At 52.1% G+C, this 68,958-nt stretch overlaps 5 protein-coding genes across 5 annotated transcripts in view; 3 read left to right on the forward strand and 2 right to left on the reverse strand.

Moving 5' to 3' along the window:
- CACNA1F (calcium voltage-gated channel subunit alpha1 F) overlaps positions 1-6,466 on the forward strand; it is a 24,603-nt gene extending 18,137 nt beyond the window's left edge. Inside the window, 14 exon segments of the mRNA XM_033201215.1 lie at positions 74-233; positions 463-590; positions 866-912; positions 915-961; positions 1,144-1,246; positions 1,505-1,606; positions 1,787-1,917; positions 2,155-2,280; positions 2,866-3,033; positions 4,449-4,556; positions 4,705-4,832; positions 4,937-5,048; positions 5,751-5,948; positions 6,197-6,466. Of these exon segments, the coding sequence (XP_033057106.1) occupies positions 74-233; positions 463-590; positions 866-912; positions 915-961; positions 1,144-1,246; positions 1,505-1,606; positions 1,787-1,917; positions 2,155-2,280; positions 2,866-3,033; positions 4,449-4,535 (1,099 nt within the window). The 3' untranslated portion in view covers positions 4,536-4,556; positions 4,705-4,832; positions 4,937-5,048; positions 5,751-5,948; positions 6,197-6,466.
- A 5,022-nt stretch (positions 6,467-11,488) lies between these two features.
- SYP (synaptophysin) lies at positions 11,489-23,986 on the forward strand. Its single transcript, XM_033201261.1, has 7 exons — positions 11,489-11,593; positions 12,730-12,795; positions 13,927-14,051; positions 17,070-17,265; positions 17,987-18,178; positions 19,717-20,047; positions 22,511-23,986. The coding sequence occupies exons 1-6, from the start codon at positions 11,558-11,560 to the stop codon at positions 20,041-20,043; spliced, it is 942 nt and encodes a 313-aa protein (XP_033057152.1). The 5' UTR covers positions 11,489-11,557; the 3' UTR covers positions 20,044-20,047; positions 22,511-23,986.
- A 1,296-nt stretch (positions 23,987-25,282) lies between these two features.
- On the forward strand, positions 25,283-36,611 carry PRICKLE3 (prickle planar cell polarity protein 3). Its single transcript, XM_033202062.1, has 9 exons — positions 25,283-25,550; positions 27,097-27,182; positions 27,896-28,079; positions 31,828-31,941; positions 32,245-32,382; positions 33,158-33,361; positions 33,458-33,644; positions 34,440-34,739; positions 35,395-36,611. Exons 1-9 carry the CDS (start codon positions 25,509-25,511, stop codon positions 36,009-36,011), a joined length of 1,872 nt encoding a protein of 623 aa, XP_033057953.1. The 5' UTR covers positions 25,283-25,508; the 3' UTR covers positions 36,012-36,611.
- PLP2 (proteolipid protein 2) lies at positions 36,564-40,297 on the reverse strand. Its single transcript, XM_033202063.1, has 5 exons — positions 39,592-40,297; positions 38,410-38,562; positions 38,211-38,306; positions 37,259-37,349; positions 36,564-37,011 (listed from the first exon to the last, which is right to left on the reverse strand). Exons 1-5 carry the CDS (start codon positions 39,940-39,942, stop codon positions 36,989-36,991), a joined length of 714 nt encoding a protein of 237 aa, XP_033057954.1. The 5' UTR covers positions 39,943-40,297; the 3' UTR covers positions 36,564-36,988.
- Positions 40,298-45,075: 4,778 nt separating this feature from the next.
- On the reverse strand, positions 45,076-49,234 carry MAGIX (MAGI family member, X-linked). The gene is given in 7 exon segments (XM_033202064.1): positions 45,076-45,634; positions 46,351-46,449; positions 46,452-46,521; positions 46,621-46,848; positions 46,922-47,004; positions 48,119-48,265; positions 49,103-49,234. Coding segments are annotated over 7 exon segments (1,002 nt in total). The 5' UTR covers positions 49,152-49,234; the 3' UTR covers positions 45,076-45,308.
- Between the last annotated feature and the right edge of the window lie 19,724 nt (positions 49,235-68,958).

The raw sequence follows: 68,958 nt of genomic DNA on the forward strand, positions 1-68,958 counted from the left end.
CCTCTCCCAACTCCATATGCCATGACTTCATAGCCTTCCCTTCAGGATGCTACCCCTGTGTGACCCCCACCAGGTGTGCCACTGGTGAGGCATGGCAGGAGATAATGCTTGCCAGCCTTCCCGGAAATCGGTGTGATCCTGAGTCTGACTTCGGCCCTGGTGAAGAGTTTACCTGTGGTAGCAATTTTGCCATCGCCTATTTCATCAGCTTCTTCATGCTCTGTGCCTTCCTGGTGAGAACCATTTCCTAACAACCACCACCACCGTCATGGGGGCTGGCCCTGAGGGGCTCAGGGATGTGACGTGGGCAGCCCAGATCTTCAGAGTGGGTGAGAGGGCTGGTCTGATGACAAGACCAACCCAGAGACTCATGACCATATAAGCCCACCCCAGCCTACCACCATCCCTCCATGACACTGTTCTGCCCTTCACCTAACCGCTCCCCTGCTCAATGGCCCACAGATCATAAATCTCTTTGTGGCTGTGATCATGGACAACTTTGATTATCTCACCAGAGATTGGTCCATCCTGGGCCCCCATCACCTTGATGAATTCAAGAGGATCTGGTCTGAATATGACCCTGGGGCCAAGTATGCCTCTACCCCCTTACCTAGAATCCAGAGGACAATGCACCGCCCTACATAGTCCCCTAGGCCCAACACCTCCGACCTCTGCATCCCATTACCCAGTCAATAGATGCCCCAAGGTTTCCACTGCCTCATCCTCTGCCTCTCTGACTGCCCTCCAGTTCTTCCCTGGCAAGCTCTGGGGTACTGTGGGGGGAGGTAGTGATGAGCTGGTGGGGCCTTGAGAAAGGGCTAGAGGGGTTATCACCAATCCAGTGGTACCTCCCCACCTCCTCCAGGGGCCACATCAAACACTTGGATGTGGTTGCCCTGCTGAGACGTATCCAGCCCCTCTGGGATTCGGGAAGCTGTGCCCACACCGAGTAGCCTGCAAGGTCTGTGCACCTGCCCACCCCCAGGCCCCTGAAAGAGCTATCACATGGCAAGGGTGGGAAGGGATGTGCCTTGCGTGGGGAGGGGTGTTTGATCGCATCCTCAGAGGTTTCTGCCCCTTGACATTCATTCCTGCATACCCAGCATTTTCCCAGAGTGGGTTTCATGTCTCTGGTGTTCACAGAGACTTGTGGCAATGAACATGCCCCTCAACTCAGATGGGACGGTGACATTCAACGCCACACTCTTTGCCCTGGTCCGGACATCCCTGAAGATCAAGACAGAAGGTGTAGGGGAGGGGCAGGAGTGGGATCGTTCCTGGGGAGGGTGCAAGGAGCAAATTCATTGAATCATGGGCCCCACTCCTAGCTCTGAACCTCAAAATGGGTGACCGGATTCTCCAGGCCTGTTTCCCCACCCCCCATGTCCAATGGGGGCGGTGTGCATCTGCGGTAGCAGCTTGTGAAGTCACCCCTCCAACAGTGAGGGGGCAGCTGTGGAGGTTCTTCCTATTGGCTCATGCCCCACATCCTCCTCCAACGCAGGGAACCTGGAGCAAGCCAACCAGGAGCTGCGGATTGTCATCAAAAAGATCTGGAAGCGGATGAAGCAGAAGCTGCTAGATGAGGTCATCCCCCCACCAGACGGTGAGCTATCCCCGCCCCAGTTCCCCGCGCCAGCCCCTGAATGGCAGATGATCGCTCTCCACCACAAAACCAGCGCTGGGCAGAGGGCAAAGGGAAGTCCATGCTGGTGGGTAGAGAGCGGGGAGGCGGGCTGGGTCAGAGGGCCCCCGTGTGATCTTGCCTTCTTTCCCTTGCCCCTAGAGGAGGAGGTCACCGTGGGCAAATTCTACGCCACATTTCTGATCCAGGACTATTTCCGCAAATTCAGGAGGAGGAAAGAAAAAGGGCTACTAGGCAACGAGGCCGCCCCTAGCACCTCCTCCGCCCTTCAGGTCTTCGGGACAGGGCCTGGTGTGGACGGGCATGTGTGGCAGTGCTGTGGCTGACGCTGACCCCCATTTTGATCTTGTGAAACCCATGCCACAGATGAGGAAACTGAGGCCCCAGGCCTCACAGAGGGCCAGGGTGGCTGAAGGACTCCTTCCCCCATCCTACTCGCCTGCATGGGAAACAGAGAGGGAAGGTTCAGACCCTGAGCTGCCTGCTTACCTATTTCACCACCTCCACAGGCTGGTCTGCGGAGCCTGCAAGACTTGGGTCCTGAGATGCGCCAGGCCCTCACCTGTGAGGAGGAGGAAGAAGAGGGGCAGGAGGGAGTGGAGGAGGAAGATGAGAAGGACTTGGAAACTAACAAAGTGAGGACAAGTTTTCACTCTCCCAGGAACTTGATTGTAAAATACTTCCTCAATCCCCTGAGTGATTTTGACACTGCTTCTGGGAAGAAGTCCCCCCCCTCCCCAGAGAAGCCCCCTCTGCAGTAGAAAAATATTTATTTGAGGCTGGGAAGGGTGGCTCATGCCTATAATCCCAGCACTTTGGGAGGCCAAGGTGGGGGAACTGCTTGAACCCTAAGGTTCAAGACCAGCTCTGGCAACATAATGAAACTGCCTCTCTACAAAAAAATTAAAAATTAGCTAGGAGTGGTGGTGCAAGCCTATAGTCCCAGCTATTTGGGAGGCTGAGGCGGGAGGATTGCTTGAACCTGGAAGGTTGAGACCACAGTGAGCTGTGATTGTGCCACTGCACTCCCTCCTGGTGACGGAACAAGACCCTATCGCAAAAATTTATTTATTTATTTAAACTTGTTTATTTATTTGATATTTACCACTGCTGTTGGAGGGCAAGGCCCACATTCATGGACCTGTAGGGGAGACACACTATATGACCAAATAACTTAGCCAAAAAGTGGATGCAACACTCAGTCCGGTGACCCTCCACAGGCCACGATGGTCTCCCAGCCCCCATCTCGCCGGGGCTCCAGGATTTCTGTGTCTCTGCCTGTTGGGGACAGAATTCCAGATTCACTCTCCCTTGGGCCCAGTGATGATGACAGGGGGACTCCCACCTCCAGTCAGCCCAGTGTGCCCAGGCTGGATCCAACACCACAGGTATTGTCAAGTGTCTGGAGGTAGATTGTGAGGGAAGGCAAGGACTAGACACTGGACTGAGGCAATTCAGGAGGCAGGAAGTTGAGGAGGGTGGGAGGGAGGGCCTAGAGGCCTTCAAGCAGAAATTTGGGAAGAATGGAGGTGTTTCAAGGGCTCAGGTAAGAATAGAGGGTAATAAGAGATTCATACAAGAAAGGCAATACAAAGGTTTAATGCAAAAGCACATTATTTGAAACCAAGATTTTCAGTTCAAATCCTGGCTCTGCCATTTGCTAAGTGACCTTGGGCTAATCACTTTTTTTTTTTTTTTTGACAGAGTCCCGTTCTGTCGCCCAGGCTGGAGTGCAGTGGCACGATTTCAGCTCACTGCAACCTCCGCCTCCCGGGTTCAAGTGATTCTCTTGCCTCAGGCTCCAGAGTAGCTGGGATTACAGGCGCGCGCCACGACACCAGGCTAATTTTTTTTTGTATTTTTAGTGGAGACGAGGTTTCGCCATGTTGGCCAGGCTGGTCTCGAACTCCTGACCTCAGGTGATCTGCCCACCTCAGCCTCCCAAAGTGCTGGGATTAGAAGCTTGAGCCACCGTGCCCGGCCTAGTCACTTCATTTCTATGAGCCTCAGTCTCCTCACCTGTATGAGGGGTATGATAAAGCACTTACTTCACAGGGATAAAGAAAGGATGAAATGAATGGTAATGCATGTTGAGCACTTAGCTTTTGGACAATACATAGGCAGATGAAAGAAAAATTTTTTAAAAAATTTTTAGAGTGTCTAGCTTGCCCAGGCATGGTGGCTCAGACTCGTAATCCCAGCACTTTGGGAGGCCAAGGTGGGAGGATCGCTTGAGCCCAGGAGTACAAGACCAGCCTGCACAACATAATGAGACCCCGTCCACACAAAAGATAAAAAAAATAGCTGAGCATGGTGGTGCATGCCTGTAGTCCCAGCTGCTTGGGAGGCTGAGGTGGGAGGATAAATTGAGCCTGGGAGGTTGAGGCTGCAGTGAGCTGAGATCATGCTGCTGCACTCCAGCCTGAGTGACAGAGTAAGACCTCATCTCAGAAAATAAAAAAATAAAATAAAAAAATAAAGTGCCTAGCTTTTACAGGCTCCCTCCACTCCTAATACATGCCCAGTTTTGTGTTGAAGGCATCTCTCTACAGGTCAACTTTGATTTTTTTGAAACTTTCGGTCCTTCTAATGAGATGGACATCTATTAAACAAAAGCCCATGGTCACTTTAAAATGGTTAATGGTTAATTTTATGTGACTTGTCCTCAACAACAACAACAACAACAACAAAAATCTAAAAGCCCAGGTTTCTGTAAGGGTTGGGGCATGATATGAGAGGAACCAGTGGCCCAGGGCCACATATTGAGGGATCTGGTCTGCCTAACGTGCCTCACTTTCCCCAGGAGAGGCTCTGGGGCTCTCATTTTCACCATCCCAGAAGAAGGAAATTCTCAGCCCAAGGGAACCAGAGGTCAAGACAAGCAGGATGAGGATGAGGAAGTCCCTGATCGGTACACTGGCCATACCACATGGGATGAATCCATGAGCTGGGGTGGGGGAGGGGTGGGAACTGGGTCGAGGAGGACTGTTGGTGCCACATCTCCCAGGCCCAGACCCAGACCCAGACCCAAGTTCACCCCTGGCCCTCCACCCACACAGGCTCTCCTACCTAGATGAGCAGGCAGGGACTCCCCCGTGCCCAGTCCTTTTGCCACCTCACAGAGCTCAGAGATACATGGATGGGCACCTTGCACCACGCCGCCGTCTGCTGCCCCCCACACCTGCAGGTGAGAGCAGGGATGGATCCAAGGGGCCCCCAAGGGCCTGCAGGACAGAGATCTGGGGAAACACTGACATTGCTACTTGCCCCTGGTGCCCCACCCACCCCCAGGTCGGAAGCCCTCCTTCACCATCCAGTGTCTGCAGCGCCAGGGCAGTTGTGAGGATTTACCCATCCCAGGCACCTATCATCGTGGGCGAAATTCAGGCCCAATAGGGCTCAGGTGAGGCTGTGGAGGTGGTGCTGGGGTCTGGGGTCTGGAGAGGTGGGGGCAGCCTAGGCTGAATTTCTCAACACAGCACATATCAGGCCCTTTTTTTTTTTTTTTTTTTTTTTTTTTTTTTTTTTTTTGAGACAGAGTTTTGCTCTGTTGCCCAGGCTGGAGTGCAGTGTTGAGATCTCGCTCACTGTAACCTCTGCCTCTCGGGTCCAAGCGGTTCTCCTGACTCAGCCTCCCAAGTAGCTGCGCAGGTGCCTGCCACCATGCCTGGCTAATTTTTGTATTTTTAGTAGAGATAGGGTTTCATCATGTTGGCCAGGCTGGTCTCAAACCCCTGACCTCAGGTGATCCACCCACCTCAGCCTCCCAAAGTGCTGGGATTACAGCCATAAGCCACCGTGCCTGGCCTCAGAGCCTTCTGAAGAACAGGACACATATGAATGAATGCACACAATGCTCACTGTACTTGTGAGGAAACTGAGGCCCAGAGAGGTTTACCCCAGATCATGCAGGTAGTAAGTGGCAGAGCTGACATTTAAACCCAGACCTTCTGCGCTCTTACATAAATAAACTCAAGCCTGACTTATACCCATTCAGTTTCACTCCAGTTGTATACTGAAGGAAAGGAGTAGGCACAGCAGTGAGTCCTAGACCCTCATACCCTACTTATCCATCCCTGCCCCTCTGATGTTTATTCTGGCTCAGGGTTCCTGGGCAACACCGCCTCAGCGGGGTCGGCTCCTGTATGCTCCTCTGTTGTTGGTGGAAGAGGGTGCAGCAGGGGAAGGGTACCTCGGCAGATCCAGTGGCCCACTGCGCACCTTCACTTGTCTGCACGTGCCTGGAACCCACTCGGACCCCAGCCATGGGAAGAGGGGCAGTGCCGACAGCTTGGTGGAGGCTGTGAGTCCAGATGGCATATAGATAAGATGGATGGGGGAGAAGGGGAGGAGGTGGGTACTGGAGGAGGAAGGAAAGGAGTCCCCGGGTCCTACGTTGTGCATGTAGATATCCCTTTGCCCTACGACCTCTCCTCACCCCTGTCCCCTACTGACTTCCCTACATGCCCTCATGGGCACGTCATTTATCCACACTGAACCTTCTGTGCACAGTGTGCCCTCGATCAACACTGATCCCACCTGTGCCCCCAGGTGCTCATATCGGAGGGTCTGGGCCTCTTTGCTCGAGACCCACGTTTCGTGGCCCTGGCCAAGCAGGAGATTGCAGATGCATGTCGCCTGACACTGGATGAGATGGACAGTGCTGCCAGTGACCTGCTGGCACAGGGAACCAGCTCGCTCTATAGTGACGAGGAGTCCATCCTTTCCCGCTTCGACGAGGAGGACTTGGGAGACGAGATGGCCTGCGTCCATGCCCTCTGAATTCTCACCCCTCCCCAACTGCTCAATAAACCTCCTGCCCTCCCCTCCCCAGCAGGAGACAGGCATGGACCACACCCCTGGATTTTGTTGTCTTTGCACTGGGGGACAGGGCTGCCTGGGGGCCCCCATCCATCCATCCCCTGTTCCTACCCTGAGCCACTGCCCACACACGGGTATTTCCAGAAACCAGGACAGCCAGGCCTGATTATTCAGCGTCAGGGAAGGAGGGAGGAGGAGGAGGAGGAAGAAGAGACAGCAGCCAAAAAAGCTGGAGGCAGAGTGGAGGAGGGGGAAGGGGGAGGGGGAGGGCGTTGGACAGAGATGGAGGAAAGGGGAGAGAGAGGGTGTGAAAGGTGCTTGGACCCAGAGAGGAGGAAAGGCAGAGATTTCACCAGGGCTCAGCCAGGTCAAACTAGGAAAGGTAGACGGATGAGAAGGAAAGGACAAGGAAACCCAGAGGACAGTCCTGCCAGGGAAGAGTCCTAGAGGTTGGAATCGCCCTGGTATGTGATGCATCTTAGGCAGAGGGGTCCTCTGACTGTAACAGGAATTTTAGGGCGGCTAAATTGAGATCGCTCTGTCTCCCATCTCCCACCTTATGCCTGAGAAAGACAAGAAAACCTAAATCCTCCGTCAGTAGACAACATAGGTGACAGCAAAGGGCAGGGCTCCCAGCCCTGGGGAACCCACTCAGGGCCCACCTGGCTTTCCTGAGACCACCTAAGAGTAACCTACTTTTATCCTACACAGATCCCAGAGGTCCTCTCTGCTTCTTGCCCCAGCTTTACTCCTCACCCAGCCTTTGGGGTTACATTCGCTCAGTGAAGGCTTATCAGGCATTTACTGTGTGCCAGGCACCGGCTCTGGGATTCTCTCGGGACAAACTGAGCTGGCTGAAACACGGGACAGGTCTCATCCAAAGTGGGAGTCAGCCCCACTCCAGAGGAATTGAAGGTAGCATTGGGAGTGGTGCAGGATGAGACCACCAGGCGGAGAGGAGCTCTTCCCAGCTCTCAGAGCAGGGATTTCTCATTTGTATAATTTGTGCCAATCAAGCCAGGACTGAAATTTGAGGGAAGCCAGAATTGGAGACTAGGACTGAGAAGATTGAGTTACATTAGGCCTTGAAATAAAGGCTTAAAGTGGCTGGGCTGGAGTTAGGTGGCAACAGCAAGTCACGGGAAGGTCATAGAGAGTGATGGGAGACTGTTGAGGGATGAGGTGGGAGAAACCACTGAGGCCAGCTCAGGCGGAGCCTTGAATGCCAGGCCCCAAACTCTGGGATTTTTCCTATAAGCAGTGGGGAGCCATGGGAGGGATTTGAGTAGGGTAGTGACATAGTTAACATTGCATTTTAAATAGATGTTCTGACGGCTGTGCTGGAAACAGAAGGGAGGGGGAAGAGACTGGAGATGCTAAAATTGGCAGGAATGATGGTCGCCTTAGCCAGGGGAGGTGGCAGAGGAGATGGTGAGAAGTGAGTGGATTCCAGAGATGTGTAGGAGGTAAAATGAACCATTTATTGGGCCCTGTGCTAACTGCATTACAGTGATTATCTCGTTGAATCAGTGCAACAACCTTATAGGTATCATTTTAAACCATTTTACCTGTCCAGGGTCAAACAAGAAGAAATATCAGAGGTGGGATTCAAATTCAAGCAGTTTGATGCCAAGATCCATGCTTTTAACCCTTCCTGTGTACTGCTTCCCCAATAAGGCAACAACTGGGAAGTATCCATTACATATTTGTGTGAATGTTCATGTTTAAAAAAAACAGGTATTGAGCTGGGAATGGTGACTCATGCCTGTAATCTCAGCACTTTGAGAGGCTGAGGCGGGAGGATCACTTGAGCCCAGGAGTTCAAGACCAGCCTGGGCAACAAAGTGAGACCTCGTCTCTACAAAAAAATTTAAAAATTAGCTGGGCATGGTGTCTCATGCCTGTGGCCCCAGCTACACAGGAGGCTGAGGCAGGAGGATCATTTAAGCCCAGGAGGTTGAGGCTGCAGTGAGCCATATTCATGCCACTGGACTCCAGCCTGGGTAACACAGGGAGACCCTGTCTCAAAAAAGAAAAGAAAAACAAGAAAAAAAAGGATATTCATTCAGATGGTTCAAAATTCAAAAGGTAGGCCAGATGCAGTGGTTCACACCTGTAATCCCAGCACTTTGGGAGGCTGAAGTGGACAGTGGATCACTTAAGGTCAGGAGTTCACAACCAGCCTGGCCAACATGGCAAAACCCCATCTCTACTAAAAATACACACACACACAAAATAAAAATTAGCCAGATGTGGTGGTGTGTGCCTGTAATCCCAGCTACTCAGGTGGCAGAAGTAGAAGAATCACTTGAACCCAGGAGGCGGAGGTTGCAGTGAACTGAGGTTGCACCACTGCACTCCAGCCTGGGCAACAGAGCGAGACTCTGTCTCAAAATCAAAACAAAACAAAACAAAACAAAACTACTGAGATGCTGTTTTTCATCTTCAGGGTGGTGAGTATCAAAAAGTTTGATAATGTTCCATATTGGCAGGTTGGCCAGAAACAAGCATTCTCATAAATCACTTGTGGAAGTTTCATTATCTTATATGTTTATCTTTTAGCACATGCGTGAGTCTATCTGTAAGATGAATTCCTAGAAGTATGAAGCTAAACCAAACGGTAAATGAATTTTTTTTTTAGATTTTGCCCAATCGCCTTCTACACATGTTATACCATGTCTGCCTGTGTAGAAGGCAATTGGGCAAAATCTAGAAAAATAATTCATTTACTGTTTGGTTCAGCTTCATACTTCTAGGAATTTATCTTACAGGTAGACTCGTACATGTGCTAGAAAGTGTATGTATGAGATGATACACTACCAGGCTGTTTATTTTTATTTTATTTTATTTGAGATGGAGTCCCAAAAGGTACAAAGGGGTATAAAGTGAAAAGTTTCCCTACCCTCTGGAAGCAAACAGTATTATCAGGTATCTTTTATAGACATACAAGATGGTGTGCTGAAAAAAAAAAAAGATGGTGTACTGATAAGTTAGCACAGTGGCTAAGAGTAACAGGTGCTGGAGCCAGACTTCCTGGGTTCATATCCTGGTTCTACCAATTTGCCAGCTGTGTGAACTTAGGAAAATTCCTCTCTGCCTCGTAGTTTATTCAGCTGTAAAATGAAGATAGTTGTCGTACCTGTCCCATAGGGTTACAGTGAGAATTTAAGTGAGTAATACAGGCGAAGTTCTCTAAACAGTACTTCACGGAAAACAGCCACAATTTAAATATTAGCTATTCTCTGTCTGATATAACCCTTCTCTTCTCTTTGTACACAATTACCACACAGTTTGACATCTTGCGTTTTTTACTTAACTAAATATCTTGGCAATCATTCCATAGTTCCATGTTGTTATTATAATGACAGCGGCATAGTATCAAGAGTTTATTTAAACAGGCTACCAGCAATGAGCACTTTGGGAGCGTCCATTCTTTATCCTATTATAAACAGCCCTGGCCCGGGGCGGTGGCTCACACCTGTAATCCCAGCACTTTGGGAGGCCGAGGCAGGAGGATCACATGAGGTCAGGAGTTCATGACCAGCCTAGCCAATATGGCAAAACCCTGTCTCTACTAAAACTACAAAAAAAAAAAAATTAGATGGGCATGGTGGCGGGTGCCTGTAACCCCAGCTACTTGGGGGAGGCTGAGGCAGGGAGAATTGCTTGAACCCGGGAGGCGGAGGTTGCAGTGAGCGGAGATCGTGCCACTGCACTCCAGCCTGGGCAACAGAGCGAGACTCCATCTCAAAAAAATAAAAAATAAAAAATAAACAGGCCAGTCGTGTATTATCTTATACATATATCTTTCAGCACATTTATGAGTCTATCTGTAAGATGAATTCCTAGAAGTATGAAGCTGAACCAAACAGTAAATGAATTTTTTTTTTTAGATTTTGCCCAATTGCCTTCTACACATGTTATACCAATGAAACTTCCACAGGCGATTTATGAGAATGCTTGTTTCTGGCCAACCTACCAATATGCAACGTTATCAAACTTTTTGATACTCACCACCTGAATGAAAGATGAAAAACAGTATCTCAGTAGTTTTTTTGTTGTTGTTGTTTGTTTTGTTTTTGAGATGGAGTCTCGCTCTGTTACCCAGGCTGGAGTGCAGTGGTGCGATCTCGCCTCAGTGCAACCTCTGCCTCCTGGGTTCAAGCGATTCTCCCACCTCAGCCTCCCAAGTAGCTGGGATTACAGGCGCCTGCCACCACAGCCAGCTAATTTTTGTATTTTTACTAGAGATGGGGTTTCACCGTGTTGGCCAGGCTGGTCTCAAACTCCTGAGCTCAAGTGATCCACCTGTCTCAGCCTCCCAAAGTGCCGCGCCTGCCGAAGTTGAGCATCTTAAGCCCCAACTGTATTTTGGGTTTTGTATCATAGCCATCACTGTTGACCTTGATGGGCCTAGTTTTAGTTGCAGGAAGGAGGGTTATTCCAATTAAGAGAGAGTTAAGGAATACATAGCAGGTAAAGTGGTAGAGTTAGAGTAGGCATTATTTGACAAAGAGGAAGAGAGAAATAAGGGAGATGGTTAGCTGGGGGAAGGAGAGAGTTTCAGGGTATGCTTAAAATGCAGACTATGAAAAAGGAACCTGGAAGACCTTGAACCGTGTTTAAACTGCAGGGACTCTGGGCACTGCCAGCTAGTAGCTGGCTGACCTTGTGAGAGTCACTTAAGCTCTCTGGGGAATCATTTTCCTCATCTGTAAAAACGGCGGAATAGTCCCTACGACATAGGACTTCTGTAAGCATTAAATGAGTGAACATGTTTAACAAACTCAGAAAAGGGCCTGGCAAAGTTGTCACACTGTAGGACCGAGCGGGGAGGTCTCCTCTCCCGAGCCCTCGAACTGTGTTTTCCAAAAGCATATTCCGGCACGCTCTCACGGCTCCAGTCTGCCGGCTGGAATGGCTGCCCGTGAGACTGGGGTACAACCCTCTGTGCGCAGGCGCGTTGCGGGCAAGGAGGGGGCGCGAGGGGCGGGGCTGCAGCCGCCTGGGCTGTTCCAACGAGCACGCGCCGCCCCCGCCGCGCCCCGCGCCGCCCTTGCTAGCCGGCGCCTCCCGCCCCCTGCATTGCTGATGCTGCTGCTGGCAGACATGGACGTGGTGAATCAGGTACGCGCTCCAGCACCGTGGACAGAGCCCGCCGCTGCCCGGCTGCCAGGGCCGGGTCGCTCAGGCCCGCCGACTCTGGGAGGTGGTGGCCAGGGTCTGGCAGCGGAGACCCGGTCCCCGGCGCTGGGGCTGGCGTCTGCGGCAGGTGAAGGGGAGGGAAGGGGAGGTGGAGAAAAGGAGTGCGCTCTTTGCCGCAGCGAGGGCCGTCCTCACTGCCGCAGCGGGGGCCCCCGGAGCCCAGTTCATTACTGGCGACCGCGAGGGGAGGAATAGGGGCCCGGGGGCTGGAGTGAGGGCAAGGGACAAGGGGAGGGGAGAGTGGAAGGAAGATGGGGGGTGCTGCGGATAATCTAGGAAATAGAGCGACAGAAGGTGTGGGGGCGGGGGTGGGGGAGAGGACTGGCACCCGCCCCTCCCAAACAGAGACTGTACCCCCATAGGCGACCACCCCTTCCCCCAGAGCACACCTAGGGGACAATCTGGTTTTACTCCTTCCAAAACCCTCAGTCTCCTCACCTCCAGCACATAGCGACTGAAGCCATATCCCAGCCCTCCCCCACCTTAATCAGTCCAGACCCTCTCCGCCATCTCTCTCTTCTTCGCCACCTCAGAAACTCACCCCCAATCAGTCCCAACCCTTCCCCATCCCCATCACCTGAGACCTCCACCATCACTGCCATCTGACACACCTTTACCGCTGCAGACCCTTCCCCCACCTGAGCCAAACCGACTCCTGCCCTGTTATGACTCACCTTCACCATCACAATCCCCCACCAGAATGCACCCCACTCCATCCCCATTCTCCACGCGAACCCCTTCCCTATCTGACTCGCCTTTACGTTTCAGACCTGCTCCCCCTCCTTAACTAGTCCTGACCTCATCCCCATCTCCCTCACCCCCGACCTCTGCCATCTGACTCACCATCTCTTCAGACCTTCCCACCAGTCCTTGGACCCCCGGAGTCTTTTCTCAGAGACCCTGGGGCTCACACCTTTCCCAAGGTGTCACTTTCTCCTTTTCACCCCCTCCCCGAGGTCACATGCTCCATCCCCAGGGGTCATTGATAGGCAGCCTTGCCACTCACCTCCCTCTCTACCTCCAACAACCCCACCCCTTCCCCACTGTTCTCTCCTCAGCTGGTGGCTGGGGGTCAGTTCCGGGTGGTCAAGGAGCCCCTCGGCTTTGTGAAGGTGCTGCAATGGGTGAGTGTGGTCTGGGCTGTTGGGGGAGAGTGCAAGGAGTGAGGGAGGTCATGGGGTCCAGAAGAGCAGGGGTGGAGTAGGGACGGGTAGCCAGAGATGAGTGCGGGGGTTGTAGGGGATGGGGGAATTAGGCTCCAGGGTGAGGTTTCAGGGGTTTGAAGCCAGAAAACAGACGAGCTGTGACGTCACATAGGGTTGAGGGTACCCCCGTTGTGAAGTGGGAGATTGTGACGTCCTACCTCCTCTCCTGAAGTGAGGGAGGGGTGGGGGAGGTGGAGCCTGTAGCAGATGCTGGGTAAGCTATGCAAAGCCAGAGAAACCCAGAGACAGTGAAGGTGACAGAGAGAATGAGGGACAGGGAATGATAAAGACAGAGATGGAAATACTGAGAAAAAAAAAGAAATATGGAGATGAGAAGAGATACAGAGATAACAGAGAAGAGACAAACAGAAACAAAGAAAAGGGAGACACAGAAAACAGATGCAAAGAGAAACAGACGCAGGGAGAGAGGCAGGAAAACAGGGTGGGGGAGAGAGAGACACAGAGAGAAAGAGACACTCAGAAAAAAGAGAAACCAACACACAGAGAGGCAAGAGGGAGACAGAGAGAGAGCCATCCGGAGACCGAGTGAGAGACAGGACAGAAAGACAGAGACAAACAGACCAAGAAACAGAAAGACACAGACATACAGGCATACACTTACACAGACAGAAAAAAGAGATAAAAAGAGACACCAGGAGATCAGACAGGCAGAGGCAGAGAGGATCAGAGACACAGAGAGACAAAGAGACATCTGAGAAAGACAAAGACACATAGAGAAACAGAGATACTGAGAGAAACAGAGACACAGTGAGATACACAGAGAACAACAGAGACAAACAGAGAAGACGGAGGTCAGCATGGAGAGGCAGAGACAGAGAGAGACACAGAGAGAGAGAGAAACAGGAAGAGACAGCCATACCCTTATAATCAGCTTGTCCTTGGTCCCGATGAGCCCTGATTAGGGGTTGGGGGTGGGGACTGCTCCATCTGCTGCTGCCTGTGCTGGGCCTCCAGTCTGTCCAGAGGAGGGCACCTCCCTCCCACATGCACACAGGTTCACTGTGGCCATCCCCATCCCTGCTGCCCAAGGTCTTCGCCATCTTCGCCTTTGCCACATGCGGCAGCTACAGTGGGGAGCTCCAGCTGAGCGTGGATTGTGCCAACAAGACCGAGAGTGACCTCAGCATCGAGGTCGAGTTCGAGTACCCCTTCAGGTGTGCTCCCACCCTGGGATCCCAACAGACCTGGGAGAGGAAGGGGCAGGGTGGAACCGGCCAATACCTCCCCCCCAAGTAGCTCCTGCCCAGCTCCCACCTCAAGAGGCCACATCCACTGGGATCACTGAGCACCTGCCTTGTACCCGGCACTGCTCTGGACTCTAGGACTATGTGGTGAGCAAGGCAGACATAGGCTGTGGCCCTCTGGCTCTGTTCCAGCAAAGGGGTAAAGGACAGGCAATAAATAAGATACAAAAGTAAAAGACAGGTGTATATACATACCTTAACCCGGTAGGTACTCAATTAATGTTAGCCAATATTATTATTTAATCCCCATTCATTCATTCTATACACATTTTTGAGAACTTATTGTATATCTGGTACTACTCAAAGTGCTGGGAGCATGATAGTAACTAAAACAGACCCAACTCCCGCCAGGCGCAGTGGCTCACGCCTGTAATCCCAGCACTTTGGGAGACCGAGGCGGGTGGATCACCTGAGGTCGGGAGTTTGAGACCAGCCTGACCAACATGGAGAAACCCCGTCTCTACTAAAAATACAAAATTAGCCAGGCATGGTGGTGCATGTCTGTAATCCCGGCTATTCAGGAGGCTGAGGCAGGAGAATCACTTGAACCTGGGAGCCTAAATCGCACCATTGCACTCCAGCCTGGGCAACAAGAGCGAAACTCCATCTCAAAAAAAAAAAAAAAAAAACAGACCCAACTCCCTGCCTTCATGGAGCCTAGACTATAACGAATAAATTAACAAAGAGGATAATAGCAGACTGAGAGAAACTCAAGGAGGGGATCCTCATGTAGGGTTTTACGGTAGAGAATAATGAGGGGCACTGCTTAGATATAGGGAAAAATTAAACCCAGTTAAACAATTCTGACATTTATTGAGCTCACACTGTGTGCCGGGCACTACACTGGGTGCTAGGTACACAAGAATGAGCACAGCTGGATGGGCACTACCCTCACAACGATGTCTACCTCCTGCAGGGTGGGACAATCGAGACCCACAGACGCAATCCCTGCACAGGTTTCTGAGACTCCCCCACTATTTGGCCAAATTACATAACCACTCTGGGTCTCAATTTCCTTATCTGTAAAAAGGAATACTAATAATATCTACCTCACAGGGTTGTGGTTAGCATTCAATGAGTTAATACTCATCAGGTGCTTAGCACAGTGCCTGGCACACAATAAGTGCTCCATCAGTGTTTGTTCAATAAATAAAATAAATTTAAGGAACTCAGGAAAGAGGACAGGGATTGAGTTGGAAACTGGGATCTTCGAGCACTAAGGGTAAATGTAGGCTCAAGAGATCACCCAGTGGGGGGATGGAAGAGTGAAAATAGAAGAAAACCTAGCACAGGCCCTGAGCAATGATGGAAAAGAGAGGAGGTGCCGGGAAAGTGTGGCCTGAGAGGCAGAGGGGCAGCCAGGTATCCATGGGTCCACAGAGGCAAGGGAGAGAAGAGTTTGGGGAAAGAGGGGGAGCTGGCAGCATGGGACACTGCTTAGAGCCGGCCCTTTGGGGATCCACAAGACCTCAACCATCCCCACACCTCTCATGTCTAGAACTTTGGGTCCTAAGGCTCTAACCCACAAGTCCCCCAGAAAAAGAGTCTTGGCCCTGGGTCCCCCTGAGCAAATCTCTCCCAAACTGCCCTAATACCCAAGGACCTGTCATTCCCTCTTATGGACCTCCTCTTCTGACCCAGCCCACTAGAAATAGAAACTCAAACCCAGATGCAACTCCTAGCTCCATCACTTAGGAGCTGTACAACTTTGGGCAAGTAACAACCTTGCTAAGCCTCTGTTCATCTGTAAAAAGGGTATAATAAAGCCTGCTTTAGAGAATTGCTGGAGGCTGTCATTAAATGAGACAATTATGTAAACTGCTTAGTAGGTGATTAATAAGTGCAAGCCTCTTCCCTCAGGGCCTTTGCTACACAAAGGCATTGGCACCATTTGCTCAATCTCAGGATCCTGGCCTCCAATCTGAGACCGTGCTCCAGTACTTCTCCCCACAGACATTTTCTCTCTACAACCCCCACCTTTCTTCCATCACACCACAGGAAAGGCCTTAGTCCCAGGACACCTCCCCTCTTCCCTCACATACACACACCCTGTTCCAGGATCCCTTTACCCTCCTTTCTTTCTGTCTTTTCCTGTTGTGTAGTTGCTGGGCTCTCCTCTGCTATGCATACATTTTTTTTCTCTTGGGGACCTGAACTAGGGTGGGAGAGGAAAGTCAACATGAGGAAGGGAGAAAACAAGGTTCAGATCCCAACTCTGACATTCCCTTGCCAGCTGTGTGACTTTAGGCAAGTTAATGCACTTCCCTGAGCCTCTGTTTCCGCCTCTGTACATTTCATTTGATAAACATTTCTTGAGTGCCTGCTAGGTGCCAGCACTGTTCCAGGGCCTGGAGATACAGTGGTGAAAACAGAGGAAAAAGCCCCACCCTCTTGTAGTTACAGCAAAAAACAAGATTAAAAAAAATAAAATATCTGGTATGTCCGATGGATACCACTACTATCGAGAAAAGTGAGCAAGGAAGCCAGGCTAAGGAGTGCTGGTTGTGAGAATGTTTCAATTTAATTTAAGTAGGGAGATCAGGGAAGGTCGCAATGAGAAGGTGACAGTTGAGCAAAGCTTCAAGAGATGAGGGAGTAAGACCCGAAGCTATCTAGGGGGAAAGCATTCCTGGCAAAGGGAACAGCCAGTACAAACAAGATGCTGGGGAGGGAGGATGCCTGGCAAGTTCTAGAAATAATCGAGAGACCAGAGTGCTTGGGTTGGAGTGAAGGATGAATAATACCTATCTCACCAGGATGTTTTGAGCAATCAGTGAAATGTGACTGGTACATAGTAGGTGCTCGATGAATGGTTATTTCCTCCTCCTCTTCCTGGGGCCTTGTCAGAATCGGGGGGACCCATGATTGGGCTGGAGGGTTGAGGGGGTTCTTAGGGGCTGGGCCACACCTGCCCACCTCTGTTTGCAGGCTGCACCAAGTGTACTTTGATGCACCCACCTGCCGAGGGGGCACCACCAAGGTCTTCTTAGTTGGGGACTACTCCTCATCAGCCGAATTCTTTGTCACCGTGGCTGTGTTTGCCTTCCTCTACTCCATGGGGGCTCTGGCCACCTACATCTTCCTGCAGAACAAGTACCGAGAGAATAACAAAGGGCCCATGCTGGTGAGTCCCCACAACCACTTGCATGTAACGACCGTGGGGACACGGAACCTGAGGGACACAGCCATGCTCACAGACCACACCAAATCCCAGACAGGCCCATAGGCACACAGCCACCATAACAGCCACACATATAGCTGCCGCTGCTATTAATCCACACCAGGCATCAGGGACACAGAGTTATAGAGTCACAGAGACATACAGCCCATGCAGAATCCCAGACAGGCCCACACCTGAGAACCTTCCTGCTCTCACACAACCACACAGCCTAGATCAAAGGAAGAGGCCCACAGAGGTTCACTGTGACAGTCATGCCTGTCATCATGCCACACCGACACACTGATTCCTACACCGCTGTACTCACACACCCTCAGCCTAGACACAAAATGACAAAAATTCCCATATGCAGACAAAAGTGGAAAGACACATTACTTTCCACAGATTCGGAAATCATCCCACAGAGTTCCCCTCCCCCCAACACCCACAGCCACATATCACAATCACACTCCCACATCCTCTGTGTCATGTACACACACAAGCTCAAGCTGGGAGGGCCACCTTCAGGTGAAAGTGCTGTGGGCTTGAAAGCTGAAAAGGCAGGGGAGAGACAGGCCTCTTCTGGGGGTCTCATCCCCAAAGAAAGCCTGTGATCCGAGGAGGCCCCAGGGCCTAGCGTGAAGCAGTCCACTCACAGTGCCGTCTTCCTCACCCCTGCCTGCCTTAGGACTTTCTGGCCACGGCTGTGTTTGCCTTCATGTGGCTAGTTAGCTCATCGGCGTGGGCCAAGGGGCTGTCAGATGTGAAGATGGCCACAGACCCAGAGAACATTATCAAGGAGATGCCTGTCTGCCGCCAGACAGGGAACACATGCAAGGAACTGAGAGACCCTGTGACCTCGGGACTCAACACCTCGGTGGTAAGCCCTAAGTGCTGGCTGGAGGAGGGAGAGTGGAAAACAGTACAGTCCGGCATGGGGAGTAGTGGAGTGGGAGAATAAGAGGAGAGTCGGGGAGATCCAAGGGGTGTCCCTGGAGAACACGTGCCAACAACATTGAAGGATGAGCTAGCAACTGTAACCACTGTGACACCACAGACTGTCCCCAAAGGGGGAACATGACAGCTTCTGTCCAGATTAGGTTTGGGAGACCTGGATCCCAGACCCAGCCTAGACATGTAGAATTTCTGGCAACTCAGCACCCTCTTGGGACCTCAGTTTCCTCATGTGCAAAATGAAGGAAAAACTTGAAATGTTTCCCCACTTGGATGCCCCCTGCTGGCTGGAGTCAGACTGTCTGCGCTCAAATCCCAGCTCTACATCTTGCAAGCTCCCTGACCTGAAACTAGCGACAGCCTCTTAGGGTTCAGTTGAGCATGTATAATCGAAAACTAATAATGGGTCTTGCTCCAAAGTTGAGTATTTAGTGAACTAATAATACCGAGTGCTCAGAAAAGGGCCTAGCACAAGGTAAGTCATATACAAGGATTACAGATGCTAAGATTACAACTTTTCTTTCCTGTCACTTGCTGGATGTGAGACTTCAGGTAACTTAGCCTCTAGGGCCTCAGTTTCCTCAACTATAAAATGGAGATAGTATTTCCTGCCCAAACTGAATTTTAAGTAAACTTATAACATGTAAAGCTCTTAGAAGAGGGCATGGCATATAGGGAAAGATACGTAAAGTGTTTTATGTCTTAAAATTACTTTATGTGGCTGGGCGCAGTGGCTCACGCCTGTAATCCCAGCACTTTGGGAGGCCAAGGCAGGCAGATCACCTGAGGTCGGGAGTTCAAGACCAGCCTGACCAAAATGGGGAAACCCCATCTCTACTAAAAATACAAAATTAGCCAAGTGTGGTGGCACACGCCTGTAATCCCAGCTACTCGGGAGGCTGAGGCAGGAGAATTGCTTGAACCCAGGACGCGAAGGTTGTGGTGAGCCGAGATCGTGCCATTGCACTCCAGTCTGGGCAACAAGAGCGAAACTCCATCTCAAAAAAAAAAAAAAAAAAAAATTATGCAAGTTTCATATATTTTATACATGTGCACTTATACTATATTTATATCTACATGTATGTATTTAGATGCATGTTAGTGGTATAGTTATATTTAATAAGTTTGTATCCTTACATTTTACTATGAATATATTACAAATTTACATTTTATACATGCATAAACGTGTATATAATGTGCATATGTGCAAATATGTAAATAATTGTATATGTGATACTGATAGATCACAGCATCCCCAGGACTCCAAATTCTTCTAACACGCCCTCCCCGCCAGAGGTGATTTTTCTGCACATCGATGTTCTCGCACTGGGACTCAGAGAGTCTGGGTTTCAGAAACCCCCACCCTGCGGAGCCTATGGATTCATTCCCCGCATGCTCATTCCTGCACGCAGGACCGCCAAGGCAATGGGCGGGGTACCACAGCCGAGCCTTGTCTCCCTGCAGGTGTTCGGCTTCCTGAACTTGGTGCTCTGGGTCGGCAACCTGTGGTTCGTGTTTAAGGAGACAGGCTGGGCCGCCCCGTTCCTGCGCGCGCCTCCCGGCGCCCCCGAGAAACAACCGGCACCCGGGGACGCCTACGGAGATGCGGGCTACGGGCAGGGCCCCGGCGGGTACGGGCCCCAGGATTCCTACGGGCCTCAGGGCGGCTACCAGCCTGACTATGGTCAACCAGCCGGCGGCGGTGGCGGTGGGTACGGGCCTCAGGGCGACTATGGTCAGCAAGGCTACGGCCCGCAGGGTGCACCCACCTCCTTCTCCAATCAGATGTAGTCTGGTGAGTGACCGGCGAGCGGTGCAGCCAAGGAGGGTACAAGAAAGGAGACGAGCGGGTCAGTGAACCAATAAGAGTCAGGGGTAAAGAGTACGTAAGGCATTTACTGGGACAAGTAAGGACTGAAGTTTGAAGGAGGCAATCAAGAGGCAGAGCTACCTGCTAAGAGCTGAAAAACTAGCCAATGAATGGAGAAAAGAAGAATGGTGCTTCAAGATGGACAGAATGAAGAGCCAATAGGAGGGAGGTAGAAGTGCAACTCCGGGGAAAGGCGGGGGGAGAGAAGCAGAGCAACCAATAAAGGGAGGGAAATCGGGGACTTGCGCAATGGCAAGTCAGCGGAGCGCAAGTGTCAAGGAAGCGACGAGGAGGTGGGTCTTAGAAGTGACTGACAAGCCAATAGGTGATAAGGCCAATAGATGGTGAGGGTAAATGGGCGTGGATCTTGAAGGTCAGACGAGCTCACCAATCCGGGAGGAGGGGATAGATCTGCCGCCTCTCCCCAACGCTCGAGGGGAGGGAAGTAGTGTGGAACTTCAAAGGAGGAAGAGGGACGGGGTGGGGTCCTGGAAAGGCTTGCCAGCCTTCTTGCTGGGCCTTAAAAGAGAAGTGAGAGTCGGGCTCGGTGGCTCAACCCTGTAATCCCAGCACTTTAGGAGACCGAGGCGGGCGGATCGCTTGAGCCCCGGAGTTCGAGACCAGCTTGGGCAACATGATGAAACCCCACCTCTACAAAAAATACAAAAATTAGCTGGGCGTGGTGGCATGCATCTACTTGGGAGGTTGAAATGGGAGGATCACTTGAGCCCAGGAAGTTGAGGCTGTCGTGAACTATGATCCTGCCACTGCACTCCAGCCTGGCAACAGAGTGAGACCCTGTCTCAAAAAAAAAAAAAGAAAGAAAGAAAGAAAAGAAATAAAAGAAAAGAGAGAGGCCAGGCGAGGTGGCTCATGCCTGTAATCCCAGCACTTTGGGAGGCCAAGGTGGGCGGATCACCTGAGGTACGAGTTCAAGACTAGCCTGGCCAACATGGTGAAACCCCGTCTCTACTAAAAATATAAAAATTATTTTATTTTTTTTTTTTTTTTTTTGAGACGGAGTCTCGCTCTGTCGCCCAGGCTGGAGTCCAGTGGCCGGCTCTCAGCTCACTGCAAGCTCTGCCTCCCGGGTTTATGCCATTCTTCCGCCTCAGCCTCCCGAGTAGCTGGGACTACAGGCGCCCGCCACCTCGCCCGGCTAGTTTTTTTTGTATTTTTTAATAGAGACGGGGTTTCACCGTGTTAGCCAGGATGGTCTCGATCTCCTGACCTCGTGATCCGCCCGCCTTGGCCTCCCAAAGTGCTGGGATTACAGGCTTGAGCCACCGCGCCCAGCCTATTTTTAATTTTTATATTAAATATTTTAATTTTAGACGTGGTGGCGCACGTCTATAGTTCCAGCTACCCTGGAGGCTGAGGCAGGAGAATCGCTTGAATCTGGGAGGCGGAGGTTCCAGTGAGTTTAGATTGTGCCACTGCACTCCAGCCTGGGCGACAGAGGGAGACTCTGTCTCAAAAAAAAAAAAAAAGAAAAAGAGAAGTGAGATTTCCCTCAGATAGGAGGGAGGATGTAGGGGAGGAAAGGCAGAAGGAAAAGGCTAGAGGGTGGCGTGAAGTGCGGGGAGGCAAGAAGGTGGCAATACTTGGAGGTAGCCTCTGACACTGGGTAGCCAGGATGGAAAGGGATCCCATATCTAATTCGTCAAAAAATCCTGTTGGTCCTACCTTCAAAAAATATATCCATCATCTTCCACTGTCATCTCTCCTGGACCTCTTCTCAGGTCTCCATTTCCATTCTGTTCTACTCATAGCATCTGGAGGGATTCTGTTAAATCCTAAATTAGGCCACAGTCCTCCTGTGCAGAACTCTGCCCTGTCGCAGGCTGGGCATGGTAGCTCATGCCTGTAATCCTAGTACTTTGGGAGTGCTAGACTTGAAATCCTGGGCTCAGGCGATCCTCCCACCTCAGCCTCCCAAGTAGCTGAGACTATAAGTGTGAGCGACCATGCCCAGCTCACTTTTTTTTTCATTTCACTTATTGTCACCCTGTGTTATACGATATAATCCACTCATGCATCATGTTCGCTGTGTGAAGTCTATCTCCCCCTGCTACAATATAAGCTGCACAAAGACAGGGATCTTTGTTTTGCTCAATATAGTTTATCACAAATGTCTAGAACAGTACCTGTCAAGGGACTACTTTTTTGGTTGGGGGAGGGAGACTGTAATCTCTTTGGTACCTAACCCAGTGGGGGCAAGGTCAGGTATATCTTCTCAGTAGAGGCAGCTGGGATGAAGTTGTCTCCAGCAATATAAGTGAAAGAAGAAAAGACATAAAGCCAGGAAAAAGGCATAACAGCCCAACCCCTATCTGAGGGCGCCACCCATGTCGGACCCCCTCTCCTTTCTGTCTTTTGTCTCTACAGGTCAGTGAAGCCCAGGAGGACCCATGGGGGGGCAAGAGCTCGGGAGAAGGCCTGCCCCCCTTCCCACCCCTACACCCTAGGTCTCCACCCCTCAAGCCAGGAGACCCTAACTGTCTTTGTTGTTTATATATATATATATATTATATATAAATATCTATTTATCTGTCTAAACCCTGCCCTCACTCTACTCCCCTCATGCACTAGGTGCCCAGTCTTGAGTGGGCCTCCTCTCTTACCCCTGTCCCTTTCCCTGCATCCCTTGGCCCCTCTCTGTTTACCCTCCCTGTCCCCTGAGGTTAGGGGGATCTGAAAGGACAGGGAGAGAACAGATCTCGGCTGTGTGGGGAGGGTGGGTGTGGCTTCAGACTCTCTCTTCTCTCCCCCTCCCCTCCTCCCAGCTCTGGCCTTGGTTCCTCCAGCAATGCCTGCCTGAACAAAGGCCATTAGGGAAATCCAACTCCAGGGTGAGAGAAAGGCAGAGATTGGGGGGGCTTCAGGTAGAGAGGACATTTTGGACCCAAGGTGGTCTTGGAGAGGAGCTGTGGAGTGGAGGGGTCGGCAGGGAGGTTGGGTTCCAGACAGAGTGGATCTGGAGTCTGAAGGAGAGGAGTGCGCTAGAGCATTCTGGGGTGGGGCTTGGAAGGACGCTGAGGGCAGGGTTCTAGAAGGGGCGGGGCTTTGAGCAAGGCAGAATGGTGGGCTCCAGAATAGGTGGGTCTTGGACTGGGACCAGAGCCTATGGAAAGGGTGTGGCTTGGAACATTTGGGAGACTGAGCTTGATTATAAAGGGGACAGATCTTGAGCAAGGCAACAAGTGGGATTCAGGAATGGGCCAAACCAGGGTTCTAGACAGGGTGGGGCTTAGAATGGGGCTTCCATGGTGGTTTCAGAAAGGGCAGCCCCTCCCCATGGTGCAGTATAGAAAATGTTTTACAGTGGCTGGGTTTGGGCAGTGGAGAGGGGACTTGGATAGGAGCTTCCAGATGGGTTTTGTTAGGGGTGGAGGAGAATGGCTCTGGCTACAGCTCGAGAGGGAAGTGGCCTGAGAAGAGCCAAGTGATATGGCTTGTAGGGTGAGGCGTGGGATCCAGAGAGAAGCTCCCCACCACACACACCCTTCCCCACTCCCGTGATGAAACAGTTAGGTTAATCAGAGGACAGAACCAACGGGTCTGTGGGACTGGCCCACCCCTCTTCCCCCTTCCCCTGCCCCCTCCCTCCCTCCACACCTCCACCCGTCCTGGGGTGGTTGGAGGCCCGGTCTGGAGCCCCTATCCTGCACCCTCTGCTGTGTCTGTGATGTCAGTAGTGCCTGTGATCGTGTGTTGCCATTTTGTCTGGCTGTGGCCCCTCCTTCTCCCCTCCAGACCCCTACCCTTTCCCAAACCCTTCGGTATTGTTTGAAGAACCCCCCCTCCCCAAGGAAGAACAAATATGATTCTCCTCTCCCAAATAAACTCCTTAACCACCTAGTCTACCCGGCTCTGGTTTCTCAGTGTGTCTTTTTCGGGTGCCTGGGAGGGGGTCAGTCAGGGAAGAAAGGAGGGAGAGGTTGTGAGAACAAGCTCCGCCCGGACATACCGACCGCAGTTCAGCTTGCTGCACCATTTCAGGCCCCTTCAAAAGTGTTAGGCAGAGCGGCATCCTCTAGAAAGCCTCTCCTGTGGATCACTCTGTCACTCTCTGAATAGCTCTGCTCGCCCTCCCACTACTGGCCACCAAATGCCCGGTCTTTCTAGGATTTGGTTCTAATTCTGGTCCCTTAGTCAAGCCCCTTCCGAGCCCCCGTGGAACCCTCTCCTCAAATCCCCAAGGGATCCGAATAGAAGGAAACCTCACATTGCCTGACCCCCTCCCTAATCTTCAGACCCTGCTGTCTCTCCTTTCCCTGCCTCAGCCCAGGCTGGAGAAATGGGAGACCGGTTAGGCAAGGCCGGGAGGTGGGGCACCGAGGTGACTCCTTAGTTCATTATTCTCTTTTACCTCTCCACTCCACGGGAAGTGACGGGGACATGTGTAATGGGGGGCGGGAAGAGGTCCCTGGCGCCCGCGATGAAAGGCCTGGCCACTGCAGCCTCCGTGCCTAATTAGAGACCCGGGCCAGGAGCCCGAGTTCTGACTGAGGCCATGGGACTCCCTCCTCCCAGCCCTGAGGCACAGCCAAGCCTGAGAGCGCGAACGAGAGGCTCCTAGCCCTGGAACTGAGCTGGGGAAGGGAATAACTGGAGAGAGAAAAATGGAGGTGGGGGAGGGAAGGCTTTAAGATGTACTTCTCAGGACTTGGGGGCGGGGGCGGGGCTGGACAGCTAGGCTTATAAGGATGAAGGGAGAGAGGGGAGGAGGGCTTTGGAACCTGGCCTGGCTCTGAGAGGGAATGAGAAGGGAGGAGTGCGTATAAGATCTAGCTCTCTAGTGGCTAGGGCCAGGTTCCCAGGTTCCCAGCGAGCACCAGCTGGGGCCGCGGGTGAGGTTGGGGGCCATTGTTACAGCATTCATCGGGGAGACCCTCGGAGCCTCACCAGTGGGGAGGAGCCAAGAGATGTCTTTAACCCCTCTCCCAAATAAGCATCCGAAATAAATCGACACAAAATGTCAACACAAGCACCCTAGCGCGCCACCCCTCTCAGTCCAATTGGCCACCTCCGAGTCTCCCCATCCTCCACTACAGAGCCCTCAAGCCCCAGGTCCCGTGAGAGGCTACGTGGCACACCGGGGTTCTGGGGGTCGTGCCTTGTGACGCCCCGCACTGGCCCGGAGCGGGAGGGCAGGGGCCTTTCCCGCGGGGCACCCGGGGCTGCGTGCAGCTCACCTTTAGGCAGGGGGCGCCGTGGCAGCGGAGAGACCACATGCCCGAGGGCGGGCCCTGCGGGGTGCGCTCCTCCCACGAGGGTGTCAGGTTTACGGAACCGAGCTCCCAGGCCGGACGCGCGGTGGCCTGACGGTCGCAAGGATTACATTCGCTTGACCCGGCCTGGCTTGACCCCGCCTGGGCGCTCCATGTTCGCGCGTGGGTCCCGGAGGCGCCGCTCCGGGCGTGCGGTGAGCGGGAGTCAGGGCAGCGGTGGGGGTCGGGGGTAAATTGAGGCCCGGGCGAGGGGGCAATTGATAGGCATGGTGAATAGGTGCCCCACAGAGGGTCTGGGAATCCCATCCCCTGCATTCCCAGACCTGGGGCTGGGGCTGCTGGAGGCGAATGGATGGAGGAAGGTGTAGATCTGGTGGCCCAAACCCCCAATCACCTCTCCGCACACCTTCATCAGCACTCCTGGGAGCTGGTGGGGACCCCTCTCTTGTGAATTGTGGGAAGGAATCCTGAGGGCCAGAGTACTGGGTCCTGGGGCCTTAGGCCTTAGGTTGAGCAGGAACCTCCTGAGCTTCTTTTTTTTTTTTTTGAGACGGAGTCTTTCTCTGTCACCCAGGCTGGAATGCAGTGGCGCTATCTCAGCTCACTGCAACCTCCGCCTCCTGGGTTCAAGCGATTCTTCTGCTTCAGCCTCCCGTGTACCTGGGATTACAGGCGCCCACCACCACGCCTGGCTAATTTTTGTATTTTTAGTAGAGACAGGGTTTCACCATGTTGGTCAGGCTGGTCTCGAACTCCTGACCTCAGGTGATCCGCCCACCTCGGCCTCCCAAAGTGCCGGGATTATAGGCGTGAGCCACCGCGCCCGGCGAACCTCCTCAGCTTCTAAAGGACACAGTACCTTGGAGGAATGTGGACGGACGGATGGAGTCCTACACTCCTGGGATGCCGAAATGCTGATGGTCAAGAGACTGGGATTTGGGGGAACAAGGCTTCCAGGGTTCCGCCTGAGCAAGGGAGTTTGTGACTTCTTAGACAGGAGGGTCTTTCACTTCCTTTGGAGTGGGTCTCTGACCTGGGAATGTGGGGTCTGGGTTTGGTGGTCCAGAGAAGGAATAAATAGCCCTAGGATAGGAGGGGTAAAGGCCAAGGTTTCTTGGGATGGGGGTTTATTGGGATGGGGGTTTCTCAGCAGGGACCTCCTGAGATCCTGGGGAAGGGTCCCCAGTTCCTTGGGTATCAGGGCATGAGGCCAGGGTTTGGGGGAGGAGCTCCTGAGCTTGTGAAGAGAGGGGCAGGGGTTCACGTGGGATCTCAAGGAAGGATGGGGTCTCGTCTCCTACCCTGTGGAACTGGAGTGCTGCTGGCAGCGTAGATGGAGAGGGAACCAGGATGAAGCCTGGGAGAGGATGCCCAGAGTAGGGGCTCTGTGCCCTAGTGGGGAGAGTACTCTGAATTCTCGGGGAGATGCTTGAGCCCTGAAAGGATCTAAGGCTGGTGGGAGGTGTCTGAGGCTAGGGGCGGACGGGAAGGGGGGATTCGAGACCAGCCTAAGGAGTGGAATTCCCTGAAAAGGGGACATATAAGGAGGTGGCTTCAACTGCCCCGCCTCTGCCTCGGTTGTGTCCCGCTCCCCCGCACTCTGGGCGCTGTCCCAGCCTGCCCAGGTAAGACAGGCCCCAGCGTGCGGTCGCGGGCAATGAAGTGAAGGGGCGGGCGTTGACTTCTCTTTCCCTGCTTCCGCGCCTCACCCGGCCCTGCATCTGCTCCCGCCCACTGCAGCCTCCAGAGGCAGAGGACCCAGACCGGGGCCAGCCCTGCAACTCCTGCAGGGAGCAGTGCCCCGGCTTCCTGCTCCACGGCTGGAGGTAAGTGGCTCCCCTAAAGGGCCTCGCCTTTTTCAGAGCTCCGCCTTCGGGGGGGGGGGAGATCCAGGAGGCTTAGGCCACGCCCCTACGCTTGAGCTCCGCCTACAGAGGGATCGCAGTTGGGAAAAGAGCCTCAGGCTCAGATTCAGAGCCCCGCCCTCTAACTCATTCCCAAAAGTCCGGTTCCCAGGAGAGCTCCACCCACTATGCAGCCCCGCCCCCAGAAGAGTTCTACCGTAGCCGCTGAGTCGCATCCCTAGGGAGATTCTTCGTCCCTAGCTCTGAGCACTGCCCAGTGGCCTCCAGCACCCCTCTTAGACTCAGACCTACTCTCCCAGGCCCAGCGTCCTATCCTCCTGCTGGAGCCCTGCACCCAATAGACAGCGCCTACAGCCCCCAGACTCAGGCCCTACCCACAGGCTCAGAGCCCACAAGTTCAGAGCCTCACCACAGGTTAGATGCCTGTGTCTAGTGAAAGTACCCCCACAAAGCGCCCCACTCCCCACGACCTGTCCTCTGGCTTACAGCCCAGCCACTCCCTAGCTCACAGGCCCACCTCCTGCAGCCCCGCCCCCAGGCCCAGATCCCCGTCCCCGCTCACAGCCCTTTGGTGGTGATAATCTGCACGTCCCGGCTCCTCCGTTGGACCTGGGCTGCCGAGGGGTTCAGGTGGGCGACCCCTTAGTAACTGACCCCCATCCCGGCCCTCTCAGAAAGATCTGCCAGCATTGCAAATGCCCGCGGGAGGAGCACGCAGTGCACGCGGTGCCTGTGGACCTGGAACGCATCATGTGCCGGCTAATCTCGGACTTCCAGCGCCACTCCATCTCCGACGACGACTCAGGCTGTGCATCGGAGGAGTATGCCTGGGTGCCCCCAGGCCTTAAGCCGGAGCAGGTGACCAGAGGCCAGCCCTCCACTCTTGCTGTCCAGTGGTTGCACACTAATGCTCACATACACACACACACACACTCAGGTGGGAACCTATTTCTGGGGCTATGCTAGAGTGTGCAGTCAGACCCAGGGTCCTTCTGGCCCGTCTGTGATCGAGGACTGGTCAGCCCCCCATACCTTGGGTGACTGAAGGACCAGTTGCTCAGGGCCTGTTCACCCCAATCCTGTTCTTTTTGATTGTTTGTTTTTGAGACAGGGCCTCACTCTGTTGCCCACCACAGCCTCCCTTGTAGCTGGGACTGCAGGCACATGCCACCATGCCTGGCTATTTTTAACAATTTTTTTGCAGAGACAGGGTCTCCCTTGTTGCCCAGGCTGGTGTTGAACTCCTGGGCTCAAGTGATACTGCCTCGGCCTCCCAAAGTCCTGAGATCACAAGAGCAAGCCACCATGCCTGGTCCCACTCCCTATTCTACCCTCCCAGCACTTCATTCACCACATGACTTCATTGATTGAGTCATTCAACACATAGTTAGGGGGCACCTACTGCATGTGAGACACTGTTATAGGCACTGAGGACACAGCAGTGAGCAAAACACAAAATAACATATCTGCCCACAGGCGTGGTGGTTCACGCCTGTAATCCCAGCACTTTGGGAGGCCGAGGCGGGTGGATTACTTAAGGTCAGGAGTTTGAGACCAGCCTGGCCAACATGGCAAAATCCCGTCTCTACTAAAAGTACAAAAATTAGCTGGGTGTGGTGGTACGCACCTGTAATCCTAGCTACTCAGGAGGCTGAGGCAGGAGAATTGTTTGAACCCAGGAAGCAGAGGTTGCAGTGAGCTGAGATCTTGCCACTGCACTCCAGCCTGGGCAACAGAGTGATACTCCTTAAAAAAAAAAAAAAAAAGGCCGGGCGCGGTGGCTCAAGCCTGTAATCCCAGCACTTTGGGAGGCCGAGACGGGTGGATCACGAGGTCAGGAGATCGAGATCATCCTGGCTAACACGGTGAAACCCCGTCTCTACTAAAAAAAATACAAAAAATTAGCCGGGCGAGATGGCGGGCGCCTGTAGTCCCAGCTACTCGGGAGGCTGAGGCAGGAGAATGGCGTAAACCCGGGAGGCGGAGCTTGCAGTGAGCCGAGATCGCGCCACTGCACTCCAGCCTGGGTGACAGAGCGAGACTCCGTCTCAAAAAAAAAAAAAAAAAAAAAAAAAAAAAAATCTGCTCAGGTGGAGGGTAGATTCTGGAAAGGAGGAACACCCAATAAACAAACCTGTAAATATATGTCAGATGGTATAAGGGCTATGGAATTAAAAAGCAAGGAATGTGGGGTGAAGAAAGAGGGAGACAGGGAGGGAGGGAGGGAGAGAGACACTAGAATTGTAAATAGGGTGCCCAGAGTAAGCCTCTGTGAGAATGTAATGGTTGAGTCGCCCAAAAGGAGGTAAGAAGTGAGCCATTCAGATATCTAAGGTTACAGTGACTCACGCAGGCAAAGGGCATAGCTAATGCCAAGGTCCTGAGGCAGGAGTGTGCTTGGCATATGTAAGGGATGGCAAGGCCAGTGCTGCTGAAGCAGAGTGAGCAAGGGGGAGATCAGCTGGAGATCAGGTCAGAGATGTGGCAGGGGCTATGGAGAGGACTTTGACTTTGCCTGTGAATGAAGGGAAAGTCGCAAGAGGGTTGTGAGCAGAGGACAGCCTGGAGGAATAAGGGTGGAATCAGGAGACCAGTGAGGAACCTGATGATGATGGCGCTGGCACTGAAAGGAGTTATATATATATGGAGAGAAAGAGAAAGAGACAGACAGACAGAGAGAGAGGCCAGCATGGTGGCTCACACCTGTAATCCCAGCACTTTGGGAGGCCAAGGTGAGTGGATCACTTGAGGTCAGGAGTTTGAGACCAGCCTGGCCAACATAGTGAAACCCCATCTCTACTAAAAATACAAAAATTAGCCTGGCATGATGGCAGAAGCCTGTAATCCCAGCTACTCAGGAGGCTGAGCCACAAGAATTCCTTGAACGCAGGAGGCAGAGGTTGCAGTGAGCTGAGATTGTGCCACTGCACTCCAGCCTGGGCGACAGAGCAAGACCCTGTCTCAAAAAAAAAAAAAAAAAAAAAAAGGCCGGGTGCAGTGGCTCACGCCTGTAATCTCCCCACTTTGGGAGGCCGAGGCGGGCAGATCGCCTGAGGTCGGGAGTCTGAGACCAGCCTGACCAACATGGAGAAACAACCTCGTCTCTACTAAAAATACAAAACAATTAGCCAGGCGTGGTGGCGCATGCTACTCGGGAGGCTGAAGCAGGAGAATCGCTTGAACCCAGGAGGCGGAGGTTGCAGGGAGCCCAGATCATGCCATTGCACTCCAGCCTGGGCAACAAGAGTGAAATTCCGTTTCAATAAAGAGTGAGAGAGAGAAAGAGAGTCTCACTCTCTCCCAAGTAGCTGGGACTACAGGCATGCATCACCACGCCTGGATGATTTTTGTATTTTTTGTAGAGATGGGGTATTGCCATGTTGCCCAGGGTGGTCTTGGACTCCTGGGCTCAAGCTATCTTCCCCTCTGGGCCTCCTAAAGTGCTGGGATTACAGGTGTGAGCCATGGTGCTCAGCCTATATTTTGGAAGTAGCGCTCAGAGGATTTGCTTGTGGGGATGGGAGAAAGAGGAGTGAAAGATGACTCTGAGGATAGGTAGATTAACTGATGTGGGAGAGGCCAAGACAGGAGCGAGTTTGAGGGGTAAGAGCATAAGTTTAGTTCTGGCCATCTGGAGTTTGAGATGCCTGTTAGACTTCTAAATAGCCACATTGCCTGGAACTCAAGGGATAAGTTACAGGGCTGGACGTATGTGTTTGTCATTATGTGTCACAGGCTGGAGGTGACACATTAGCCAAGTAGATGATATTTACAGCCACAAGGTTGAATCTAATTCCCAAGAAACTGAATGTAGACAGAGGCAAGAGGACCAAGAGCTGAGTCCTAGGATCCTCCCGCATTTAGGGGTCAGCTAGTTGAGGAGAAGCCAAAACAGGGGCAAAGAAGGAGCAGCCAATAAGGTGGAAGGAAAACCTGGACTGTGTGGTGTCCTGGAAGCCAAGGGAAGAAAGTGTTTCCAGGAAGAGAGAGTGGTCAGCCTGGTGCAGTGCTGCCATCATCAAGTCTGATGACGACTGAGACCTGAACAATTATTTTAACAATGAGGAAGTCATCAATGACCTTGACAGCTTTGGAAGAGGGGTGGGAACGGAAGCCTGCCTAGAGTAGGCTCCAGAGAGATTAGATGGAGAGGAAGTGGAGTGAACACAAGTGCTCATAACTTTCTGAGGAATTTTCCTGTAAAGGGAAAAAGAAAAGTAGACCAGGAGCAGTGGCTCATGCCTGTAATCCCAGCTATTCAGGAGGCTGAGGCAGGAGAATCGCTTGAACCTGGGAGGCAGAGGTTGCAGTGAGCCTAGATCACGCCACTGCACTCTAGCTTGGGCAAAGAGCGAGACTCCGTCTCAAAAAAAAAAGTGGATCAGCATCTGGAGGAGGAAGTGAGGTCAAGACATGCAGGAACCCTCAGCGTGTTTGGGAGCTGGGAGGTGAGGAAATGATCTGCCTTTAGGAAGGAGAGATGGGGAAGTCAGAAGGTCTCTCCTGATGCCTTTCATTTTCTCAGAGAAATAGGGACCCGCCATCTCACTATATCCCAACTCACCTTTCATTTCAGTTGTTTTCTCCCACTCCTGTGTCCTCCCAGGTATATCAGTTTTTCAGCTGCCTCCCAGAGGACAAGGTCCCCTACGTCAACAGTCCTGGGGAGAAATACAGGATCAAGCAGCTGCTGCACCAGCTGCCCCCACACGACAGTGAGGTGAGGAGAGAGAAGACAGGAAGGGCATGCCAGGCACAGGGCACAGCCTGGGTCAGTGCAGGGCAGGATCAGAGGAGGAAGGGTGAGCTGATCTGAGATGAGTGGTTCAGACAGGCAGGGGTCATCAGGGGACATTCCTTGGCAAAACCACAGCTGGGCCTTGGAAGTAGAGGTGGGTACTTCAGGCAGGAGGCACCATCTATAGAAGACCTAGAAGTAAACTTTCGGGACATGGATGAAATCTGGAAGAGAGGCAGGGACTGGCATCAAGGGAGGAGCCTGGGAGATGCCTTCCCCTCCCAGGCACAGTACTGCACAGCACTGGAAGAGGAGGAAAAGAAAGAGCTCCGAGCCTTTAGCCAGCAGCGGAAGCGGGAGAATCTGGGGCGTGGCATCGTGCGCATCTTCCCGGTGACCATCACTGGGGCCATCTGTGAAGAGGTGAGCCGTGGAGGGCCTCAGCGAGTGAGCAGTGCCTCTGCTCCAAGCCCTGGGGAGCAGGACACATCTTCCAAGCACTGGGAAGATGAGGCCTGCCACTTAAGCCCCAGTGAGCTATCTCTAGTGTCCCCTCTTGTGGGCGGGGTCTGTTCCTCACATCTCACTGGTGGGCAGGGACTGCCTCTAAGGCAACCCCTGGTGGACAGGGACCTGTCTCATCGATCCCACTGTCGTGTAGGGTTTATCTGTAAGGAGGAGCTAGTGTGTTTTTCTCCCCCTCTGTGCAGTGGACATGGGGCATGGGCTGTCTCTTTGGTCCCCCTGTGGTCAGAACTTGTCCTCAAGAGCTGACCCACAGTGGCAGGGCCTGTCTGCAGGGCCCAGTGGTGGGCAGGGCCTGTCCTTAGATCCTACTGTTAGGTGAGATCTATTGCTAAGGTCCCGGTGGGTGGAGACTGTCTCTGTGGTTTCCCCCACTAGGCCTGGCCTGTCTGTCTTCCCCACCCCTAATGAGAGAGGCTTGCCTGTAAGGCCACCCACCATGGGTAGGGCCTGTCTCTATGGCTTCCCCCATGAGCAGGGTCAGTCTCTAAGGTACCGCCCAACCCCATCCCTGGTATAGGCAGGGCCTGTGTCAAAGTTACCCCGTGGGTGGGGCTGGTCACAAAGGTTCACCGTGGGAAAGGCCCAAGTATAACATACTTTGGCTGACCCCATCCATCTGACCATCTTGGTGACGGTAATGGTAACCATCTTGGTGCTTGTCTCGTGGCAGTGTGGGAAGCAGATTGGAGGTGGAGATATTGCAGTGTTTGCCAGCCGTGCAGGCCTGGGTGCCTGCTGGCACCCACAATGCTTTGTGTGCACCACATGCCGGGAACTGCTGGTTGACCTCATCTACTTCTACCATGCTGGCAAGGTCTACTGCGGGCGTCACCATGCCGAATGCCTGCGTCCACGCTGCCAGGCCTGTGACGAGGTTTGGGCCTGCCTGCCCAGGGGTGGGAGTGGAGGGTGGGTGGGCAGGGCCAGGAGCAGGCTCGTCTGACAGCCGCACATGGCCTGCGTCCCCCAGATCATCTTCTCCCCTGAGTGCACAGAGGCTGAGGGCCGCCACTGGCACATGGATCACTTCTGCTGCTTTGAGTGTGAAGCTTCGCTAGGAGGGCAGCGCTACGTCATGCGTCAGAGCCGCCCCCACTGCTGTGCCTGCTACGAGGCCCGCCATGCGGAGTACTGTGATGGCTGTGGGGAGCACATCGGTGGGTGAATGCGGTGGGACTGGACAGAGGGATGGATGGACAGCTGGGCCACAGCCCTACCCCACCAGGACTCCTCCCGTCCTCCAGGCCCCATCCTCCATTGTGCCCTGTACTTTGTCCAGCCCCAACACTATAGGCCTGTATGCTTGGCTGCAAGTCCCACTCCCAATGTCCCCACTATGCCATGCTTTCTGAATCCCACCTACACAATGCTAGGCCACCACCACACATCTACACCCACTTCCAGAGGGTGCTCATGCTCTAATTCCAGCCCCAGGGCTCCCCCTACCCCTAGCCTCCACCACCCCAAGCTGTGCCCGGTTCTCCTCCACTCTCCTGTATCAACCTAGGTCAGACCTAGCTTCTAGCTACACCCTACCCTCTGAGAACCACTCCTTTCTCACCAGGGCCACTCCCTACCTGTTAAGCCCTGCCCCTACCAGCCAAGCCTCCTCTTCAGGCCACACCTTCCATTCTCCTTCCGCCTGGAGCCACCCCTTAATGTCTAAGCCTGGCCGGAATCTTAGAGTCCAATGCCCACCCCGCTCTGGGAGAGAGCACCCTGTGAAAGAAAGGGAGGAGTGAGAGAGACGTTCACCAGCCAGTCTCCAGGAGAGAACCAAAACCTGTTTCCTGCTTTCTCCAAAAGGGCCCCATTCTGGAGGAGGGAGGAAGGCACCTAGGGGTCCCCTGCCTGGGATTCCCCACCTCTTCCTGAGAAGGGACTCATTCACGAGAGGTAGGGGTATGCCTGGGAGTTCTGCCTCAGTTTTTCCCCCTGGTGGTTCCCCACAGGCCTGGACCAAGGCCAGATGGCTTACGAGGGCCAGCACTGGCATGCCTCAGACCGCTGCTTCTGCTGTAGTCGCTGTGGGCGGGCCCTGCTGGGCCGTCCATTCCTGCCACGCCGAGGCCTAATCTTCTGCTCTCGAGCCTGCAGCCTTGGTTCCGAACCCACAGCTCCAGGGCCGGGCCGCCGCAGCTGGAGTGCCGGCACTGTTACAGGCCCACTTGCAGCCTCCACAGCCTCTTTCTCTGCTGCAGAGGGGGCATCGGAGACCACCACCAAAGGCACCTGCACGGAGTCAGCACCAGGTGAGCTAACCCTCCAGCCACACCCAGCCACAGCCCAGTCAACCCTACGTCCTTGCCCCTGACTCAACCCTGGCCCTTCCTCCTTGACTCGCCCAGACCCTTCACCTGCTGCATCCCTGGGCCCCGCCCATTTCTCAGCTCATCCTCCTTCCCCACACCAGTCCAGGCCTGGTCTCCATCCAAAACTACATCTGCCTCGTGAACCCTGGTTCCACCCTGTCAATACAGGGCCGATCCCCTACCTCAACTTGTCTCTGCTTGACCCCAAGTTCCTCTTCCTCTTCTCCAGTTGGTCACCCTTCATCCTCTGCAGTCAGGCCCCACTCCATTTATTGCAAACCAAATCTACTCCAGCCTATGCCACACCGCTTCCATCCGAAGGCACCCTTGGTGTCCTGGCCATGCCCTGTGCCCTGGCCACGCCCCACACACCAGTCCCATCTTGCTCCGTGTTCTTCCTTCCAACCCTCTCTCCACCCAAAGCCTGCTCCAGGCCTCACACTTCCCAGACTCCCCACCTCCCTGCCCTTCTCCGACCCCTGCCCCCACTTTCCCAGTCTTAGTGGAGGAAAGAAGGCCCTTTCACAGGCCTCCCCTCAGAAGGGGGCCAGTGGGAGGGCAGATACAAGGAGTCGCTCTGTCTCCCCCTTAACAGCTGCAGGCCCCGAGGAGCCTTCCCGCTTTCTGAGAGGGGCTCCCCACCGCCACTCCATGCCGGAGCTGGGGCTCCACAGTGCCCCCGAGCCGCCCCCAGAGTCCCCCGGCCAGCCTAACCTGCGCCCAGATGATAGTGCCTTTGGTCGCCAGAGCACCCCACGCGTCAGCTTCCGCGACCCTCTCGTGTCTGAAGGAGGTCCGCGCCGGACCCTGAGTGCACCCCCGGCCCAGCGCCGCAGGCCACGAAGTCCCCCGCCCAGGGCCCCCAGCCGTCACCGCCACCGTCATAATCACCATCACCATCACCATCACCATCACCACCACCGCCGCCACCCAAGCAGACGTCGCCACTATCAATGTGACGCGGGATCAGGGTCAGACTCGGGATCTTGCTCCAGCTCGCCCTCCAGTTCCAGTTCCGAATCCTCACAGGATGATGGCTTCTTCCTAGGAGAGCGCATCCCTCTGCCCCCGCATTTGTGCAGGCCCATGCCTGCTCAGGACAATGCAACGGAGACCTTCAACTCCCCATCTTTATCGCTTCCCAGGGACTCTCGCCCAGGGATGCCTCGACAGACCCGACAGACCCGAGACAAGAACTGCATCGTGGCTTGAAGGCAGGCCTTCCTGGAGGGGGTTCCATTCTCCAGTCAGAGTAGACGATGAGGCCTATGCCCCTCACCCCCATGCCCTGCCCCCACAACGCAAGTCATAAATCTTCTTCCTCCCTCCTTTGTCTGTTTGTTTCTACTTTTGTTTCTGTTTTAGAGACATGATCTGCTCTACTGCCCAGGCTGGAGTGCAGTGGTATGATCACGGCTCACTGCAGCCTCAAAAGTTTTGGGTTTAAGTGATCCTCCCACCTCAGCCTCCCAAGTAGCTGGGACTCCTGGCTCGTGTCAGCGTGCCCAACTAATTTTTTAATTTTTTGGTAGAGATGGGATTTCGCCATGCTGCCCAGGCTAGTCTAGAACTCCTGAGCTCAAGCAATCCTCCCGCTGCCTCCCAAAGGACTGGGATTACAGGCATGAGCCACCGCACCAGGACTTTCATTTGTATTATTGAAGTAATTTAATATTTGTTGTAAAACAGGCCTGGCTTCTTTGCCTCCTTGCCGCAGCTGTTTCCACTCCATTTCCCCCTCCTGATGCTTGAAATTTATCCACATTTGATGAAAGGATTACTTTATTCATTATCATATATTTTAACAATGTTTATTATTCATTTATCCCTCTACAGAACCGCCGCCCACACCGAGGAGATTATTTGGATGAGTCCCAACCTGGGGACTGGACTCTGAAATCTAACTTCCCCCTTCCCTCATTTTGTGAATTAGGTGGGGGCATGGTTCAGGCAGAACTGGTGTCTCCTATTGGATCCTGCAGAAGGAGGACCTAGGCACAGGTGTATGGTGGCCACACCCAGGAGGGTTGATTGGCAGGCTGGAAGACAAAAGTCTCCCAATAAAGGCACTTTTACCTCTATGAGGGAGTGGGAGTTGGTTGGCTGGGAATATTGTTGTTGGGGTGGGGAGGAGTTATTTCAATGGAGGAGTTATTTGCAGATTGCAGAAAGAAATGAAGGGAGCTCGCCTACACCGGGCCATCTGCGGGGTCTGCAGGTGAGGAAAAGAGAGAAAGCATTGGCTGAATCTATATGCCCATTTTTTAAAAACAAGATCCAAAGTCCATGAACATTTTACACACAAGAATACTGAAGCTTATGGTACCTATTGGTACAAAAGCCATAAGTACCAATACGGGACCAGAGTTGGCATTCATGCCTTTAAGAGATCCCTTTCCTTTTCTCCTCTGCCCTCTCAGCAACCCCCTTACCCCCAACCAATACACACACACCCTTACCAGTGGGGGCTGCTGTATGTCTTGGCTGCCGAAAGGGGAAGGTGACATAGGCATCATAGCCAAAGAGGCACGTAGCGATTAGGCCCAGTACCTGGGGGACAGGATAGGAGTGAGGAGGGTTAGATTAGGTAGTCAGGTTACTCAGTCTCTTATCTTCTTGTATCTACCACCTCCAGCACCTGCCCCATGCAGGACGGGACTCAAGCCCCAGGTTGGGAAGCCAAAGAACCCCAGGGAAAGGCCAAGAGAATGCATCCTACCCCACTCTCCCTCCTCCTATACCTCTCAACACAGGGAGGCCACACTGTGGCCCTACATGTAGGGGCACAATTCAATTTATACTTTTTTTTTTTTAAGACACAGTCTCACTCTGTCACCCATCTGTCACCCAGGCTGGAGTGCAGTGACACGATCTTGACTCACTGCAAGCTTTGTCTCCTGGGTTCAAGTGATTCTCCTGCCTCAGCCTCCTGAGTAGCTGGGACTACAGGCACCCGCCACCACACCCAGCTAATTTTTGTATTTTTAGTAGAGACGGGGTTTCGACATGTTGGCCAGGCTGGTTTTGAACTCCTGACCTCAAGTGATCTGCCTGCCTCGGCCTCAGACTCCCAAAGTGCTGGGAATACAGGCATGAGCCACTGCGCCCAGCCCCAATTCCTACTACATTTGGGACAAAGTTCTTGCAGATGGTAGTCCAGTGCGTTGACAAAGGGGCCACCTGTTTGTACTTCTCACCAAGGTCTTTGTGTCTGACAAGGGACTGCCCTTCACAGCAAATGAAGACCTTGGGAGGCAAAAGCAAGTCCTGTGCCAAACTTCCCTCGATGCCCTGAGGACAAGTGTGACTTGCTGTGGGTCACACGATTTCTGCCGGAAGCTAAGGCAGAAATGGCCCCTGGCTCCTCAAACCCTTCACTCTGTGCTTCAGAGCTGCTCCCATGGCCTTTACCCCTGCGACGATTTTGGAGTGGTTTCCTCTCTCAACAAGGACAACAATGGAGGTGATCAGGTAGAGGATTGCCGCTATGAGGGTTCGGAAGAAATCCTGTGAGGTGTAGGGAGAAGAGGGAAGTCAGCATCCACAGTTCCCCGACAATCCTAACTGCCCAGACCCCTCCCTGGCCTTGCCATTGTGGACCCCTTCTCACACTCCAAGGCCAGTTGATGAATGGTATCTTGGTGTGCAGGTCACACATGTAGACAACAAAGAAAATAGCAGCAAGGATCATCTCAACCACCGACAAGGAGGAGTACCCTGGTGTGGAGGCACTGAAGCAGATCAGGATCACCAGGCATAATATCTGGAAGGGTGACATGGGAAAGGGGACCTCAATCAGCAACCAGGGCTGAGGAGATTGGTTTAAATTAGGAGTCCCATACTCGAATGACTATGAGCACTGGGGAAATGACACGCAATAATAGCTAAACACTTTTTATGTGCTCACTGTGTTCCAAATTCAATCGTTAGGACAATCTAATGTTCTGGGTACTATTACTACTCTCTCTAATTTGCAGATGAGAAAACTGAGGTACAGAGAGGTTTAATGGCTTGGTCAGGGTCACCCAGCAAGTAAGAAGTAGAGTTGGGTGCCTCAGTTTCCTCCCTTTTCCCTTCTAGGATATGGGCAGCCTGAGGGGAGTGGCGCTGCCAGGTGTTTTGTGAGCCCCGCTGACGCCGGCTTTGTGGCCTTGACCGGGGCTGAACACGCGGTTCCCCCAGCAACCCCTTTGGGAAGCGGTGAGAGTGACACCAGAGAGGCAGGACTCCGTTAAAGGCGCCGCACCCCTTTTACAAGTGACTCAAAGGCGGCGCCCACTTTGAGAAGGGTGGAAACCCCGAAAAGCTAAGGACATCCCGCCCGGCCTCAGAAGGGCAAGGAAGAACTGGCGAAGGGCGGGGCTCTCTACACCGCGGGACTAGCGCGAGGGGGGGCCCCACCCCAACAGGCCCTGCCCCTGGGCGAGCTGCCAGCCCGCCCTCCTGTGTCCAGGCCGCGCCACGCCCTGCCGCAGGAGGCCCCGACTTCCCAGCACCCTGGGACCCCTTCGATGAGTCCACTGATGAGTTAACGCAGCTCCCCCCACGTAGCCCTCCGTATGCGTTATAGGCTCCTTGCCTCACCCCGGGGGCTACCAGATCTCAACAACCTTCGTCAAACCCCACCGACTCGCCCTGCGCCCCGGGTTTCGGGCCTTCACCGTGAACCCACCACCTGCACCCCACTGCCGAGCGCCCCGGCCAAGTGCCTGCCTCACCCGGACCATCCAGTTCCGCGTGGTCCAGCCACCCCATCCCGCTTTTGCCCACGCGCCTGCCCCAGGTCGCTCACAATCTCAGCAAACAGGAGGATTCCCTTTCGGGTGCGCGAGAAGTTGGTGCAGGCGGCCCAGCAGCCAGGGGCCGAGAGGCGCTCAGAATCCGCCATGGCATGGGCTGGAGTCCGTGGTGCCTCGGAGGATCTGCTCGCTTGCTCGTGGTTTCGAGGACGCTGCACACCCAGCTGTCTTGCCCGCCGTCTGGCCGGGAAGGGGGCCCCGGGGCGAAGGAGGGAGTGAATCACCGCGCAGAGATGACGCGGGCGGGGCCGGAGCCGGGCCAGGTGGCTGCCGCCCCGGAAGCCCCCTCGCCCCGCCCGCCAAGGATACTCCCAGCCTGGCGCACAGCCCCCGAGGCGCCCCATCGCCAGGGTGCGTGGCAGCTCCAGGTACCAGGAGTAGTAATAGAGGGACCCTTCGCCTTTTTGGAATGCAAATACACCCGAGACAGCTTCAGCTTAGAACCGCGGGAATCTGGCTTTGGGAGGGAGTGACTCAGTTTCCTTAACTGAATAAAACGGCCTAGGCAGAGTTAAATCCGAAAGACCTGTGGCCCAGTATGTTACCAGAATTCAGAATATTTTTGATTTCAGAAAGTTTTCCCGTGCATATACTCTCAGCGGGATTTGGAGCTGTCGCGTTTAAAAAAAAAAAAGGCCAGGCGCGTGGCTCACGTCTGTAATCCCAACACTTTGGGAGGCCGAGGCGGGTGGATCACCTGAGGTCGGGAGTTCAACACCAGCCTGACCAACATGGAGAAACCCCGTTTCTACTAAAAATACAAAAATTAGCCAGACATGGTGATGCATGCCTGTAATCCCAGCTACTGGGAAGGCTGAGGCAGGAGAATCGCTTGAACCTGGGAGGCAGAGGTTGCGGTGAGCCAAGATCACGCCATTGCACTCCAGCCTGGGCAACAAGAGTGAAACTCCGTCTCAAAAACAACAAAAACAAAAACAAAAAAGCAAAAACAAACAAAGAAACAAAATGGTATGTCTTCAAGAAAAGGTATGAATGTTCACAATAACTGGGTAAGGATTGAAAAGTGTTCCTCCGCTGGGCACAGTGGCTCATGACAGTAATCCCAACACTCTGGGAGGCTCAGACAGGAGGATCGCTTGAACCCAGGAGTTTGAGATCAACCTTGGCAACATAGTGAGACCCTGTCTCTACAAATAATTTTAAAAATTAGCCCAGCGGCCGGGCACGGTGGCTCATGCCTGTAATCCCAGCACTTTGGGAGGCCGAGGCAGGCAGATCACGAGGTCAGGAGTTCGAGACCAGCCTGACCAACATGGTGAAACCCCGTCTCTACTAAAAACACACAAAAAATGAGCCGGGTGTGGTGGTGCGCGCCTATAATCCCAGCTAGTCAGGAGGCTGAGGCAGGCAAATTGCTTGAACTCGGGAGGTGGAGGTTGCAGTGAGCTGAGATCACACCACTGCACTCCAGCTTGGGCGACAGAGTGAGACTCTGTCTCGAAAAAAAAAAGGAAGAAAAAAAAGAAAAAAAAAATAGCCCAGGCATGGTGGCGTGTGCTTGTAATCCCAACTACTCGGGAGGCTGAGGTGGGAGGGTTGCTTGAGCTCGGGAGTTCCAGGCTGCAGTGAACCATGATCAGACCACTGCACTCCTGCGTGGGCAACAGAGTAAGACCCTGTCTCCAAAAAAGGAAAAACAGAAAGAAAGAAAGAAAATTGTTCCTTATTAGATCAGGTCAGGTTTTGCAACCAAATAGTGTCTATCTTGTGGGAAAACCATCGGTTTCCAGAGCTTTTTGTTCTCCAGAGTTTTGGATAATGGATTGCGGACAGTGGAATAGACCTCTGAGCAGTGATGAGGATAAGACCCTGCCAGTGTAAAGGCTGTGTGAGAACAGGGATTGGTGAGCACTGAGTTGCTCAGAAATAGGGCAAGCATTGTTTCTAATGTTAGAGCCCAAGGCCGGGAGCAGTGGCTCATGCCTGTAATCCTAGCACTTTGGGAGACCCGAGGTGGGAGAATCACTTCAGCTCAGGAGTTTGAGACCAGCCTGGGCAACGTAGTGAGAGCTTGTCTCTATTTAAAAAAACATTTTTTGTGATAGTGTTAGAGCCCAGAGAGCCCAAGGTCTGATTCTGTGTTCTGCAATCCCAAGGAAGTCCTAGCCCTAAATGTTGGCCTTCAGTTTCCTGGTTCTGAAGAGAGGGGCCAGTCAGCACAATTGTACATGAGGAATAGGAAAGTTTATTTCTGGGGGACTGGCAAGATGAATGGATGGCTCCTGGGGTGCAAGGCTGGGTGACATTTGTAGACACTTTGTATTTATTTATTTTTTAGTAGAGACGAGGTCTCGCTATGTTGCTCAGGCTGGTCTTGAACTCCTGATCTCAAGCAATCCTTCTGCCTTGGCCTCCCAAAGTGTTGAGATTACAGGTGTGAGCCACCATACCTGGCTAAGTGTGTTATTTTGAGCAAGTAATTTCCCCCAGCTCAGCCTTAATTTCTGCATTTAAGACATGCATCTGGTCTCCTGGAATCAGGATCCCAGAGTTACCCTGAGGGACACACTCTCCAGACTAGATGTTGTTTTTATTCTCATCTCATTTGACGTGGGGGAGAATCATAACTGGATGGCCAGGAGGATTCAACCCAAGGGCCTGCCGGCTCCCTCTGCCAACACAAGGCCCCTCAAAACTAAGGAAAGAGCTCCCCTCTTTCAGCCCCGCTTGCCTGAAGAGTGAGTGAATAGTGGAAGGGATGAAACATACTTTTCCCAGTGATAAGTATGTGCTTGCCAACTCTGCGAGGACACGTCTGAATTTCTGAAACAAGACAAACCTGGTTCCGCTCCAACACCTTTGCACTTGCTATTCCCCCTGCTGTCAATGCCCTTCGCTCAGTGCTTCATATACCTGGCTTCTAGTCATTCAGGTTCCAGCTCAAGAGTTATGTTTTCAGAGGTCAGAAGCCCACCATCATCTCCACAATGTAACCCCCTTTTGCTAGCTTCATAGTTTCATGACTCTCACTTCTCTCTGAATTTTTTTTTTTTTTTTTTTTTTTTTGAGAAGGAGTTTCGCTCTTGTTGCCCACGCTGGAGTGCAATGGCATGATCTCAGCTCACTGCAACCTCCATCTCCCGGGTTCAAGCGATTCTCCTGTCTCAGGCTCCTGAGCAGCTGGGATTATAGGCATGTGCCACTACACCTGGCTAATTTTGTATTTTTAGTAGAGACGGGGTTTCTCCATGTTGGTCAGGCTAGTCTTGAACTCCCAACCTCAGGTGATCCACCTGCCTCGGCCTCCCAAAGTGTTGGGATTACAGGCATGAGCCACATGCCTGGCTTTTTTTTTTTTTTTTTTTTTTTTTTGAGATAAGGTCTCACTGCCATTCCAGCTAGAGTGGAGTGGTGCAATCATGGCTCACTGCAGCCTTGACCTCCCGGGCTCAAGCGATCCTCCCACCTCAGAGTCCCAAGTAGTTGGGACTACAGGCATGAGCCACCACTCCCAGATAATTTTTAAGCCTTTTGTAGAGATGAGGTCTCTCTATGTTGCCCAGGCTGGTATCAAACTCGTAGGCTCAAACAATCCACTCGCCTCTGCCTCCCAAAGTACTGGGATTACAGGCACAAACCACCATGTCTGGCCTGAAATAATAATAATAATAATAATAACAATTATTATTATTGAGACAGATTCTCGCTCTGTCACCCAGGTTGGGGTGCAGTGGCGTGATCTTGACTCACTGCAACCTCCACCTCCTGGGTTCAAGCAATTCTCTGCCTCAGCCTCCCGAGTAGCTGGGATTACAAGCACCTGCCACCACATCTGGCTAATTTTTGTATTTTCAGTAGAGACGGTGTTTCACCATCTTGGCCAGGCTGCTCTTGAACTCTTGACCTTGTGATCCACCAGCCTTAGCCTCCCAAAGTGCTGGGATTACAGGTGTGAGCCACCACGACTGGCCTGGTTTTTTATTTATTCATTTTCTTGTCTTTTTTGTCTGACATCTGTCTACCCTCATTACATACATCAGCTACACAAAGACAAATTGTATGTCTTGTTCCTCCAGCATCTCCACAGTACCTAGCACAGTGCAATGTATACAGTTGGGTTTCAATGCAGGTGAAATTAAGAGGACAGACTTGGGAATCAGGCCTTGATTAAATCTTGCTTAGATCCTCCTCTCTCAAGCTATCTGCACTCCCTGGGCCTCACTTTCCTCCTCTGTGAAATGGACATATTCGGATCGTTGAGTAATGTGCAACTATCGTAGATGAAAATAAATATTGCAATAGAGCCAGTAGCAGGGATAAAACTAAGTACATGGTGGCTGGGGTACTATTATTAGTCTCTTGGGTGTGACTGTATTTATAGGACTGGGGCTCTTGAGCCCTATGCTGACTTCTGAAGAACCACATCTCCACCAGGCTCTAAGTCAGGGGTAGCTGGAAGCCACCCTGGCACAATCCCCCACAATGTCTATCTACAGCTCTAACCACTCAAGTGTTCACCTCTTCACTCTCCAGCTCCCAGCTCTAGCAGCTTGTCTTCGCCGTTCCTCTCTCCTCTCCAAGGCCACCTGAACTCTCGCACTCGGATCCTTTAAATTCTTTCTTCCTTCCCCGTCCCCTCCCCACAGGGGCGAAAGTTGCCTATTCCGTCAGACCACAGCTTCCCTCCTGGGGGGGGATGGGGCCGAGTGCTCAGGATGTGGTGACAGCGGAAGTGACTGGACATTTCTGTCCTCTGCCAGTGCCTTCCTCGCGGCTACCCCGGTTGGAGTCCCTCTGGCCATATAAGCCCTGGCTGCAGGGCTCTGTTCGCAGGGTGAAGGAAACTCTGGGCCTCTCCCGTGCGGGGAACGCCCAGTATGTGGCGAGTGCACACAAGCCCGGCTGCAGTTCTTCACCATGTACGGAAAATGGGGGCACGGCCCAAAGGTTCTAACAGCCTTTTTTAGCCCGGCCCGCCCAGGGGCGCTGACTCACACCTTCCCCGCTCCGCCCCAAAGGGGGATCCAGGGCCCCAGTCGATGCCCGGAGAGTGGTAGCCTACGTGCCAGCAAAAGCTGGCAGACTAGGCCGGAAGTGGGAGACCAGAGGCCCCTGGCGAAGGAAGCCGCCCTGCTTCTAGGCTTCTAGCCTTGCTATCCCGACGTCAGTTGAGGGTCTGGATGATTCCGAGACAGGACTGTGGATACATTGGTGCAGTCCCGCCACGACAGGCTCACCTCTGCATTCTCCATGCCATGCACAATAATTTATGTGTGAGACCCTGTGCACCTCCAAAAAGGTGAAATTGATGAATAAGGAGAGGAGCAGGAGACGGGGAAGAGAAAAAGAAACCACGTCGGGCTGAGGACCAGCGGAAGCAAAGATCCATGTGCAAGCAGGAAAGCAGCAGCATGAAGCTCGTCAGCGATTACTTGAAGCAGGATCAACCTCACCTGCTCCTTTACAGAGTGGCCTGGGCAGCCCCACCCCGCCTCGAGCGCCTGGCAAGTCAAGACCAGATCGAACCATTTTATTACCTCTCCCTCCCAGAACCAGAAGCGCAGGCTAGCCGGGCTGGAAGGGTCGTACCACTGACGCTGCAAGGGGAGTGCGGGCAGAGCCACTGCGCAGCGGGAAGGGGGACCAGACCAAGTGGAAGCTCTCTGGGAAGTGCCAAGCGCCCGGAGGACACACGCGCCGGATCCAGGTTGGGCGGTAACTAGTGAGCCCCGCGCCGTCAGAGGTAGGCTCAGTGCCTCCGCCTTCCGGCTGCCATCTCCTGAGCGAGCTGCGCTGCCCCCTGGACCCCTAGGGCCCGCGAGAGCCGTTCCTCGCTGGGCACTAGCCAGGGCCCCGGGGAACCCGGGATCTGGTCGTTGGGATCCTCAGTGCGGCGCTCAGGAGAAGAAACCGTGGGGCCATCGGCGGCCGCCTCTGGACTAGGCTCTGGGCTGCCCCGGGTCTTCTTGAGCGTCGTCCGGGATGGAGGGTGCTGAACTAGGGAAGTGCTGCTGCTGCGACACCCCGTTACCTCCGGCCCTCCAGGATCTGGGCTGCGATCTAGCCATGACGGGACTACGGATTAGATTGGGTGGTGAAGTAGGGAAGGGAAATCCGGGCCTTTGGCGGAGGGTGGACAGGAGAATCCAAAGGCTGCGGGAGATGAGACCCTGGCCCTTAGAGAAATCTCCCCTCGAGGCCTTCTGGGATCGGCACCACCCCTCACAACCCCGACACCTCCTTTCCCGAGACCCCTCCCCTCCTGGATCCAGAACATGCCCCTCAGAAATCATTTCCCACAATCTCCAAAGGAAATCAAACCCCTCTCATCTAGGATCCCCTGCTCTCTCCTCTCTCATCCCACCTCCGTTGACTCCCAAACCACCAACCCTTTGTTTTTCAGAACTAGACCCCCTACCCTCTGGATCCCCATCCAATTTCCCCCCCTCCTCGGCTAAGATCCACTCTGCCTTCCCCTCTGAGAACTAAGACCCTTCCTTCCAAACACTTGCTTTTATCCTAGACCCCTTCCCTTCTCTCTCCCCAGTACCTGGAAAGCCCACCCTCTGAAATTCCTATCCTTGGGACTGACACCCCTCCCTGCCCCTGCTTTATTCCTATCCTGGGACCCTGTGCCCTCCCTGCCCTACTTGTGAGAATACCATGACCTCTTGCAGACCCTCCCCACAGAGACCACCAAACCCTTCCCACCCAGAATCTCAGCCTCTCCACTCTGTGAATCTCTCTCTTCTCCTCACTGATCTCTGACTTCTCTCCCCTGGGAAACCCGCCAACTCCTTTTTGGGGCTCTCCCACCCCTTGAGACTTGCCAGAGTGGGTCTCCAGAGGCCGACGAAGAACCAGGTGGAGCTGGGGGCCTCCAGCTCGATCCGCTCCACGGCCTGGGCATGGGTGAGGCCCTGCGTTGACTCTCCGTTGATGTGGAGCACAAGGTCCCCGATCTGGAAGAGTGCAATGCAGTCGTGTTGGAAAAGCAAAAGGAGAGCACCCAAACAAAGGCAGGGATAGCACCTACCAACGGAAGAGGCTTCAGGGCTCACCTCCAAACGACCACAGCGCTGTGCTGGACCATCCTTCAGCAGCCCGCGCACGGCCAGTGGAGTGTCCCCAGAAACATCCCGGCCCCCACCTAAGGTGAGGCCAAAGCCTGCGTGACCGCGGACCAGCTCCACAGAGAAATGACCAGAGGCCTGGGATGGCTTCGGAGCACTACGTGCCTTACCCTGGATCACTTGGGGAGGTGCATTACATGTCTCTAACCAACGGTGCTGGAATAAAGGACACTGGTGTACATAGTTTGCCCTGAGGCAGGTTGTCTCCAATAGAAGGATAAGATGTTACCTGGGGCCGGTGATCCACAATAGTGGCATGAGGCAGGCGACTATCTGTGACCTCTATGTCCGCAGAGTCCAGCACGCTAACAACTGGGGGATAAAAGGGTGGAGAGGGCTGTGGGGGCACATGCCATGGAAACTACCTAGGACCTGTTCCCTGAGTTACCATTCTAGCCCATCTACTTGCCTCGCCCCTGCAGCTCATATACAAACTGGCCCACCATTTTTTTTTTTTTTTTTTTTTTTTTTTTTTTGAGACGGAGTCTCGCTCTGTCGCCCAGGCTGGAGTGCAGTGGCCGGATCTCAGCTCACTGCAAGCTCCGCCTCCCGGGTTCACGCCATTCTCCTGCCTCAGCCTCCCGAGCAGCTGGGACTACAGGCGCCCCCACCACGCCCGTCTAGTTTTTTTGTATTTTTTAGTAGAGACAGGGTTCACTGTGTTAGCCAGGATGGTCTCGATCTCCTGACCTCGTGATCCGCCCGTCTCGGCCTCCCAAGTGCTGGGATTACAGGCTTGAGCCACCGCGCCCGGCCAACTGGCCCACCATTTAACTACGCACCATCCCCTCAAGTAATCTTAAAGGCTCTCAGCCCAAACAAATAATTGTTCTGACCCCACCTTCTTAACAAACAATCCTGGGCTCAGCCACGTGAATAATCTTCCAGGCCTTCCTATCTCCCTCTAATAACACGCAGAACACATCCCTCAAGTAACACCATTCGGCCCACCCTGGAGAATGCTACTCCAAAATTTGGCTCCTGAACCTTCCATACAAGCCCTCTAATTAGCCTCTAACCCTCATCCCGTTCCCGACATCTCAAGCCCCGCCCCCATGGCACAATAGGCGCCACCCCCGTGACTCACATTTCAGGCCTGCCCCTTCGCTGCGTCCCCACCCCTCAAGCACTCTCCAGGCCCTGCCTCCCCATAAATGATCCTCGAAGCCCCGCCGGCCAGAAAGGGGATCCACCTCCGCACTCTCAACCAATGCAGCCCTTGCCTACTGTGATAACCCTCAGGAATATTCTAGAATAACCCCAAGGCTCCTCCCACTCGAAGCACCCTCCTATCCCCGCCCCCCAAATCGCGCCCCTTGGCCCCACCCAAGGCAGGGCAGTAGTTGCCGACCGCCCAGGCCTGCCCCTTTGAACCCAGCTCCTCTCCGAACCCTCCCCCAGCGGAGGCCCAGCGCCCGTCACGCACCCTCCTTCCGGCGCAGGCCCAATGTGGAGCCCGCCCTGCGTACCAGCGCCGCCACGTCGACCGCAGCTCGCGCCGCCAGGGGGCGCGCGTCCAGCCGCGCCAGGAGCTGCCGGGCGCTGGGGCCGACTAGCCGGGAGGGGCCGCGGCCTGCGCGGGAGAGGGGACAAGTCAACGCCGACCCTCGGCCTCGGCCATCCCCCACGCTTCCGGAAGTCCGAAGACCTAGAAATGCCCTCAGGATACCCGGCGACCCCAGACCACTCCCTCGATAGTTCCGGAGGTCACTGCTGCCCCTCCCTTCTCACGCGATCCCCTACCATCGCGGGTAGCCGGTGCACCCCCGCCTGCTCCCACGGTGTCCCTGGAGATCGCTGTTTGACTGCAATAGTCCTGGACACCTCCGAACACCACGTGACGTCCTCGACTGCCCCCTAATCATCTTGGATGCCCACTCCTCGCCCCCGATATCTCAGGGGACCCCGTTTCCCCAAATATCCTGAGAGAACACAGCCTGACCCCGTAGCCCCGGAACCCCCAATTCTCCAAGTATCCTAGGCAACCCCTGCTACCCCATGAATTCCCTCAGAGGGCCTGTTCCCCCACGGCCCACGTACCTTCAGATTCCCCTCCACAGGTCCCCAGGGGACCCCAGCTCCCCTCCCCCCAGTTCACTACAGCCCCTGAGTGCCCAGGTGTCCCCAGTGACCACGGGCAGACCCCTCCCCGCACATCCGCACATCTCCCTGGAGACTTCTGAGAGCCCCTCCCCTGCTCTGGTGCGCGGCCCTTTAGCTCAGGTGTGGGTGTGGGTGGGGGACCTCGAGCCCAGCCTCCGTCGCTGGGCCCCTTCCCCCTGCCACCGCCACTTAGGCGCCAGAGCCACTCTGTTTACCACCTGTCAGAAGGAAAAGGTGTGGAGCAGACAGGCGAGAACAGGTGGCGGCGACTCGCCCTGTCCTTCCCCAACACCTCTGATCCTTGTACCTCCTCTGCTGCCCCTAGGGTCCGCGGCGTCCCCTGTGCGCGGCTCCATGGCCAGTAGTCCGCCGGGTGGACACAGGGCAGCCAGCTACGAATTTTGAGCTCTGGGGCGCGCTCACCTGGCGGCCCGCCCGGGCCCTGGAGGCTGAGGCTGGCAGGTCCCGTGCCTGGCTCCTGGACCCGTGCGATGACCTACCTGGCAGCCAGTAAGGAGGCCTGGCTGTGGGAGCCAGCAGGAGTGCTTGGCCTCACTCTGCTGCAGGCACCGCACTCTGTCAGCTGAAGGTCCTAGTTAGAATTTAAAGGCCTGACTATACCAACTGTTGCTGAAGATATGAAGGAAATGGAACTCCTATACCGCCGGTGGAAATGTAAAATGATATTGCAACTTTATTTATTTATTTAGAGACGGAGTTTCGCTCTTGTTGCCCAGGCTGGAGTGCAATGGCGCAATCTCGGCTCACTGCAACCTCTGCCTCCAGGGTTCAAGTGATTCTCCTGCCTCAGCCTCCTGAGTAACCGGGATTACAGGCAGGCACCACTACACCCCGCCAATTTTGTATTTTTAGTACAGACGGTTTTTCTCCATGTTGGTCAGGCTCGTCTGGAACTCCCCAAAGTGCTGGGATTACAGGCAAGGCCCACCTTGGCCTCCCAAAGTGCTGGGATTACAGGCGTGAGCCACCGCGCCCAGCCTACAACTTTAGAAAACAGTTTGGTAGTGTCTTTAAAAATTAAGCATACACATATGAGCCAACCATTCCACTCCTGCGCATTTATCTAAAAGAAAGCATACATTTACACAGCCTTGTCTTACAAATATTCATAGCACCTTTATTTCTTGTCTTATTCATTTAGAACTACTGTAACAAAATATCATAGACTGGGTGGTTTAAATAACATAAGTTTCTCACAGTTCTGGAAGCTGGAAAGTCCAAGATCAAGGTGGTAGCTAATTTGTTTCCTGTTGAGGTCTCTCCTTTTGGCTTGCAGATGCTTGCCTTCTTGCTGTGTCCTCACATGGATTAAGAGAGTGAAGGAGAGTAAAGGCGTGAGAGAGACACACACAGAGAGAGGCAGAGATCTCTCTCTTCTGTTTCTTACAAGGCCACAGTCCTATCTGATTAGGGCTCCACCTTAATGACCTCATTTTACCTTAATTGCCTCATTTTACCTTAATTGCCTCCTAAAGAAGCTATCTTCAGATACAGTCACATTGGAGGTTAGGGCTTTAACATATATATTTATGGCTGGGCGCAGTGGCTCACGCCTGTAATCCCAGCAACTTGGGAGGCTGAGGAGGGTGAATCACCTGAGTTCAGGAGTTCAAGACCAGCCTGGCCAACATAGTGAAACCCCATCTCTACTAAAATATACAAAAATTAGCCGGGCGTGGTGTCAGGTGACTTAATCCCAGCTACTTGGGAGGCAGAGGCAGGAGAATCATTTGAACCCGGGAGGCAGAGGTTGCAGTGAGCCGAGATCGAGCCATTGCACTCAAACCTGGGGGATAAGAGTGAGACTTCTCTCAAAAAAACAAAACAACAACAAAATATATATACATATTTATGGGTGGACACAATTCAGTTCATAATATTTGTTAATATCCAAAAACTGGAAATAACCCAAATGCCCATTAATAGTTGAATGAGGCCAGTAATTGCAGCACTTTGAGAGGCTGAGGTGGGAGGATCTCTTGAGCTCAGGAGTTGGAGACCAGCCTTGGCAACATAGTGAAACATTATCTCTATTTTAAAAACATAGAAACATTGTCTCTATTTTTAAAATGCTAATGCCTATAATCCCAGCACTTTGGGAGGCTGGAAGTGGAGGCAGGAGGATTGTTTGAGCCCAAGAATTCAAGACTAGCCTGGGCAACATAGTGAGACCCCATCTCTTAAAAAGAAAACATTTTTTTTTTTTTTTTTTTTTGAGACGGAGTCTCGCTCTGTCGCCCAGGCTGGAGTGCAGTGGCCCGATCTCAGCTCACTGCAAGCTCCGCCTCCCGGGTTCACGCCATTCTTCTGCCTCAGCCTCCCGAGTAGCTGGGACTACAGGCACCCGCCACCTCGCCCGGCTAGTTTTTTGTATTTTTTTAGTAGAGACGGAGTTTCACTGGGTTAGCCAGGATGGTCTCGATCTCCTGACCTCGTGATCTGCCCGCCTCGGCCTCCCAAAGTGCTGGGATTACAGGCTTGAGCCACCACGCCCAGCCAAGAAAACAATTTTCAATGAAAAAAGTAGGTGAATAAATTAACAAACTGTGGTATACTCATACAGGGGAATACAACTCAGCAATAAAAAACAATGAAGGATTTGGATGGATCTCAAAAATAATTATGGTAAAAGAAGCCAGACCCACCCTCCAAAAAGCACATGCTATATGATTTCATTTATATAAAAATCTAATAAAATGCAAACTGATACACAGTGACAGAAAGTGGATTAGTGGTTGCCTGGAGGGAGGGGGCCAAAAGGGCAGGAAAGAGGAAATACAAAGGGCAGGAGAAAACTTTTGGCAGAGATAGTTATACTCAGTATTTCTTTTCTTCCTTCCTTTCTTTTTTTTTTTTTTAAGTGACAGGGTCACATTCTGACATGCAGGCTGGATTGCCGGCAAATCATAGCTCACTGTAACCTCAAACTCCTGGGCTCAAGGGATCCCCCTGAACAGATAGGACTACACGTATGTGCCACAATGCCTGGCAAATTTTTTACATTTTTGTAGAGACTGGGGCAGGGGGATCTCACTATGTTGTCCAGGCTGGTCTTAAACTCCTGGCTTCAAAAAGTCCTCCCACCTCTGCCTCCCATGTGCTGGGATTACAGAGGTGAGCCACCACACCCAGCCTGTTCAGTATCTTCACTGTAGTGATTGTTTCACTGATATAAACATATTCAAAACCTATCAAATTGAAGTCAATTATATCTCAACCCCTTAAAAACTTAAAAGCTGGATGTCGTGGCATGCACCTGTAGTCCCAGCTACTTGGGAGACTGAGACAGGAGGATCACTTAAGCCCAAGACTTCAAGGTTACAATGAGCTATGATCATGCCACTGCACTCGACTCTCAGTGACAGAGCAAGACCCTGTCTTTTAAAAAATCAAATATAAATTCTAAAAACAGGCTGGGCATGATGACTCATGCCTGTAATTTCAGCACTTTGGGAGGCCAAGGTGAGAAGATCACTAAGGCCAGAATTTTGAGACCAGCCTAGCCAATGTAGCAAGACTTTGTCTCTAATAAATAAATAAATACAATCTTTTGTTAAATTAATGAATTGGGTGGGACTGTGAGAGAAATTGACTTAATCCTTGAATGACATGAGGCTAAAAGGGGTAATGGGTTTTTTAAAATGATGCTGATAATTATTATTATTTTTGAGGTGGAGTTTCGCTCTGTCACCCAGGCTGGAGTGCAGTGGTGAGATCTCAGCTCACTACAACCTCCATCTCCTGGGTTCAAGCAATTCTCATGCTTCAGCCTCCCGAGTAGCTGGGACTAAAGGCACCCACCACCACGCCCGGCTAATTTCTGTAGTTTTGGTAGAGACAGGCTTTCATCATGTTGGCCAGGCTGGTCTCAAACTCCGTCCACCTCCACCTCCCAAGGTGCTGGGATTACAGGCGTGACCCACTGCACCCAGCTGGGTAATTGGGTTGTATTCATAAATGGATGAGGCTAAGAGGGGCATTGGTTTGAATCCACAGTGGGGCAGGGCTAAGTGAGGGTTTGCTCTCCCATAGTGTGATTGTAATCAACATTAAAGATAAGCACCTCCACTGCTACCAAATAACTTGACTAGGCACAACACCAGCAATTTGGAAACTTTGTTCCGAACTCTCTTGACAATCTTACTATGCATATCTCATCACCCCCACTTCCCAGAGGGGTACATTGAGGTGTCAGACAATGCAGTGGCTGGAGTTCCTCCCTCATGTCTGCATCCTCTCTACACCCCCAACCCTGCCAGCAGCCTTGGCGACACATGCACTACTCTCTCAGCCCCAGTCCTTGCCCCTGCCCCTGGAATTTCGGCCCTGCTGGTGTCAGCTCTCTCAGTGAACACCTATCCAGCATCCTGAGCCCCCGCCCCTGTAATTCACGTCCCCTGAGGACATCCTTGGATCCCTTCATTCCTTCATGATTCCCCAAGCCTGAATACCTCCAAGCCTGAAAGCAGTTTCCCATCCCCAGACCTTTGAGTCTCCCATCCAGTTGGCAAGCTCCCTGATCGATGTTAGTAGATTCTGCCTGGTGCTTGGATGCCTCCCCTCACCATTCCATCTGTCCTCAGCCCTTGCACAATGCCCCAGTCTGCAAGACCCTCCCATTCATGGAGCTACAGAGCCTCAAGTTCTCCTTCACAGTGTGTAAGCACCTCACTCTCACATCCACAGGTTCTTAAAACCTGGAGCCCCAGATTGGAAGCTGCCCTCTCCAGATTCAGGTGTGGAAGTCTCAACAAGAACTGGGAGGAGTAGTGAAGAGGTCCAGGGTGTCCCCCATTAGACAAGGTCAGGTCAGAGGTGAAAGAGGCAGGGGACTGCAAGTGGAATGAAAGCAGGAATTGTTCAGCCCCTTTCGCCTACGAGGATACTGGGCCTCTGAAAGGTGAACCAGAGAGGCTGCACAAGCAGCCAGAATGGACATTAGGACACAGTGTATCCACAGCCCATAGTGAAATAGTCACTGACCAAGTGAGTGTTGTAGGTAAGCTGCCTGAAACTGGTGTTGGCTTGCTGCAGGGACCTGGGCAGGTCCCTGAGCCTCTCAGACCTTAATTTCTTTTTTTTTTTTTTTTTTTTTTTTGAGGCGGAGTCTCGCTCTGTCGCCCGGACTGGAGTGCAGTGGCCGGATCTCAGCTCACTGCAAGCTCCGCCTCCCGGGTTTATGCCATTCTCCTGCCTCAGCCTCCCGAGTAGCTGGGACTACAGGCGCCCGCCACCTCGCCCGGCTAGTTTTTGTATTTTTAGTAGAGACGGTTTCACTGTGTTAGCCAGGATGGTCTCGATCTCCTGACCTCGTGATCCGCCGTCTCGGCCTCCCAAAGTGCTGGGATTACAGGCTTGAGCCACCGCGCCCGGCTGACCTTAAATTTCTTATTTGGCAAAGTAGTGGTGAAAGGCCCTCTCTCACTGCAATCCCATTCCTCCTTCCACTACAGTCACACTGTGTCCGCATGCTCCCTGCTTAGGGCTTATGTCTCCAGACACTCCCCTTTCCAGACACAGAAGAGGCCTCCTTCCTCAACTGACATCGGCTAGTGTCCTATCTAACTCCAATGCATTCATTCAGAGCCTCCTCAATTTTGGGTCCCACCTCTCATTCACTCTCCAAGGGACCTGCTCTCTGCAATTTTTCTTTCTTTCTTTTTTTTTTCTTTTTTTTCTTTCTTTTTTTTTTTTTTTGAGAGGGAGTCTTGCTCTGTCATCCAAGTTGGAGTGCAGTGGATCTATCTCAGTTCACTGCAACCTCCACCTCCCAGTTTCAGCGATTCTCCTGCCTCAGCCTCCTGAGTAGCTAGGATTACAGGCACCCACTACCATGCCCAGTTAATTTTTATAATCTTAGTAGAGATGGGGTTTTGCCATGTTGGCCAGGCTGGTCTCAAACTCCTGGCCTCAAGTGATCCGCCTGCCTTGGCCTCCCAAAGTGTGATTACAGGCATGAGCCACCGTGCCCAGCCTGCCCTTTCCAATTTTTGAGTCCCATAACCTCATAATGCTCAGAGCACCAAACCATTCTTTGGCTCCAAAAGCTCAAACGGTACTCAGTCCCACCACACATTTCCAGTTTCCCAATAGGGGCAGTGGGAGATAAACCTCCCCTGCAAATACACTGAGTGCCTACTATGTGCAAAGCTCTGGTGGAGATTGCAGAATTCCCTAGTAAACTTGGGGTCCAGTTCTGCCTCCCTGCTTTTAGTTGTCAGAGGTCAGACAGTATCCTAATTTCTTTGGGCTTTGACTTCCCCTTCCTGTGCTGGAATAACAGCATCCTGGGGTGGAAAAAGGAGCCAGTCCAGCGTCCTCAGCTAACGGAGATAGGCCTCCTTGCTGGCCGCCAGATAGGCCACCCCGCAGATCCAGGAGCCAGGCACGGGACCTGCCAGCCTGTTTCCAAGCTCTGAGCGGATCACCAGGTAAGCGCGCCCCAGAGCACAAAACTCGTTGCTGACTGCCCTGCGTCCACCCGGCCGACTACTGGCCATGGAGCCGCGCACAGGGGGCGCCGCGAACCCTAGGGGGAACAGAGGAGGTACAGGAATTGGGGATATTGGGGAAGGACAGGGCGAGTCGCCGCCACCCTCGTCTCACCTGTCTGCTCCACACCTTTTCCTTCTGACAGGTGGTAAACAGAGCGGCTCTGACGCCCAAGTGGCGGTGGCAGGGGGAAGGGGCCCAGCGATGGAGGCTGGGCTCGAGGTCCCCTACTCACACCCACACCCTAGCGAAAGGGCCACGCACCAGAGCAGGGGAGGGGCTCTCAGAAGTCTCCAGGGAGATGTGCAGATGTGCGGGGAGGGGTCTACCCGTGGTCACTGGGGACACCTGGGCACTCAGGGGCTGTAGTGAACTGGGGGGAGGGGAGCTGGGGTCCCCTGGGGACCTGTGGAGGGGAATCTGGAGGTACGTGGGCCGTGGGGGAACAGGCCCTCTGAGGGAATTCATGGGGTAGCAGGGGTTGCCTAGGATACCTAGAGGGGAAATTGGGGGTCCCAGGGCTATGGGGTCAGGCTGTGTTCTCCCAGGATATCTGGGGAAACGGGTCCCCTGAGATATCGTGGGCAAAGAGTTGGGCATCCAGGGTGATTAGGGGGCAGTCGAGGACCTCGCGAGGAGTTCGGAGGTGTCCAGGACTATTGCAGTCAAACAGCGATCTCCAGGGACACCGTGGGAGCAGGCGGGGGTGCACCAGCTATCCGCGATGGTCAGGGATCGCGTGAGGGGAGGAACAGCGGCGACCTCCGAAACTATCGAGGGAGTGGCCAGGGGTCGCCGGGTATCCTGAGGGGCATTTCTAGTCTTCGGGCGTCCGGAAGCATGGGGGTTGGCCGAGGCCGAGGGTCGGTGTTGACCTGTCCCCTCTCCCCCGCAGGCCTGGGCCCCTTCTGCCCGCAGGCCCCAGCGCCCGACAGCGCCTGGCGCGGCTGGACTCGCACCTCCTGGCGGCGGAAGCTGCGACCGTCGTGGCGGCGCTGGTGCACAGGGCGGGCGCCACATTGCGCCTGCGCCCCAAGAAGGGTGTGACTGGGACTGGGCCTCCCAGGGGTCAGGTTCGGAGAGGAGCTGGGTTCAGAGAGGGGCAGGCCTGGGGGGTCAGCAGCTACTGCCCTGCCTTGGGTGGGGCCAAGGGGCACGATTTGGGAGGGCAGTGATCGGAGGGTGCTTCGAAGGGGAGGAGCCTTGGGGTTATCCTAGAATATTCCTTGAGGGTTATTGCAGTAGGCGAGGGCCAGGCTAGTTGAGAGTGCGGAGCTGGATCCCCTTTCTGGCCGGCGGGGCTTCGAGGGTCCTTTCCGAGGGGGCGAGGCCTGGAGAGTGCTGGGGCGAGCACTCGGCGAAGGGGCAGGCCTGAAATGTGAGTCACGGATGGAGCCTAGAGGCCCGTGGGGGCTGGGCTTGCGATGTCAGGAATGGGATGACGGTTAGAGGCTAATTAAAGGGTGTGCTCTGGAAAGTTCAGGAGCCAATTTTTTTTTTCTTTAATACTTTAAGTTCCAGGGTACATGTGCACAACGTGCAGGTTTGTTACATACAACATATGCCATGTTGCGGTGCTGCACCCATTAACTCGTCATTTACATTAGGTATATCCCCTAATGCTATCCCTCCCCATTCTCCCCACCCCACGACAGGCCCTGGTGTGTGATGTTCCCCACAAGAGCCAAATTTTGAAGTAACATTCTCCAGGGTGGGCCGAATAGAGTTTGTGTGTGTGTTGACCATATTTGGAGATAATCCTAAAGGTGTTATTTGAGAAATGTTTTCTGCGCTTTATTAGAGGGAGATAGGAAGGTAAGGTCTGGAGGTGTTCAAATGGCAGGACCCAAGATTATTTAAGGAGGTGGAGCTCTGGGGATTACTTGAGATGAGGTGCAGAGACAGTTTAATTGGAGGCGTGACTCGGATGTAAATTCAAGGAGCTGTGGCTAGAAAGTGAATTTAAAGGGCAGGACTGAGACAATTTCTATGGAGAGTCCCTAACCGCTTTCTCCGCCTCTTCAATCCCCTAGCCTGCCTCTTCAATCCCCTAGCCTTTATCGTTCTGGGCTGTAAGGACAATAATATCATGGATAGTTGCCTGTCCCACAGACCCCCTCACCTTTCATGCAGAGGTTCTATCATGGCAAATACAGCCAGGCATGAAAAACCTTGGGTACTTTTCGGGAACTGTGAACAGTACCTGACTCTGGAGTCTGCCTTAATGAACCTTGGGGGCAGGAGGCTTGCAAGGGTATGAGGAAGGATGGAAGGTGAAGAAGGGCAGTGGACAAAGCTAGGCTGAAAACATAGCACAAGCCCTGAGCCAATGTGGAGAATTGGGTACGACTCCAGACTCTGGTGCTAGGCAGCTTGGGTTCAAGTCTGACTGCTACTACCAGCATCCTCACCTTCAGTATGTTATTAAGCTCTTTGTGAAAAGCTTAGCTGCAGCCATAAAAAGAATGAGATCATGTCCTTTGCAGGGACATGGATGGAGTTGGAGACCATTTTCCTTTACAAACTAAGGCAGGAACAGGAAACCAAGTACTGCATGTCCTCAGTATAAGTGGGAGCTAAATGATGAGAACACATGAACACATAGAGGGGAACAATACACACTGGGGCCTATTGGAGATTGGAAGATGGGAGGAGGGAGAGGATCAGGAAAAATAACTAATAGTTACCAGACTTAATACTGGGGGATGAAATAATCTGTACAACAAATCCCCATCACACATGTTTATCTATGTAACAAACCTGCACATGTATCCCTGAACTTTTTTTCCTTGTTTTCAGATGGAGTCTCAGACTGTCGCCCAGGCTGAAGTGCAATGGCGCCATCTTGGCTCATCACAACCTCTGCCTCCTGCCTCAGCCTCCTGAGTAGCTGGGATTACAGGCGCCCACCACCACACCCAGTTCATGTTTGCATTTTTAGTGGAGATAGGGTTTCACCATGTTGGCCAGGATGGTCTCGATCTCCTGACCTTGTGATCTGCCCACCTTGGCCTCCCAAAGTGCTGGGATTACAGGCATGAGTCACTGCACTGGGCCACCCCTGAAACTAAAAATTTTAAAAAATACTAAAAGAAAAGAGAAGGAAAGAAAAACTTAGCTACTCGAATGTAAACAAAATATATATATTCATGTTAAGAATCAGAACAACAACAACAAAAAACCAAAACCATGTAACCTGTATTTTTCTGGAACAACTTTCAGACTTTTTGTTTGAAATACACGAGGTCATGGGTAGATAATCTATTGCAACCTTTTAATAACTTTTTAACAGATAAATTGAGATATTATATATAATTACATACCATACAATTCACCCATTTAAAGTATACAATTGGTTTTAGTATATTCACAGGATTGTGCAATCATCATCCCATTGTAAATTTAGAACATTTTTGCCCCCCTAAAAGAAACCCCATGCCAGTCGCAGTGGCTCATGTCTGTAATCCCAACACTTTGGGAGACTGAAGCAGGAGGATCACTTGAGCCCAGGAGTTCCAGACCAGCCTGGGCAACATAGTGAGACCCTGTCTCTCCTAAAAGTAAAAAATAAAGGTCGGGCACCGTGGCTCACGCCTTTAATCCCAGCACTTTGGGAGGCCGAGGTGGGCAGATCACAAGGTCAGGAGATCAAGACCATCCTGTCAACATGGTGAAAACCCATCTCTACTAAAAATACAAAAATTAGTTGGGTGCGGTGGCATATGCCTGTAATCCCAGCTACTCAGGAGGCTGAGCCATGAGAATCACTTGAACCCAAGAGGCAGAGGTTGCAGTGAGCCGTGATCACGCCACTGCACTCCAGCCTGGTGACAGAGTGAGACTCCATCTCAAAAAATTAATAAATAAAAATAAAAAATAAAAATGTAGCCTGACATGATGGCAAACACCTGTAGTCTAACTACTTCGGGGATTGAGGCAGAAGAATCACTTGAGCAGGAGAGGTGGATGTTACAGTGAGTCCTGATTGCACCACTGCACTCCAGGCTAGGTGACACAGCAAGACCCTGTCTCAATGGATGAATGAATGAATGAGTGAATGAATGAATGAATTAACCCTATAGCCTTTTTTTAGAGAGATGGGATCTTGCTATGTTGCCCAGGCTGGAGTGCAGTGGCTATTCATAGTCGCGATCCCACTACTGATCAGCACAGGAGTTTTGACCTGCTGTGTTTCCAGCGTGGGTAGATTCACCCCTCATTAGGCAATCTGGTGTCCCCGGTCCTGAGAGGTCACCATATTGATCACAAAGTTAGTGTGAAGTTAGTGTGAACACCCAATCAGCGTAGCACACAGCCCAGAACTGCTGGACTCAAGTGAGCCTCCTGCCTCAGACTCCTGAGTAGTTGGGACTGCAGGCATGGTCACAGAGTCTGCCCCACAACCTTTAGCTCTACTCCTCCAGCCCTTGGCAACCATTAACACACTATCTCTATGGATATGCTTACTCTCATTTCCTAAAAATTGAATCATACAATATGTGGTCTTTTGTGATTTCCTTCACAAAGCACTATGTTTTTGAGGTTCTATGTTGTAGCCTGTGCCAGTACCTCACTCCTTTATATTGCCAATTAATATGTCTTATATGGATATGCCATATTTTATTTATACATTGATTGGTAAATGAACATTTGGATTGTTTCCACTTTTTGGCTATTCTAAATAATGCTGCCCTGAACATTTGTGTATGAATTTTGAGCAGACATATGTTTTCATTTATCTTGAGTATATACCTAGGGGTAGAATTGTTGGGTCATATGGTAACTCTAAGTTTAACATTCTGAGGAGCTATTAAACTATATTCCAAAGTCACTGCAAAATTTTACAATCCCACCAGCAATGTATGAGGTTCCCAATTTCTCCAAGTCATCTCTAACACTTGTTATTATCTATATATTTTTTTGAGAGAGGGTCTCAATCTGTTGCCCAGGCTGGAGTGAAGTGGCACTATCTCGGCTCACTGCAAAAAATACCTCCACCTCCCGGGTTCAAGTGATTCTTGCACCTCAGCCTCCTCAGTAGCTGGGATTACAGGTATGCACCACAACACCTGGCTATTTTTTTTTTTTTTTTTTTTTTGTATTTTTAGTAGAGACAGAGTTTTGCCATTTTGGCCAGGCTGGTCTCAAACTCCTGACCTCAAGTGATCCACCCGCGTCAGCCTCCCAAAGTGCTGGGATTACGGGTGTGAGCCACTGTGCCTGGCCCCTTGTCTGTTTTTTGTTTTTGTTTTTGTTTTTGTTTTTTGAGACGAAGTCTCGCTCTGTCACCCAGGCTGGAGTGCAGTGGCGCTATCTCGGCTCACTGCAAGCTCCGCCTCTCCGGTTCACGTCATTCTCGTGCCTCAGCCTCTCTGAGTAGTTGGGACTACAGGCGCCCACCACCACACCTGGCTAACTTTTTGTATTTTTGGTAGAGATGGGATTTCACCGTGGTCTCTATCTCCTGACCTCGTGATCCACCTGCCTCGGCCTCCCAAAGCGCTGGGATTATAATCGTGAGCCACCATGCCCAGCCCCTTGTCTGTATTTTTTAATATAACATCCCAATGGATGTGAGGTTGCATCTCATTGTGGTTGATTTGCATTTTCCTAATAAATAATTATGGTTTTATATGCTTTAGATAAATACGTTTTGATAGGGAGAATAAGCTCTCAAAGATGTTCATCTCCTAATCCCCAGAACCTGTGAATATGTTACCTTATATGGCAAAAGATACATTGCAGATGTGATTAAGGATCTTGAAATGGGGAGATTATCCTGGATTATTGAGGGGGCAATATAGTCAAAGGAGTTCTTAAAAATAAAAGAGGATACAGGAGAATCAGTGAAGAAAATATGACAAGGGATGAAAAGGAAATGTGAAGCAAGGGTAATAGAGAAAGATTTGAAGATGATGCAGTGCTGGCTTTGAAGATGGAGGAAGTGCTGGCTGGGCACAGTGGCTCACTCCTGTAATCCCAGCACTTTGGAGACGTAGGCAGGCAGATCACCTGAGGTCAAGAGTTTGAGACCAGCTTGGCCAATATGGTGAAACCCCGTCTCTACTAAAAATACAAAAATTAGCCGGGCATGGTGGCACACACCTGTAATCTCGGCTACTCAGGAGGCTGAGACAGGAGAATTGCTTGAACCTAGGAGGCAGAGGTTGCAGTAAGCAGAGATCTCTCCATTGCACTCCAGCATGGACAACAAGAGTGAAACTCCATCTCAAGAAAAAAAAAAACAGAAGAAGAAGGAGAAGGAGAAGGAGGAGGAGGAGGAGGAAGAAGAAGAAGAAGAGGAGGAGGAGGAGGAGGAGGAAGAAGAAGAAGAGGAAGGAGAAAAAGTGCAGTGGCTCAAGCCTGTAACCCCAGCACTTTGGGAGGCCGAGGCGGGCGGATCATGAGGTCAGGAGATCGAGACCATGGTGAAACCCTGTCTCTACTAAAAATACAACAAATTAGCCAGGGCTGGTGGCGAGCACCTGTAGTCTCAGCTACTTGGGAGGCTGAGGCAGGAGAATGGCATGAACCCGGGAGGCAGAGCTTGCAGTGAGCCAAGATCGCGCCACTGCACTCCAGCCTGGGCAACAGAGCGAGATTCCATCTCAATAAAAATAAAAATAAAGGCCCCCCATGCTTTGGTAACACTAATGAACACCAAAGGACATCATTGGCTAACAAATGCTAGACTAACTAGGTACCAAAGCTTGCTCTGTGAGAATCCCCGCATAACCATTGAAGTTTAAAACACCCTGAACCCTGCCACCTTGCTCCTGGTATCCCAGTTGAACATAACTGTGTAGAGGTGCTGGAGTCAGTTTATTCTAGCAGACCCAATCTCTGAGACCATCCTTGGACAGCAGTAGACAGAGAGCTGTACATGGTCAGGAGCAGCTTTGTCAACCCACAAGAAGAGAGGTGTGTGGGATATGGTAACTCTGGATGCTGTTATTACAGCCAAATCGTTGCCCCAGGGTACTTCAGCCCAGAAGGCCAAACTCATTGCTTTAATTCAGGCCTTAGAGCTAAGTGAAGGTAAGACTGTAAACATTTACACTGACTCTCGGTATGCTTTTTTAACTCTCCAAGTGCATGAGGCATTATACAAGGAAAAAGGCCTGTTGAACTCTAGGGGAAAAGACAAAAAGTATCAGCAAGAGATCCTGCAATTATTAGAGGCAGTGTGGAAGCCCCAAAAGGTGGCAGTCATGCACTGCAGAGGACACCAGTGAGCTTCCACCTCGATTGCCTTGGAGAACTCCTGAGCTGACTCAGAGGTTCGAAAAGCAGCACCCACCCCGTACCGGGCGTCAGTCACAGCCCCCCTGCTCCCTCAGGCACCTGACCTTGTACCTACTTATTCTAAAGAAGAGAAGGACTTTCTCCAGGCAGAGGGAGGGCAGGTGATAGAAGACGGATGGATCCGGTTATCGGACAGAAGAATAGCCGTGCCACAACTGCTAGGAGCCACAGTCGTATTGGCTGTGCATGACCACCCACCTAGGCCAAGAGTCACTTGAAAAGTTGTTAGGCCGGTACTTCTACACCTTGCATCTTTCAGTCCTTGCCAAAACAGTGGCGCAGCAGTGTGTCACCTGCCAGCAGCACAATGCTAGCCAAGGTCCAACCGTCCCCCCGCATACAAGCTTATGGAGCAGCACCCTTTGAAGATCTCCAAGTAGACTTCACAGAGATGTCCAAATGTGGAGGTAACAAGTATTTGCTAGTTTTAGCGTGTACATACTCTGGGTGGGTGGAGGCCTATCCAACACGGACCGAGAAAGCTCGTGAAGTAACCCATGTGCTTCTCCAAGATCTCATCCCTAGGTTTGGACTGCCCTTACAAATCGGCTCAGACAACGGGCCGGCATTTGTGGCTGACTTGGTACAGAAGACAGCAAAGGTATTGGGGATCACATGGAAACTACATACCGCTTGGCCGGGCGCGGTGGCTCAAGCCTGTAATCCCAGCACTTTGGGAGGCCGAGACGGGTGGATCACGAGGTCAGGAGATCGAGACCATCCTGGCTAACACGGTGAAACCCCGTCTCTACTAAAAAAATACAAAAAATTAGCCGGGCGAGATGGCGGGCGCCTGTAGTCCCAGCTACTCGGGAGGCTGAGGCAGGAGAATGGCGTAAACCCGGGAGGCGGAGCTTGCAGTGAGCCGAGATCGCGCCACTGCACTCCAGCCTGGGTGACAGAGCGAGACTCCGTCTCAAAAAAAAAAAAAAAAGAAACTACATACCGCCTACCGACCACAAAGTTTCGGAAAGGTGGAGCAGATGAATCGGACTATCGAAAATAGTTTAGGGAAAGTGTGTCAAGAAACAGGATTAAAGTGGGTACAAGGCCTCCCTATGGTATTAAGATTAGATGCACCCCTTCTAGAAGAACAGGATATTCCTCTTATGAAATATTATATCATAGGCCTCCTCCCATACTATGGGGACTCCCAGGCACTCCTCGAGAGTTAGGTGAAATTGAGTTTCCCTAAAGCTACAGGCTTTAGGGAAAATTACACAACAATTTCAGCCTGGGTAAATGAAAGGTGCCCCGTCAGCTTATTCTTCCAGTTCACCCTTTCTCCCAAGGTGATCAGGTATGGATCAAGGATTGGAACGTAGGCCCCTTGTGGCCATGGTGGAAAGGACCCCAGACCGTTGTCTTGATCACTCCCACAGCTGCAAAGGTAGAGGGAATCCCAGCCTGGATCCAACACAGCCGGGTAAAACCTGCAGCACAGGAGACCTGGGAGGTGAGACCAAGCCTGGACAACCCCTGCAAAGTGACTCTGAAGAAGATGATAAGCCCTGCTCCAGTCACACCCATAAGCTGACTGGTCCACGCACGACCGAAGCATGAGAAAACTCATCATGGGACTCATTTTCCTTAAAGTTTGGACTTGTACAGTAAGGACTTCAACTGACCTTCCTCAGACTGAGGACTGTTCCCAGTCACTAAGGTAGGACAAAATCAAGTCACTAAGGTAGGACAAAAGGTTGCTGCAGTCCTATTATTTTATAGTTATTATGAGTGTACTGGGACTCTAAAAGGAACTTGTTTGTATAATGCTATACAAGGTATATAGCCCAGGTATGTATATACAAGGCTATATACAAGGTATGTCGCCCAGGAATGACCAGCCTGATGTGTACTATAACCCATCTGAACCCCCTATGACTTCTGTTTTTGAAATAAGATTGAGGAATGGCAGCTGGGGAAAAGCTGATACGAGTAAAGTAATAATTAGAACAGAAAAGAAAGGAGTCCCTAAACAAATTATCATAAAATTTGATGCCTGTGCGACAATCAACAGTGACCCATATGGAAATAGAATAAGATGTAGCTCTCTACATTGGGAATGGGGCTATATAGTAGAAAATAAGTATGTTTGTCATGAATTAGGACTGTGTAGTGATGAATGTAGTTACTGGTCCTGTGTCATTTAGGCCACGTGGAAAAAAGATGAGAAGGACCCTGTCTGCCTTCAAAAAGGAAAGAGTAACTCTTCCTGCACTAGTGGTCACCGTAACCCATTAGAACTACTAATTACCAATCCCCTTGATCCCCAATGGAAAACAGGAGAGTATGTAATTCTAGGAATCGATGGAACTGGACTGGATCCCCAAGTAAATATTTTAGTCCAAGGGGAGGTCCACAAGTGATCTCCCAAACCAGTGTTTCAGACCTTTTATGATGAGCTGAATCTGCCAGCACCAGAGCTTCCACAAAAAAGGACAAAGAACTTGTTTCTCCAGTTAGCAGAAAATGTAGCTCATTCCCTCAATGTTACTTCCTGTTATGTATGTGGGGGAACCGCTATGGGAGACTGATGGCCTTGGGAAGCCCAAGAATTGGTGCCTACTGATCCAGTTCCTGACATAATTCCAGTCCAGAACTCCCAAACTAGCAACTTCTGGGTCTTGAAAACCTCAATTATTGGACAATACTGCATAGCTAGAAAAGGAAAAGACTTCACCATCCCTGTAGGCAGGCTGAGTTGTCTAGGACAGAAGCTGTATAACAGCACAACAGGGACACAGGGACAGTCACCTGGTGGGATCTAAACCATATTGAAAAGAATCCCTTCAGTAAATTTCCTAAATTACAGACTGCTTAGGCCCATCCAGAATCTCATTAAGACTGGACGGCTCCTGCTGGACTATACTGCATATGTAGGCACAGAGCCTACACTCAGTTACCTGATCAACAGGCAGGTAGTTGTGTCATTGGCACCATTAAGTCATCATTTTTCCTACTGCCTGTAAAAACAGGTGAGCTCCTAGGTTTCCCTGTCAATGCCTCCCGAGAAAAGAGGAGCATGGCTATAGGAAATTGCAAAGATGATGTGTGTGCCCCAAAAGGATCATACAGTACTATAGGCCTGCCACAAGGGCACAAGATGGCTCATGGGGATACTGTACCCCCATCTACATCATCTACATGCTCAACTGGATCATACGGTTACAGGCCATCTTAGAAATAATCACTAATGAAACTGACAGAGCTTTGACTCTTTTAGCCCAGCAGGAAACCCACATGAGAAATGCCATCTATCAGAATAGATTGACCTTAGACTATTTGCTGGTAGCTGAAGGAGGAATCTGTGAAAAATTCAACTTGACCAATTGCTGTCTGCAAAGAGATGATCAAGGACAAGTAGTCGAAACTATAGTTAGAGACATGACAAAGCTGGCACATGTACCCATGCAGGTTTGGCATAGGTTTGATCCTGGATCCCTGTTTGGAAAATGGTTTCCAGCTCTAGGAGGAGTTAAAACTCTTACAATAGGAATAATAATAGTGTTAGGAACCTGTATGTTACCTGTATTTCTCCAGTTACTAAGAGGCATCATTATCACCTTAGTTCGTCAAAAGACCTCAGCACAAGTATACTACATGAATCACTATTGATCTGTCTCACAGGAAGATCTAGATAGTGAGGATGAGAATGAGAACTCCCACTAATGAGTGAGGTTCTCAAAGGGGGGAATGAGGAGCGAGGCCATTTCTCCTACTGTCCCCTGTCTCCAAAGAAAAGGAGGAAGTAAAAACTGAAAAATAACAGACTGATCGGCACCACTGGCCAGGCCTGTAGGTTAAAGATTAACCCACACCCTAACCACTTGTGCTATCTATAGATCACAGACAATGGTATGGAGAAACACTTGCCTTGCTCACCACCCCCACCTAGTCACGTACCCCATGCTTGTTCAATCTATCACGACCCTTTCACATGAACCCCTTAGAGTTGTAAGCCCTTAAAAGGGCCAGGAACTCTTTCTTTGGTGACTTGGTTCTTGAGATGCAAGTCTGCTGATCCTCCCGGCCGAATAAAGCCTCTTCTTTCTTTAACCCAGTGTCTGAGGGGTTTTGTCTGTGGCTCATCCTGCTACAAAATCATCCAGAGATAGGATGAGTTGGGATTCCAAAAAAAGAAGCACCAAATGCCAGGGTGATAAGCCCAAAATGCATATTGGGGGAATTTACATACAGAGTGCTGCAGAGACAGAGACCACACTCTGTCCTTATGAGGGACAGCAAGAGAAAAGGGATGTTCTTCCTAGGTATGTCCACAGCCAAACGGTCACGGTATGGAGTTTATATGAGGCTTTAAGGAATTTGCTCAGGGCTAGGGTCAGTTTCTTTCCGTGTTTGGGCAATAACCCAGATACCTTTATCAATGCCTGGGAATGTTCAAGGCCTTGGTTTGGGTTCAAGCCTGCTGAGAAAAACCTACAGCTCACTGGGTAGAAGAATGGCCAAAGCACTCTGATTTTAGGTCAGAAGACAAAAAGAAAGGAGGTGGAACTCAGGGATCCTACACTGGGTGTGGACCTCTTTGCATTTATCCTACTTGTTCATTGAACTTCTTGGATGTGTAGATTAAAGTTTCTCCATCAGGGACCCACGTGGTGGCTCACGCCTATAGTCCTAGTACTTTGGGAGGCTTAGATGGGCAGATCACTTCAGGTCAGGAGTTCAAGATCAGCCTGACCAACATGGTGAAACCCTGTCTCTACTAAAAATACAAAATTAGCCGAGCATGGTGGCGCATGCCTATAATCCCAGCTACTCAGGAGGCTGAGGCAGGACAATCACTTGAACCTGGGAGGCAGAGGTTGCAGTGAGCCGAGATTGCGCCATTGCGCTCCAGCCTGGGCAACAAGAGCGAAACTCCTTCTCAAAAAAAAAAAAAAAAAAAGGCAAAAAGTCCAGGCACAGTGGCTCACGCCTATAATCCCAGCATTTTGGGAGGCCGAGGTGGGCAGATCACCTGAAGCCAGGAGTTTGAGACCAGCCTGGCCAATATGGTGAAACCCTGTCTCTACTAAAACCTACAAAAACTAGCTGGGTGTGGTGGTGGGCACCTGTAATTCCAGCTACTCGGGAGGCTGAGGCAGAGAATTGCTTGAACCCAGGAGGTGAAGTTTGCAGTAAGCTCAGATCATGCCAGTGCACTCCAGCCTGGGCAACAGAGCGAGACTTTGTCTCAAAAAAAAGAAGAAAAAGAAAAAGAAAAAGAAAAAAGAAAGAAAGAAAAAGACAAAAATTAGCCTAACATGGTTGCAGGCACCTGTAATCCCAGCTACTTGGGAGGCTGAGGCAGGAGAATCGCTTGAACCAGGGAGGTGGAGGTTGCAGTGAGCTGAGATTGAGCCACTGCACTCCAGTCTGGTTGACAGAGGGAGACTCTATCTGAAAAAAAAATTTAAAAAAAGCAAGTTTCTCCATCAGGCTGGGCATGGTGGCTCATACCTGTAATCCCAACAGTTTGAGAGGCCTGGGATGGAAGATCCCTTGAGCCCAGGAGTTTGAGACCACCCTGGGCAACATAGCAAGACCTCATCTCTACAAATAATAATTTTTATTTTTTATTTTTTATTTTTATTTTTTTTGAGATGGAGTCTTGCTCTGTGGCCCAGGCTGGAGTGCAGTGGCCGGATCTCGGCTCACTGCAAGCTCCACCTCCCGGTTCACGCCATTCTCCTGCCTCAGCCTCCCAAGTAGCTGGGACTACAGGCGCCCGCCACCTTACCCGGCTAGTTTTTTTGTATTTTTTTTAGTAGAGACGGGTTTCACCGTGTTAGCCAGGATGGTCTCGATCTCCTGACCTCGTGATCCGCCCGTCTTAGCCTCCCAAAGTGCTGGGATTACAGGTTTGAGCCACCGCGCCCGGCTACAAATAATAATTTTTTTTAAAAAACCTGGGTATGGTGGTGTGTGCCTGTAGTCTCATCTACTTCGGATGCTGAGGTGGTAGGATCACTTGAGTCTGGGAGGTTGAGGCTGCAGTGAGCTGTGTTGAGCCACTGCACCCCAGCCTGGGTGACAGGAGACCCCATTTCAAAAAAAAAAAAAAGTTTCTCTGTCAAATGTGGGAAGTCTTTAGCTGTTATTTCTTTGGACATTTTTTCTGTTCCTTCCTGTGGAGTCCTGATAACTAAGCAACAAGGAAGGGGCCCTAGTTCAGGAAGGGCCCCAGGCTGGGAAGAACAATGAACAATTGTTCTGAGAGATGGCTAATCACAAGCAACCTGCCGGCACAATGACCTCATTCCACCTGGTAGGCCCCTCCAGCTTGAACCTCCAGCCCCCACCTCTTAGCAGACAGCCCCTTCTCTGCTGCCTGTTGTACCCTGC

This window comes from Trachypithecus francoisi, unplaced genomic scaffold (assembly GCF_009764315.1).
Source record: "Trachypithecus francoisi isolate TF-2019V2 unplaced genomic scaffold, Tfra_2.0 Lachesis_group6, whole genome shotgun sequence".
NCBI classification, from domain to species: Eukaryota; Metazoa; Chordata; class Mammalia; order Primates; family Cercopithecidae; genus Trachypithecus; species Trachypithecus francoisi.

What these genes read in the sequence shown, in the direction of transcription:
- SYP (XM_033201261.1), top strand. Translation starts at nt 11,558, where the DNA reads ATGCTGCTGCTGGCAGACATGGACGTGGTGAATCAG. An exon ending in TTGTGAAGGTGCTGCAATGG is followed by an intron (nt 12,796 to 13,926) that starts GTGAGTGTGGTC and finishes CTGCTGCCCAAG; the next exon opens with GTCTTCGCCATCTTCGCCTT. An exon ending in GAGTTCGAGTACCCCTTCAG is followed by an intron (nt 14,052 to 17,069) that starts GTGTGCTCCCAC and finishes CTCTGTTTGCAG; the next exon opens with GCTGCACCAAGTGTACTTTG.
- PLP2 (XM_033202063.1), bottom strand. Translation starts at nt 39,942, where the DNA reads ATGGGGCGCCTCGGGGGCTGTGCGCCAGGCTGGGAGTATCCTTGGCGG. An exon ending in TCATCAACTGGCCTTGGAGT is followed by an intron (nt 38,307 to 38,409) that starts GTGAGAAGGGGT and finishes TACACCTCACAG; the next exon opens with GATTTCTTCCGAACCCTCAT. An exon ending in ACATACAGCAGCCCCCACTG is followed by an intron (nt 37,012 to 37,258) that starts GTAAGGGTGTGT and finishes CCTCACCTGCAG; the next exon opens with ACCCCGCAGATGGCCCGGTG.
- PRICKLE3 (XM_033202062.1), top strand. Translation starts at nt 25,509, where the DNA reads ATGTTCGCGCGTGGGTCCCGGAGGCGCCGCTCCGGGCGTGCG. An exon ending in GCTGCCAGGCCTGTGACGAG is followed by an intron (nt 33,362 to 33,457) that starts GTTTGGGCCTGC and finishes TGCGTCCCCCAG; the next exon opens with ATCATCTTCTCCCCTGAGTG. An exon ending in TGGCTGTGGGGAGCACATCG is followed by an intron (nt 33,645 to 34,439) that starts GTGGGTGAATGC and finishes GGTTCCCCACAG; the next exon opens with GCCTGGACCAAGGCCAGATG.